This window comes from Medicago sativa, chromosome 7 (assembly GCF_051527215.1).
Source record: "Medicago sativa cultivar Bolivia chromosome 7, Bolivia_mono, whole genome shotgun sequence".
In the NCBI taxonomy this organism is placed as follows: Eukaryota; Viridiplantae; Streptophyta; class Magnoliopsida; order Fabales; family Fabaceae; genus Medicago; species Medicago sativa.
Genome location: NC_140755.1, coordinates 100,264,811 through 100,335,690, shown reverse-complemented (window position 1 = coordinate 100,335,690; position 70,880 = coordinate 100,264,811). Strand labels below are relative to the sequence as shown.

General features: G+C 32.5%; 7 protein-coding genes and 1 long non-coding RNA gene across 8 annotated transcripts; 6 read left to right on the top strand and 2 right to left on the bottom strand.

Moving 5' to 3' along the window:
• Positions 1 to 11,771: 11,771 nt before the first annotated feature.
• On the top strand, positions 11,772 to 23,045 carry LOC146911215 (uncharacterized). Its single transcript, XM_085722671.1, has 18 exons — positions 11,772 to 12,274; positions 12,361 to 12,432; positions 13,011 to 13,081; positions 13,188 to 13,287; positions 13,380 to 13,478; positions 13,842 to 13,968; positions 14,880 to 15,013; positions 15,093 to 15,152; positions 15,318 to 15,553; positions 16,486 to 16,915; positions 18,112 to 18,435; positions 18,557 to 19,159; positions 19,237 to 19,410; positions 20,011 to 20,238; positions 20,324 to 20,607; positions 21,003 to 21,287; positions 21,652 to 21,774; positions 22,319 to 23,045. Exons 1-18 carry the CDS (start codon positions 11,996 to 11,998, stop codon positions 22,449 to 22,451), a joined length of 3,762 nt encoding a protein of 1,253 aa, XP_085578797.1. The 5' UTR covers positions 11,772 to 11,995; the 3' UTR covers positions 22,452 to 23,045.
• A 1,177-nt stretch (positions 23,046 to 24,222) lies between these two features.
• LOC146911214 (glucose-1-phosphate adenylyltransferase large subunit 1-like) lies at positions 24,223 to 28,556 on the top strand. Its single transcript, XM_085722672.1, has 15 exons — positions 24,223 to 24,886; positions 25,306 to 25,428; positions 25,535 to 25,708; positions 25,785 to 25,877; positions 26,058 to 26,141; positions 26,239 to 26,294; positions 26,380 to 26,473; positions 26,592 to 26,704; positions 26,788 to 26,860; positions 27,020 to 27,100; positions 27,191 to 27,277; positions 27,364 to 27,468; positions 27,547 to 27,653; positions 27,887 to 27,947; positions 28,057 to 28,556. Exons 1-15 carry the CDS (start codon positions 24,653 to 24,655, stop codon positions 28,156 to 28,158), a joined length of 1,587 nt encoding a protein of 528 aa, XP_085578798.1. The 5' UTR covers positions 24,223 to 24,652; the 3' UTR covers positions 28,159 to 28,556.
• A 2,939-nt stretch (positions 28,557 to 31,495) lies between these two features.
• On the top strand, positions 31,496 to 32,750 carry LOC146911213 (putative expansin-A17). The gene is made up of 3 exons (XM_085722674.1): positions 31,496 to 31,703; positions 31,803 to 32,124; positions 32,213 to 32,750. The coding sequence occupies exons 1-3, from the start codon at positions 31,568 to 31,570 to the stop codon at positions 32,520 to 32,522; spliced, it is 768 nt and encodes a 255-aa protein (XP_085578800.1). The 5' UTR covers positions 31,496 to 31,567; the 3' UTR covers positions 32,523 to 32,750.
• A 2,505-nt stretch (positions 32,751 to 35,255) lies between these two features.
• On the top strand, positions 35,256 to 36,811 carry LOC146911212 (putative expansin-A17). Its single transcript, XM_085722675.1, has 3 exons — positions 35,256 to 35,464; positions 35,575 to 35,896; positions 36,224 to 36,811. Exons 1-3 carry the CDS (start codon positions 35,332 to 35,334, stop codon positions 36,531 to 36,533), a joined length of 765 nt encoding a protein of 254 aa, XP_085578801.1. The 5' UTR covers positions 35,256 to 35,331; the 3' UTR covers positions 36,534 to 36,811.
• Positions 36,812 to 37,152: 341 nt separating this feature from the next.
• ROC4 (rotamase CYP 4) lies at positions 37,153 to 39,796 on the bottom strand. Its single transcript, XM_085722673.1, has 7 exons — positions 39,625 to 39,796; positions 39,353 to 39,538; positions 38,520 to 38,661; positions 38,329 to 38,417; positions 38,113 to 38,167; positions 37,881 to 37,966; positions 37,153 to 37,586 (listed from the first exon to the last, which is right to left on the bottom strand). Exons 1-7 carry the CDS (start codon positions 39,682 to 39,684, stop codon positions 37,431 to 37,433), a joined length of 774 nt encoding a protein of 257 aa, XP_085578799.1. The 5' UTR covers positions 39,685 to 39,796; the 3' UTR covers positions 37,153 to 37,430.
• Positions 39,797 to 42,700: 2,904 nt separating this feature from the next.
• On the top strand, positions 42,701 to 46,005 carry LOC146911210 (uncharacterized). The gene is made up of 4 exons (XR_015019314.1): positions 42,701 to 42,943; positions 43,103 to 43,283; positions 44,390 to 45,566; positions 45,709 to 46,005. It is a non-coding gene; the product is annotated as an uncharacterized LOC146911210 (long non-coding RNA).
• An 8,305-nt stretch (positions 46,006 to 54,310) lies between these two features.
• LOC146911209 (pectin acetylesterase 12-like) lies at positions 54,311 to 59,695 on the top strand. Its single transcript, XM_085722639.1, has 14 exons — positions 54,311 to 54,632; positions 54,880 to 54,962; positions 55,093 to 55,222; positions 55,314 to 55,387; positions 55,921 to 56,007; positions 56,089 to 56,213; positions 56,303 to 56,363; positions 56,494 to 56,547; positions 56,636 to 56,713; positions 56,885 to 56,990; positions 57,092 to 57,237; positions 57,515 to 57,618; positions 58,936 to 58,974; positions 59,066 to 59,695. Exons 1-14 carry the CDS (start codon positions 54,398 to 54,400, stop codon positions 59,166 to 59,168), a joined length of 1,425 nt encoding a protein of 474 aa, XP_085578765.1. The 5' UTR covers positions 54,311 to 54,397; the 3' UTR covers positions 59,169 to 59,695.
• Positions 59,696 to 62,845: 3,150 nt separating this feature from the next.
• On the bottom strand, positions 62,846 to 64,346 carry LOC146911208 (uncharacterized). The gene is made up of 2 exons (XM_085722638.1): positions 63,409 to 64,346; positions 62,846 to 63,193 (listed from the first exon to the last, which is right to left on the bottom strand). Exons 1-2 carry the CDS (start codon positions 64,190 to 64,192, stop codon positions 63,108 to 63,110), a joined length of 870 nt encoding a protein of 289 aa, XP_085578764.1. The 5' UTR covers positions 64,193 to 64,346; the 3' UTR covers positions 62,846 to 63,107.
• Between the last annotated feature and the right edge of the window lie 6,534 nt (positions 64,347 to 70,880).

The window sequence follows — 70,880 nt, the reverse complement described above, 5'->3', positions numbered from 1 at the left end:
ACTTAGCTTCTGATCAGTGTATTCAGTTGTTTAGAGAAATTGAAGAATTTTTCAAAACACAATTCAACCCCCCTTCTTGTGTTTTTCTCACCTTCACCTTTAAATTGTTTCTACCGATTCACAATTTTATTTTATTTTCTTTGGTGGTAGATAACAAACATGGCTGAAAAAATGCCATCATTCAAGCACCTCACCGGTGGATATGGTGGAAGGGTTGTATGAACGAATCATCAAAGAATAGTCAGAAATTATCATAGAAAACAATAAATAAATTGTAATGGATGTGTCATTGAAATCAAGAAGAAGAAAGAAAAAAAGGAAAACAGAAATAAATATAGTGTGAAAGACAACACAATAACACTGGTGAGGTGCTTAATCCGATGGTTCAAAAAATCTAAGGGCTAAAGTACAATTAAAGGTACACGGTACATACTATGCAACCTTCAGCATGACATGACATCATTTGAAAACGTGGCGCATTATTATTGGATGTAGGATAACTTCACCGAAAAAGTCAATTGAAGAACTTCACCATAGAATTTTCCAATAATCATTGGATATAACGCTTTTACTAAACTGCCCTTATTTTATAAGAAAAAAAACAAAATTAAAGTTGTATTGAAAATTGTGTGAGAGAAAAGTTGGAATATTTATTGAGGGTAAAGTTGGAAGAAAAAAATTAAAGTTGTATTGGAAATGTAAAGTGACATTCATTTTGAAACAAATTTTTTTGTCTAAAGTGACACTCATTTTGAAACGGATGAAGTAGTAAATAAGACACTGTATGTTATGGGGTGATGGGGCAGAGTGGATTTTTGGTTTCTCTAAATTCTTATGTTATGGGGTGGAGTTATGGGGGTGTTTTGGGGATTTTATGTATAGCCTGGAGTCATGTAGTTTCTTTTTTGGGTTTCACCCTTTTTTATTCTAAAAAAACAATAATAAAATTGCGTTAACTTGTTCCTTATGCCGTAAAAGAATATATAACTTCCCTTCATTTTTTTGAACAAGATATAACTTTCCCTGCAAATTTTATTTGCTGCTACAAAACCCTGATTTTTTTTTTGTGTGTGCTTTTCTTTTTAATCTCTTTGTAAAACGTTGCATTCACAATTAAAGAATGAAAGTGCTGGAACAATGATCCTAATTAAAAACAGGAAGGAATTGTTGGAGAAAACAACTCACATATTATAGCTCGTTGGTTTAACCAAAACAACACAAAACGGTTGTCACAACGTTAATTAATTGCAAGTAAACTAAAGCCAGCTAAAAAGGCATTGTTTTGTGTGAATTGTGAAGCATGCATTAGCTAGTCAACATAAACAAAAGGGAATCAACATTCTTTACGGTGAAAAAGGTACAAATAATTATTCTCCCACCATGGCTTTCTCGTTCTTTTTAAAATTTTGGCATTAATTAAATTACTTCTATTGCCTTTCACATGCCCATTAAACATTTCTCTTAAACATTTAACGAGTCTCGCTAGCGAGAGTCTTCATGACGCTTCTTAAAAATATGTTTGGTTGTGAGAAGAAATTGAGAAGAGAGAAAGAGGTGAGAGAGAAAGAGAGAAGAGAGAAAGATGTGAGAAATAGAGTAGATTTGACGTGTTGTTTGGTATAAGAGAAAAAAGAGAGAAATAGAAGAGAAAGAAGTAGTGATTATTTTTGAAAGTACAAAAATACCCTTGAATTAAAAACATATTCTAGCAAAATTAAATTAATTAATTCTATTTTGTTTTAAGGGAAATTAATGAATTCTATCATTTACTTAATTTTCAATTAGTTATATTAATTAGATCAGCAAAATAATTATTAATTTTGACATTTTAGTAATATATCAGCTTCAACTCATTCTAAACCAACATACTAAGCTACATTTCTTTCAAAAAGGAAAATAGCTTCAGCAGTCACTGTTCACAATAATATTGTATAGATGATATCACTTTTTCTCAACGTTATGGGCATGTGATAGAGGGCAGAATAGGAAAAAAAGAAACTTTGATGCTTTCTTTCTTCTTTCTTCACAAATATGAGGAGAAGCACAAAAGCATGGGTCCCATCAGAATTCTATCTTTCTCACCTGTTTCTCTGCTCTTCCAAACGAAAGAAATTGCCCCTTACTCTCATATTTCTCTCTTCAGCTTCTCTCTCGTCTCTATTTCTTGCCAACCAAACAGACCATAACACTGTGTTTGGTAGAAGAGAATTAGGGGAGAGAGAAGTTGAGGCGAGAGAAATAGAAGAGAAGTTGACAACTTCTCCTGTTTGGAAACCAAAGAAATAGGGGAGAGAGAGTTAAAACACGTGGGACCCACATGTTTTTTTATTTCTTTTCTCATGAGCGAAGAAAGAGCTGAGAAATGGGAACTTTTTCCAGATTTCCATATTTACCCTTCCTTATCTTATTCATTGTTTCAAACTCCTTTTTTTTACGTGAGTTTTCTTTTAAGTTGTGAGTTAACTTATTTTTTTTTTGACAAGTTCCTTTCTTATTTTTTGTAAGGCGTGAGTTCATTTTTTTTATTAAAACATTAAAGTTATCAAATTAATTAATAATTAAAATAACTAAACTATATAAACTTTTAATTAATAGGTAATATAAGAGGTAGTTAATTAATCTAGTTACTTAAACTACTCAAAATTATATCATTGAATTAATTTAAACTTTTAATTAATAAGTAATATAATAGGTAGTTAAATTAATCTAGTTATTTAAACTACTCAAAATTATATCAAGTGATTGAATTAATTAAATTATTTTTATGAGATAATTTTATCTCAAGGGTATTTTTGTACTTTTTGATTCAATCAAAACTTCTCTCTTCTCTATTTCTTTTATCTTTCTCTTGAATCAAACAATCCTTCAAATCTACTCTATTTCTCACCTTTTTCTCTCTTCTCATACTATCTCTCATCTATTTCTCTCTTCACAACTTCTCTTCTAAACCAAACATACCCTAAGTGTTCTCAATTATGAAATTATTTTTTTAAAAAGTTAAATACTAAAATTTCTAAAACATTGAAAACACAAATTTTCATAAAAACTTACTCCCTCCGTTTCAAAATGAGTGTTACTTTAGCCAAAAAATTTGTTTCAAAATGAGTGTCACTTTACATTTCCAATACAACCTTAATTTTTTTCTTCCAACATTACTCTCTCCAACTTTTCTCTCACACAATTTTTAATGCAACTTTAAGTTTGTCTTTTTCTTATAAAGTAAGGGTAGTTTAGTAAAAGTGTTATATCTAATGATTATTTCATTTAATTCCTTAATTTGTGTGCAATTGGCTAAAACGACACTCATTTTGAAACGGAGGGAGTACCATTTAAGCTTCTTAAAGAGTGTTTTGGAGATACTTCTCAACATTTCTCGTGTTTAATTATTATATTCACGTCAAGAAAATCAATCTATTTAGAAGAAGAAATGATATATTTGATTTAGAGTTATGGTTTGAACCATACTATATTTTTGGTCTTATATACCTCTAAAAAGTTGACTTTGTGAATTTATGTAGTAGCATTTGATCAATATGAATGTAGCATGTACATTTTGAAGTTTCTCAAGTGTTCGCATTTTATTTTTTAACCTGCAAATTTATAAATAAATAAATAAATAATTGGGAAGAATTCAACTTCTATTATTTGTTGTTGAAGAAATTCAACTTCTACTTAAACAAAGGCTTTCAGTTAGGTTGTATAATAAACTAATAAAATCAAACGGAAGATAAATATCTATCACCAAAATTTTATTTAAAACTTAAGTGAGACACATATAAATTAGTGATTATAGTATTTTTTTTTCCTTTCTGAAAAGGCAGTGATTATAGTATTTAATAAGCATTAGCTGCATTGATAAAAAAAAGCTTCTTTAATCGAACAGCATGATTTGCTATGGTTTATGGTCCATATTGTCTGTATGGAATATTATAACCTGAGGACTGTGTGAAGTAGATATAAATAAAAAACAGTCATGGAGAATGTATTATTTTCTACAGAAGTCATGGAGAATGTATGATTTAGAGTTCTGGTTTGAACCATATAATTGTGGTCTTATATAACGCCTGTAAAGAAGTTGACTTTGTAGGTTGGTCCTATTTTTAAGAGCTTTTAAATCAATAAAAGTTGTTGTATCCGGTTCAAAATAGGCACATCAGTTTTTGTTGACTTAAAAGTCTCCAGTAAATAGAATGAGGAAGACTAATATTTATTAGGTGGCATCTAAGGTGAGGTAACCATTATATAGTTCACAGATGGACTAGTTAAAAGATATGCAAAATTACACTTGTGATCCCTTAATATAATTTTAGATAACAATTGTTTTTTTTTTCACGTCATTTTTTGTCCTTATGTTTTATCTGCATGTGAATTTTTAAGATTCATATGCAAACATGGATGCAAGATCACAAATTTAAAGACTTCAAGGACACATGAAAATAAAACCATAGATTTGAATATATACAATCCATATGCAAATAGACCAATAGAGCAAAAATGCCGTGACAAAAATAATACCACCAAATCAATATATAAAATTAAGTTAAGAGACTACAAATATAATTTTGCATAAAAAATACCAATAGAGTCAATGAATGTTAGATATAAAACTGAGAGCATGTACACATTCCGACATACAATCCTACCCCATAGTCTTCCTCATTTGTGTCCTCTCTCTAACTCATCAAAACAACATAAAATGATTTTTGAAAATAAAAAGTATAATAAAATAATGTTTGCAAACATAAAACTTTTAACCATCATGCATTTAGGTTGCACCATCGATTACATTGGTCCGACTTACACCGCTAGAATGACTCACAATAGTAGGCTGTTTTAAGGTGAAAAGGTAGAAAGGACCACCATAAGGTGTAAACAGAGCAATAAATCTTTTATTCATTAAATTAATAACATTAAATTAGACAACAAGTGTTGAGCAACATTGCATGAGCTTGGTAACACAAGCTTGCGACTTAAGTAAGGGCATTAAGATGTTGGAAGGTATTTGACATGTACCAAAAAAAATTTGTTTATTTTTTTTTTATTACAAAGAGGGCCGAAGCCCGGAAAAAAAAATTGTTTAGCAACATTGGTTTGTTATGTTAAAATTAATTAGGGTTGTGAACACAGTGAAATAGTGCAAAAAAAACCTATTCTCTTGTAAGAAGTAGAATCCCAACGAGAACCTTACTCTTGTACCCAAAAAACATCTATTTCGTTGTTTAGAATTTTTTCACTATCAAACCTTGAAGTTTTTCCCTTACCTTAAATTAAAAGGTTCTTCTTCTTCTTCTTCTTCGTTGAACAAAATCCTCATATTTACTGTTTTTTTTTTCTTGTACAAAGTCTGGTTGGTGTGTGAGTGTTTTGTTTTCTTTCCGTTATTAATCTCCGTTGAAGCATTCATGGATGTCGTGTATGTTGAAAGAAAGACTTTAATCGAGTGTGGTAACATCTAATGGGAAAATGCAGACTTAATTAATCTGATGGTTAATTTGAGCGGTGCACATGTGAAGACTTAATAGAGTCCTCACCATATAAACCAAAAGTATTTCGGTTAGATAGTATAATAAACTATTAATAAAACCAAACACGAGATCCTTAAAAAAAATCAAACATGAGACAAATGTTTGTTATTAATATCCATCATAACTATTGTGTTTTTAGTGTTTGAGGTATTTCAAAAGTCACATGTCCTACAAGTCTCGGATAAGATTATTTTGATAACTTTTGAGTCTTTATATACTAATGAGTGATATGAGTTTATTAACAAGTCCGATAGGGCAAAAGTTATGGTGCATAAGTCTTTTCCTTATGCACCATGCATAAACATATCACAACCGTCAGATCAGGGACACGTGTTATAATCTTGTGCTTCAACTCTTTATTGTTGTTTTGCATCACAATCAGATCGCAGCTTCAGCTCTTCCTCTCTCAACCGACCACCTCCACCACACCCTCCATCCTCCGTCCACCCCATCGCCGTCACTTCCGTTCCTCCACCGCCGTCAATTCCGTTCCCCACTGCCGTCACCTCCGTCATTGTCCACTGCCTTCTTTCTCTTTGGCTCAATTTCAATGGCGCCTTCTTCTCTTGCTTCCGATTCAGCGGTTACACCCTTCACGAATCCGCGCGCGATTACACCCCTCACTACTCCGATCCGGTTGAATCTGTCTCCCGCCTTCCGTTCTCGGTTTTTGTGCAAGTCGGAATTGTGTTGTTTTCGCTTCAGATTTGATCTTGTTTTGTGATAAATCGTTGCTGGAACTTTTGTGTTGAAACAGTGTTGTTGTTGAAAGAAAACGAATCCGAAAACGAGTTATTGAAAGGAGAGTTCAAGTAATTTGTGATGTTTGAATGGTGTAAATTCGGTTTTGTGTTTATGTGTTCATATGTATTGCGTTTCTGGAAAACTGTTCTTGATGGTGTTCATAGTGATCTTGACAATTTCTGGAAAAAGTTGACGTTTGATCCAGAAATTGTAAGAGAGAGAAAGAATTTAGGGTTTGTGCACCTCTGACTTCTCCGATTCAGCGGATTCGTCTCCTCTGTCTTCTCCGGCGAAGGTTTCTTGCTGTGAATTGATGAAAAAGAAAATTCAAAACCATTAAGTACATCTAATGGTTTTGGAGTACAACTCACAGAAACCATTTCCACAGCAAAATGGTTTTGGAGTACAACTCACAGAAACCATACCCATAGCAAAACCATTAGACAATTATTTTGGTTTCGCATATAAGACTATCAAAACCATTAAACCATAATTATGGTTTCAGTAATAATTCCAGTGTATAACATCTTAATCATTATTCAAAACCATCTAACAATAATAATTTCATTAAAAATCATTACACAATTATCTTGGTTTCACATACATGACTATCAAAACCATTAAACCATACTTATGGTTTCAGTAATAATTTCAGTGTATAACATCTTAATCATTATTCAAAACCATCTAACAATAATAATTTCATTAAAAACCATTACACAATTATTTTGGTTTCACATACATGACTATCAAAACCATTAAACCATACTTATGGTTTCAGTAATCCATGACCATCAATTCCTTTATTTTTTATATAAGAACAAAAATTTCAAATAAAACTCACTTTAGAATGAGGAAGAGTACATTTAACACTGTTTTTTCTTTGTGCTCATCAATTTAGTCACGGTAACATTTTGCGTTGGATTGTCAAATTTGTGTGTAAGAGCAATGCTAAGAGCAAACGCTCTAATGTTGGTATTATTGATCCTGTGTCGATGGGCTGGGATTAAGTTGGAAAAAGTTGAGTTCCTTTACGTTTTTCTGATGGTTCCTTCACTACCAGTTTCATCACAACTATTGGGTATGATTTTATGGTTTAGTAGTAAAACTGTTGAGTTTTATTTGCCTGAGATTTCTCTAATATCTCACACTCGTACCTTAATGCAGTATTGATTTTAAGATAAAACCATTGAACTTGATGGCAAACGTATCAAGCTCCAAATTTGGGATACTGCAGGACAGGAACGGTTCCGGTCAATTAAAACAGGTAAGGTTTATGATCCTCATAGGTTTTCTTTTTATTATTAATAATTTTAGTAATATTGCATCGACACATTGAAACACACTGTATGGTTTAATTTGTGGTGTATGACAAAATGGGTTGGGGTGTACGAAGCAATTATGTTGGGCTACAATGGGCTGGAATTTATGCATAAGGATTTCCTTATGCACCATAACCACTCCCGTCCGATAGAGGGTTCTCCTTAAATGCTTGAGAAAATTAGGTCAAATGCTTTATTTTAATAAAAATCTTCCAAATTTGTAAAGAACGACCAAAGAGATTTAAAATATAATTAAAACATTTGGCTAAACTAGTGGTGGCAAAAATGCCCATGCCTACGGGTACCCATGGGTAAAATCCGTCATGGGCACGGGGCGGATAACTAAACGGGCATCCACGGGTATAATAAACGGGTATTTGATTACCCATTATCATATGGATACAGACACGGATTTCATTGTACCCATACCCGGTAATGAATTAAGTTAATTACTAAAATATCCTTATATATCTTATCTTATTACTTAAAGTTGTTACCTTATTGAAGGAAACTTTACCGCCCACCTAAGATTCCTCGTTAATAACATATTTTTATTTTTATTTTTTTTAATTCATCTTATTAAGTTCACCGTTTTCACTTCATTCACATCATAAAACATATCCTATGAATTATGTAAGAATCATCAATATGTATGATTTATGAAATTTTGAATGGATTATGTATGGATGTTTAAAAGTTGTTTTTGGTAATTAAAAAAAAGTTATTATTTGTACCAAAAAATAAATAAATTCCAATATCCATGGGTACCCATGGATACCTCAATACCCGCGGGTACCCGCATGGGCAGACACGGGTATCATATTTATCCAACGGGGCGGGGACGGGTATCATACTCTCCGTACCCACGGGTACCCATTGACACCCCTGGGCTGAACTCCAACCCAAATGAGTTAGATATGTTTAGGTTTAGTTTTACAACAAAACCAAGATAATTTTGCGTTCCTGCGTTAATTAATCAATTAAGGTAATATGACAACTACAACTCTGAATTATTTTGACCATAATTTGAGCTATCTGTGACTTCAGAAATTTCCGAGAAAATTCTACAAATTTATAATTGAACACTTATGCAAAATCAAATACTAACAATGTTGAATATTCAATTAAAATTTCAGTTAAAGGTCACTATTTGAGTTGTGTTGCTTCTAAAAAGTATGTTTATAGTTGTAGATATTAGATTGAGATCGAGCTAAACCGATTGAAAGATATATCAATCTAATGAAGTCCTTATAAAGGCTACAATATTCTATTTTTCCTGAAAGATTTAATTTCTTTAACATTTGCATGTTTAATTTATCATTTTATCCTATTGTTTAAAAAAGTATCTAAGTTTTTATTTGCTAAATTACACATTTGATTCGTTACCTTATTTTTTTTAGTTTCCTTTTTGTCTTATAACTATTTTTGTTCCATTTTAATTCTTTGACTTTGCTTATGTCATTTTCGTCAAATTTAGACAAGAATCTATTAATGTTGCTTATCAGGTAGGGTGATTAGGAGTTATGCAAATCTCACTTATTCTGCATGCAAGAAAAACTAATTTTTTATTCTTCAAAAATGGAATTTTAAAAAAAAATAAATGAGATTTTGCATAAATAAAATTAAATTCACCTATTTACGAGTACATTTGTAAAATGGGAAATACGGTATGCATCATGTAATCCTCCCTTACATAAATGTAGTAGCATGTAATCAACATTAGTAAATTTAAAGCTAAATTATAGGAGGGGTTTTTTAAGTTTGAGGTTTGTAATAAATAGGTCTTTTATGTTTTTTTGATCACACATAAGTCATTTAAGTTTAAGGTTTGTAACAGATTGGTCATTTAAGTTATGTTGATCACAAATAAGTCATTTAAGGTCCGTTTGATGGTCAGGATAGGATAGAGGCAGGATATGATATAAAGCTGGATAGAGATAGTATATGATAAGGACATGATAAACATTAATCCTATCATATGTTTGATGCGCACATGATAACAAACAGGATATCATTATAATTAAATGAAAAAATTGCTCTCATAGTTAATTAAATATTATAAAAATGGCATGTTATTAATTATTAATAGAAAATACATGCTATCATTATTTTAAAAATGACAATATTTTAAAAATGACAGAATATCAAGATAATAAATAATGAATGATCTTCTAATCCCATCAGGATAATTTCTAACCCAGCCTATACTCAGGATAGAAATTACAAAGGAAAGTCAGGATAGGATAGGAAAATGGTTTATTTTTTCTTATCCCTTTTGTGCATCAAACATGAGATTTAAGCATGATAGGATTAATGTATCATATCCTGTCTCCCTATGCTGACCATCAAACGGACCCTTAAGTTTGTAAACATTTTCGATTTAGTCCTTCTACCACCTCATCGTTTGGTTAATAGAAGGACTAAATCGAAAACGTTTACAAATTTAAAAGACTTGTTTGTGACCAAAATAACTTAAAGGATCAATATATTACAAATCTCAAAATGTAAGACCAAAATAACTTTCAATTTACTTACAAACTTCAAATTTAAAGGACACACTCTGTAATTTACCCTAAATTTTAATTTATAATAGGAGTACTATATTTTTGTTGTATTATAAGAATCAGTGTCACAGCTTTGAAAAAGGAAAAAAGAATGAGTTTCTCAATTAGTCAAAAAAAAAAAAAGAACGAGGGGCAGCACTTCAGTGACATTAATGTCACGGTGACATTAAATCTGAGCCACACATTGCCCTTGTCATTGCATTTGGGTTACACAACACATCTAATGGCACTCAATATGTGGCCCAGATTTAATGTCACCGTGACATAAATGTCACACAAGTATTTCCCAAGAAGCGAGTGTGACAATTTGTACTCCACCGTCCACATCATCATGTATTTTAGTTCAACCCACGAATCGCATGGTATATGTTTTAAGTTTTAGTCGTTCATTAAAAAAATAAGAAAACAGAAAGCATATTTAAATAGAATCTGATCCAGTTCAGTTCCAGTTTACAAGGAAAAAAGAAAAAATGGACCATTCATGCTTGATTCTGTTCATGGGCATTCTCTGAGTCTGAGTAATGTAATGTGCCACCTTGGAATTAACGATAACAGAATATTCACAGCATAACATACAACCTCATCCAAACAAAACAAACAACACAACACACGTTTTCCTTTTAATATTTTTTTTTTTAATTTGACTTACTGACACGGTTTCAAAGCAAGGTTTTACACTTTACATTACTTAAATTATTAAGGAGGAGTTTCCCAGGACTATTAAAAAATGCCACTCTTTATTCAAGGACTTTCAAATAAGAGATTCAATGCACGAGTCTCTTTTGACTTAAACAATGTCATGAGTTCAAATTCAGTCTTATGCATGCAACGACGTTAAAACTCTTATGAAAAGTTTGTCGTCTATTTAAGTCCTACAATGCTCAAAAGATTAATCTTTATAATTGCACACAGATGATACCCGATTTAAAAAAAATAAATAAGAGTTTCAATTCAGCCTAGTAATCTAACCATATTCAATCTCTCTAGGAGGAATTTATCGTCCATTATAATCCTACGTGACGACTTGAGAAATTAGTGTTTATAGTTGAATATTATGTTGACACAAAAAAATAGTCATTTTTTTTCCTTTAGATTAATAAATTTTATCATATGACAATGAGTCACAAATTTCAAATTAAATGATATATGTGGTGTATAATAAAAACTATATATATTATTAATTAAATGAATCTAAAATATAAATTTTTGTTTATAATAATGATTAAAGGGTGTATATATCATGATATCTCCTATCCGCTAAGCTGACATGGACAACAATAATACTGTTTTTTTTTTTTTAAAGATCAATAATACTACTTTATGAAAGAAAGAAATTGTGCAAAAGCACATTACACGCTAAACATATTTAAATAAATATTTACGCTTCCTTCAAAAAAATATTTAAATATTTACGCTATTTAATTCATAAATTAAAATATAAAAAAACAAGCATCAATCACATCACATTCACACACACGTTTCACGTTGTTGTGAGAAAAGGAAAAAAGAATTTTGGTAGGTATTATTGGTTGTTTGAGAATATAATTTCTTTTCTTTTTCCCGGAAAAATCCACCAGAAAAATAGAAGTAAAATTGATGCTTACAGTTACAATATTAGTTAGTTAATCGAAAAAAAATGAAAATCCATGTGAAGTTGACAAGTTATATAATATAAACTCACTTAAAAACGATAAACCATACTCTTAACTCTTTCTCATTACTTTCTTTCCTTGTTTAAAGTAAACTTCACAAACATTTACACAACACACATTTCATCTTCATCTTCATCTTCATTTTGTTCTCCGCATTTTCTGCATTGGTGGCGCGTGGTTTTCAAGCGATGGCAAGAGTAGTGAAGGAACCAGAGGAAGTGATGAGAATGCGAGGAGGTTCAGTGCTTGGAAAGAAGACAATTCTGAAGAGTGACCATTTTCCTGGTTGTCAAAACAAACGTCTTTCTCCTCAGATCGAAGGTGCTCCTAATTATCGTCGTGCTGACTCTTTGCATGTTCATGGTGTTGCTATCCCAACCGTTGATGGAATCAGAAATGTTCTTAATCACATTCGCAATCGCCAGAACAAACAACAAGTTCTTTGGATTAGTCTTCGTGAAGAACCGGTATACTTTCTTTTCTTTTCTTAATATTTTTTCAAATAATGCTATAATTAGTAATTAACAACTTTTTATTTTGTTGTTGAAATCAGCTTGTGTACATTAATGGTCGTCCATTTGTTCTGCGTGATGTTGAGAGACCATTCTCCAACCTCGAGTATACGGTATATATATATATATTTATGCTATTCATTTTTTCATTTGTTATGTTTTTTTTTTTTTTTTTTGGATTCAAGCCTGAGAGCTTGAGAGGATCTTTTATTCACATATACCACATGAGATTTTAAATTGTGGTCTTATGGCCTGTTTGTTTTGACTTATTTGAGCTTATATACTGTCATAAGCAGTACTTGTGACATTGTTTGGGTGAAATTATGAAAACAACTTATGACATTGTTTTCAGCTAATTTCCATAATCACTTCCGGAAGATTATGAAAACAGCTTTTAGATTATACACAAACAGTCTGATTTTAATTTATCTTGTGTTTCATAAAAAGCTTTTTCATAAGTGCTTATGCTGTTAGCTGCTAAATAAGTTGTTTATCCAAACAGAACCAAAATCTATATATTGCGGCTGCAATTGCAGTTGCCATCTGGATGCATGAGCCGCCAAAATCTATATATTGCGGCTGCAATTGCGGATACACGAAATTTGGGGCTTGACTTGTTTTAGTTGAATTGAGTGCATTACTGTTTCAATAAAACTGTTTTGTCGTAACGTTGGGACTTGTACTCAATCAGGGAATTAATAGGGAAAGGGTTGAACAAATGGAAGCTCGTTTGAAAGAAGACATCCTGTCGGAAGCTGAAAGGTACTTTTCTACGGTGCTACTCTGTATTTGTCGCTACCTTGTCTTGCGGAATTCATGGTTGTTTTTATTCTTTACTATCAATCTTATTTTAATGTTGACGTAACAGATATGGATATAAGATCCTTGTGACGGATGAACTGCCCGATGGTCAGATGGTGGACCAATGGGAACCGGTATCATGTGATTCTGTGAAGACACCATTAGAGGTATGTGTGAAACTTGATTAAAATGGTAATGTGAGTACTAATCAGTTTTCTCCTGCTAAAAATTGTATTACATTTTGTTTTCTTTTTTGTAGGTCTACGAGGAATTGCAAGTGGAGGGATACCTTGTTGATTATGAACGTGTTCCTATAACTGATGAAAAATCACCTAAGGAGCTGGATTTTGATATTTTGGTGAGTTCTTTGCATAAATTGTTTTTTTAGGTGGAAAAAATGCTTTTGAGTGAATTTGTTTGAAAGAAAGAATAAAATGATTCATCTTGCTTTTTTCATTTTCCACTCTTTTGTTTTATGCTACCATCGTAAGCATCACAATCTGAACATATATTCTTTTGTTACAATTAAGGAGTTGGGTTATGTAGTTTAGCTTTAATTTTTTGTTCTGTCGTGGTGGGACTGCTGATAGACAATCCTCAAGGTTTTTTATTTGTTATAGGGAAGCCTAGTATTTATTAACTTAGAAAACTTACTTATTTAATAAGTTTCCTTAAACCAATGATTTCTTGTATCTTAGCTACGCTTAATCTTTGATTTTAGGTACATAAAATTTCTCAAGCTGATGTAAATACAGAGATAATTTTTAATTGTCAAATGGGGCGTGGACGAACGACAACCGGAATGGTTATCGCAACTTTGGTCTACCTCAATCGAATTGGAGCCTCTGGTACTTTTATTTACTTATTAGACTTTTCCAATTTTATTGTTTATTCTCTTTCATTTATGCCAATTTTCGTCCAAGAAATTTGAATACAAGATTGTGATTCTTGCATATCCAGTATCTTATTGAAAGCTATTTAATTAAAAAAAAATTGAATTCTTTTATCCTTCAAAAAAGTACCACTTTGATGCACTAATATCAGAGCACATGAATACACATTCCAGTTTTTTGTTAATATAAAATGTGTGGTGGTTTTCATAAGCGTGGCAGTTTTTCTTACCAATGTAATTTGAGGCACATGGTTACATTCTTTCTGTACTTGTTAGCATTTACCATGATGTTGGTGTCAGTTGAGTTTATTGGAAGAGGAGCAGGTCATTTTACTAACTTTTAAAAAGAAAATATATAACAGAAACACAGCTCTTTAGTTTATCTCCCAAGGGTGCTTTTTTGTTCATATTATTGCTAATTTACAGGACATTTGTCCAACTAGTGCTCTAGGGGAGGATGCATATGAGTATGAACCAAACATATAACTTGAGAGCACTGACCTGTAATGAGTGTGAGAAAAGTGCAATGCAACAATTGAATTGAGGACCAATGGCCTAAATTATAGTTGTAGTTGTACATTCCTCGGCATCCATTCTTTAACTGTGATGAGGCTCTTTCGACTCTTGCAACATAATCACTAATTTCGTTGAAAATATGCACACATAAATAACGATTTAGAGCGTATACTGTAAATCCCACCGCTGGGAATTAAAATTGAAAAAAATGCCTAGCATTATGCCATCTCTTTCTAATGATTTATTTTATTTTATTTTATTTTTAAACCTTTGTTATTAAGTTTAAATCATAAGGCGTACCAGTGGATTTTCCATTGACAAAAATCTAATTATTATGTTATTACATGATAGGGATTCCAAGAAGCAATTCTATGGGTAGAATTTTTCAATCTATGACCAATGCTGCTGACCATTTGCCTAACTCAGAGGAGGCAATTCGTAGGGGAGAATATGCAGTCATAAGAAGCTTGGTTCGGGTGTTAGAGGTACCGGACATTAAACTTGATATTTCATGTGTAAGACAAGAATTTGTTCTTGTTGTTCTAATTTGCTAAAATTCTTCAGGGTGGTGTTGACGGAAAAAGACAAGTCGACAAAGTCATTGACAAATGTGCTTCAATGCAGGTATCTGTTTTTAACGATTCCAATCTCGTGGTACTAAAAAATAACTTCTATGTTGGTTGTTTATATAGTCTCTTTGAACATTTGAATTTCCTTCTATGTATCTTGTGGGTGGAATCTTCATATTTCTAAAATTTCCGTATTTAATCTGTCTTTCTTGAACTTCAGAATTTGCGTGAAGCAATTGGTACCTATCGCAATAGCATTCTGCGACAGCCAGATGAGATGAAAAAGGAGGCATCACTTTCCTTTTTTGTGGAGTACTTGGAGAGATACTACTTTTTAATATGTTTTGCTGTGTACATTAATTCAGAAAGGGATATACTCCTTTCTAGTACCGCTGGTCAAAGTAGTTTTTCCAATTGGATGAGAGCAAGGCCTGAACTTTACAGCATTATTCGCAGGTTAAAATTTTAATAACTGTGAGGTCTATGTTTATTACTCCCTCCGTCCCGGATTAACTGAGCCATTTACTAAAAAAAGTGTCCCAAAATAACTGAGCCATTTCAATTTTCAATACTACTTTCATCATTCCCAATTCAATATATTCCACTTTTTCCCCTTTATAACTCTAATTAATACTACTTTCATCATTCTCAATTCAATATATTCCACTTTCCCCTTTATTTATACATTTTTCTTAATAAGTGTGAAATGAGCCAAGGGCTCAATTAATTCGGGACGGAGGGAGTAATTTTCTTTTCTGATTTCTCTTCATTAGGCCTGTGGATGTATATCTATTGAGCTAAATCGAGTTTAGCTAGTGAACTGTATGTCTCGCAATGATCATTAATGTTACTGAACTGAGCTCGCTTTGACTTTCAGACATAATCTTTCATATGTAGTCCGAGGTCCTGATCACCCATATAACTTGGTTCCAGTATTAATGAAATCCTTGGGTTTATTGCTTTTAGGTTCACTAGAATCAATCAACTAGATATTTAGTTTACAAATACAATCAAGATTTGTGCATGTGCTAGTACACATATTAGGTTGACATTAATTTCTGGTAGTGGTTGTGTGTTTTAAATTGCTATGATGCTTAGGTATGTAGGAAGGCTTCTTGTGTGTGGTTGCTAGATAGATTCTTCAAGGCATCCAGATTCTTTTATAAAATGGAATAAATTTTCAAACCCAATCGGTAAAGATTGTCCAACAATGTACCTTGTGTGTGACTCCAGAAGCTTCCATATATCTTTGTTTATTTAACATTCTACCGTGATATACTTTCTCATGTCAATTTTTTCATCACATTGTTGCACAATCTTTACCAATTGGGTTTCTGATTTTAATGTCTACCGTTATTTGGCATGACTCACAACAATCGGCACTGCAGGTTACTCAGGAGAGATCCAATGGGTGCACTTGGATATTCAAGTTTGAAACCATCTTTAACAAAGATAGCTGAATCATCTGATGGCCGGCCATCTGAGATGGGTAATGTTGCTGCCTTGAGAAAAGGCGAAGTTCTTGGAAGTCAAACTGTTCTTAAAAGCGATCACTGTCCTGGATGCCAAAATCCGAGTTTGCCGGAGAGAGTGGACGGTGCTCCTAATTTTCGAAAAGTTCCTGGATTTCCAGTTTTTGGTGTTGCAAATCCAACCATTGATGGTATTCGGTCCGTCATTCATAGGATTTGCAGTACTAATGGTGGATGCCCAATACTTTGGCATAATATGAGAGAAGAGCCTGTTATTTACATCAATGGGAAGCCATTTGTTCTTCGTGAAGTTGAACGACCATACAAGAACATGTTGGAGTACACGGTAAGCATTACATTTGACATATCTTTTCAATAAATTTGAAATTATGAAAGGGGGATGGCTAAGTAGATGTCAGAAAAACTGGCTCTTCGTTTGTAACTCAACTTTTCTTGTAGCCTCTCAGTAAGATGTCTATAATCTATATTGCAATTTAAGTTGTACTTGTACTAGTTAGCAGGAACCATTGGCCAAAAAAAAAATTCTTAGCAATGTGGTCCAAGCCAGACTCCCTCCCAACCAAAGAATAATCTCATGGAAAATTAGCATTCTAATTGGGAAGTGGTATGTCTAGTTAAGACGTGTGAGAAAGGAAGGGTATTTTCTTTGTTTACAGAGTTATTTTCGTTCATTCCACAAAACCTGTTATGTCATTATATTTATAATAGTGGGATCATCAAATGTTACGAAGGGGTATCTACTTTATGAGGTACTAGCGCCACGAAGGGCACTAACATGCCCGTCTTTCCGCTTTTATATACGATGAACGATAAAATGGTAAAAAATAATCAAGTGAGGGGTAATATTGGAAGAAAAAATATTATACCAAAATATAATATGTAACCTTGGCGCAACTGGTAAAGTTGTTGTCATGTGACTGGAAGGTCACGGGTTCAAGTCCTGGAAACAACCTCTTGTGTAAAAAACAGGGTAAGGCTGCGTACAATACACCAAATGGTGGGACCCCTTCCCGGACCCCGCATATGCGGGAGCTTTGGTGCACCGGGTTGCCCTTTATATAAGATCAAAATACGGTTTTTTTAGTGTCTAATATTGTTCTATTATTGTGGGTTGTTAATCCTTTTGTTATGGATTGTTCCTATTTTAATGGAGTTTAACTAATTTTTTTAATTGATAATTTAAATGATTTTATAAAAATGATGAAATAGTTTAAATGAAGTGTAAAAATGGAAGAAAAAGTTCATCCCAAAAAAAGAGTTGACTCCCTTTATGCATTGGTATAGATAACTAATACATGAAATGACACAAACTCATAATGGACTTGCTTGCTGAATATTGTCAAACCTCTAACTATGAGTTGTGCAGCTTGGTATTTTATCAATATATACATGATCAACTAATGCTTAATTGTCTAATAGGCTGAAATTAAGATGTCATTAATGCTGCTTTAAATTTCATATTAATTTGGCATTCTTTCCTCTTATTATTGGTGAATTGGAAGCTGTAATTTGTTCTTTCAGGGTATTGACTGTGAAAGAGTGGAGAAAATGGAAGCTCGATTAAAAGAAGACATTTTAAGGGAAGCTAAACAATATAGCAGTGCCATAATGGTTATTCATGAAACAGATGATGGTCATATATTTGATGCTTGGGAGCATGTTACCTCTGATTTGATTCAAACACCACTTGAAGTTTTCAAAAGCTTGGAAGCTGAAGGGTTTCCCATTAAGTATGCACGTGTACCCATCACCGATGGAAAAGCTCCCGAGCGTTCTGACTTTGACATTTTGGCAAATAATATTGCTTCTGCTGCAAAGGACACTGCTTTTGTTTTCAATTGTCAGGTCATTTCTTATTCTTTTATCTCTTATGCTTTATCAGTTATGAATGCGTTCATTATATGTTCATCATCGGTTCTTGTTGTCCTTTTCATTTCTAGCTGCTAATATCTCATTGATATCACAGATGGGTAGGGGCAGGACTACTACTGGCACAGTGATAGCCTGCCTTGTAAAACTACGCGTGGATTTTGGTAGGCCAATTAAAATATTGAGTGATGATATAACCCAAGAAGAATCAAATGGCGGTTCTTCAAGTGGAGATGAAGCTTTAGGTCGTGTCACTGCACTGACCTCCAATATTTCACAAATGAAGATAGACGAGAAACAAAACCGTGTTTTTGGTATAAATGACATTCTCTTGTTATGGAAGATAACCACATTATTTGATAATGGTGCCGAATGCCGAGAGGCCTTAGATGCTGTTATTGATAGATGTTCTGCACTTCAAAACATTCGTCAAGCTGTCCTACAATATAGAAAAGTATTCAATCAACAGCATGTCGAGCCAAGGGTAAGGAGGGTGGCTTTAGATCGTGGTGCTGAGTACTTGGAGCGGTACTTCCGTCTAATTGCTTTTGCAGCATATCTTGGAAGCGAAGCATTTGATGGGTTTTGTGGACAAGGGAAATCCAGAATGACATTTAAGGTTTGGTTGCATCAGAGGCCAGAGGTACAGGCTATGAAATGGAGCATCAGATCAAGACCGGGGAGGTTTTTCACTGTCCCTGTAAGTGTTTTCTAATCAAATGATTATTTTCAAAATTCAAATAAGGATTGCTTCGATAATGTCAGTTTAAATTGTAGGAGGAATTGAGAGAATCACAAGAGTCTCAGCATGGAGATGCAGTGATGGAGTCTACTGTCAATGCCAGAAACGGTTCTGTTTTGGGGAAGGGCTCCATACTTAAAATGTATTTCTTTCCTGGACAGAGAACTTCCAATAATATACAAATACATGGTGCACCTCATGTTTACAAGGTATGTTTGTGTATGAAAGTATTGCTAAAGAAACTAAATATCATCATCTGTGATGCCAGAGGGTAAGGCTACACGTCAGTGATCGAAATATACGTAGAATTAGCACCTTTAATATGTTCGATGGTGTAAGTTTATTTCGAAAAATTGCTGTCTGGTGTGGAACTAGATTGCACATCTGTTTAGTTTGTTATCTTGTAGTTTTACAAGTACGTTGCATCGTTTTACATTAGTTGATAATTTACTTTAGTCGATATTGCTTCCACTCATTCAATATTTGAAATGAAGATCGCTTTAACATATATTTATATTTTGAAAAAGTATTAACATGCTATGGTTTGTATTACATGATTCTCATACTTTCAATTTTATAAAGAGTGCCTCTTATGTAATTGTATCATAGTTTGACAATTGTGTGCGTCGACAAATATATAGATTTACAATTACTTATTAACTTGTAACTTTGAGATCCATCAAACAATAAAAAAGATAAAATATAAACTGGATTTGCTTACAGCATTTTGCATTATCAGTTCTCATGTTATTGTCAATTGATATATAATGTAATGTGGTATGATGACTGTGAGAGTGTCATTTTTTCAGGTTGATGGATACCCTGTATGTTGCATGGCAACTCCAACCATCTCTGGGGCCAAGGAGATGCTAAACTATCTGGATGCTAAGTCTAAACCTGGGTTCACTGCTCGGAAAGTTATATTGACCGATGTAAGAGAAGAAGCAGTTGTTTATATCAATTGTGTTCCCTTTGTCCACAGGGAGTTAAACAAACCTGTTGATACACTCAAACACGTCGGAATCACCGGTCCTGTGGTGAGCCATCTTGTACAATAGTTTGTCTATTGGAACATATTACGTAAGTAATTGTGTTGCACAACTCATGGTAACTATAATTCAGGTTGAACACATGGAAGCACGGCTGAAAGAAGACACACTGGCTGAGATTAGACAGTCTGGTGGGCGAATGCTACTACACCGTGAAGAATATGATCCCTCAACAAATCAGTCTACTGTGGTTGGATACTGGGAAAACATTCTGGCAGATGATGTGAAGACACCAGCAGAAGTTTATTCTTTTCTAAAAGATGATGGATATGATATTGTCTATCGGAGGATACCCTTAACAAGAGAGAGAGATGCCTTAGCCTCTGATGTCGATGCAATACAGTATTGTCAAGATGAGTAAGTCTCCCTACTTGGTAGTATATGGGTCTTCTAAAGTTTGCCAACATTTTTGTTGCGTCACTGGTTGTACCATTTTAGACAGTATGTAAATAGAATCATAGAATTATTATCAATCATATCATAGAATTGTTAACAGCTTATGATTGTTGATAATTTGGCTGCTTTGCTGTCTCCAAAATGCAGCCATTGGATTCTTGTCATGGTTTGTCTTGTAGAACTATATGGTTATATCTGACGTTTTAATTGCAGTGAATGCAATAGTGGTGTTGTTTTGAATATGATCCCCACATGTCTGTGCATACCATCTAGAAACTGCAGACTCAATATGTTAATCTTAAGTTACTCTTCATTTAGATATTACAATGTACTTATAAATTATTGCTTTATTGTAGCTCTGCAGGGAGTTACCTCTTTGTATCGCACACAGGTTTTGGTGGAGTTGCATATGCAATGGCCATAATCTGTATTAGACTTGGTGCAGAGGCAAACTTTGCATCCAAAGTACTGCAGCCATCATTTGGTCCTGATACATATGCAGCGACTGAAGATAATTCACTTTCTCGAGCTTCTAATGAAACAGCACTTAGGATGGGCGACTATCGGGACATTTTGAACCTTACAAGAGTCCTCGTACATGGTCCCCAAAGCAAATCAGATGTTGACATTGTCATTGAAAGGTTATAAAAATAAATTTATTAGAAGCTTTACCATCCATATGAAAATGCATTCAATATCAGTGGACGAATTATGTTCTCTATGATGAAAAATGTATTTTGTTTGAAACATGGCATTGTCCTTGTCTTTTTTCCCTTTTTGTGTGGAAGGCTTCAACCCAAAAAGGGAAAGGACGGGGACTTGAAGGGGGTACTTTCAGCGGTAGAATTTACCTTTTCTTTGCAACTATATTATGTCATCACTTTTGTGATTATAAAATAGCTTTTGCACCATTTATTCACCGAGGAAGTTTGATGTGGCAACATAGCTTAAGATGCTAGTTATTGGCTTGTTGATTGCACTGAATTTTTCTATTTTTTTTAATAGATGTGCAGGCGCAGGACATATTCGAGATGATATTCTTTATTACATTAGAGAATTTGAGAAGTTTACTGATGATGATGATGAAGAGCGTGCATATCTTTTTGACATGGGTATCAAGGCTTTGAGGTACATAACATTTACTTGCCTTGCTAACATAAATGTTTTCTTGGTACCTACTGATGAGTATCAGTATATATCCTCTAAAATATGAGAAGAATTAATCACACCCTTGCATATGCTGCTGTGCTTATATATGGTAGCATGTGGGAGTTGGTTGACACATGCAGGAATTAATATAATCAGACTTTTAAGCCACACTGTTTATTGAAATTGATTTTGAAAAGAAAGTCGAACATTAATATAAAATGTATTTTGATGGAGTATAAAAAATGTTACATTTGACGAACTTTCAATCAAATGGTGAATTTATAACAAGATTCATTTTAGAAAAAGTTATTATTTTGTAAGGTTGATTTTCATGTGTTATGTTTTTCAATTTAACTACTAAATCACAACCACCTTAAAATGGGTGATCTTGCACTTTAGATCAAACTTTGAAAAAAGTAGAAAATTTGAAGTACACATATTTTTGGATTTGTGAGGGATAAAAAAGTTTAGGTGTGCACCATAAGGACTATTTGCTTTTGTAATCATATTTGTTTTCCTCCAGGCGGTACTTTTTCCTTATCACATTCAGATCGTATCTCTACTGCAACTCTCCCGACGATACAGAATTTGCTGGATGGATGGATGCAAGACCCGAGCTTAGTCATCTATGTAACAATCTAAGAATAGATAAATAGTATGCCGATGCTTGTAAGTTATGGTCATGCCGATGTACAGTTGGCATTTGCTGTTACAGTTTGTCCACCTATAACCTCTTCTACCCGTATTGCACAATACCTTATTTTGTACACAAAGCCCCTAAGTGTAACAACTCGCTACTTTGCAAACTGCTATCTCCGCAAGAGTAGCATCTTGTAGTAAGCTTCTATCTCATACTGTATGTGATCAGAAGTTGGCTCAGATACAAGGCATGAGTATAGTATAATAAAGCTCAAAAGAGTAATTTCTGATTGCCAAACTGAAATCTAGCCTGTAAAGGAAAATATTGGTGGTCAAAGTATTCATTGGGAGACCTGTTAGGTATTAGGTTGCACAGCTAAGGGATAATATGTATATTTCCCAACTGATTGTATTCTCATTCCTATATATATATATATATATATATTTTTTTTTTTTTTTTTTTTTTTTTTTTTTTTTTTTTTTGTGGAGTTATCACTCTAGTGAAGGGAGGGAGGAAAGTTCCCTATCTCTTCAATAAACAAGTTGGATTAATTCCCTTAAGAACCTCAAATTGTGATTTTTTGACTCAAATTCTACAAGTGTTTGAAGCAGTTAGTTCTCTGTTGACTTAGTGTACTTCACGAGAATGACAAATGGCAAAATTAACCTATCAAAGTATAGATGTGTGAAAATTCTAGTCAAGCTCAGTAAAAAAATTCTAGTAAAATTTTTCAAAGTCTGAACCATAAATTATGGGGAGAATTCTCCCCTCACCCCACTTTTCTTATTCTTAAAAATTGGATTTGTCCGGACTCACCGTTCTGGTTAAGAAATAGTGGGAGATAAAAGAAGCTTTCTAAAATACGACAAAGTCCATTGTAAATCACCAGGTAAAAAGAAAAATTATATAAAAGGTATGTAAATCATGTTTATTTTTTTTGGTGAATTGGGTATGTAAATCATGTAGCTGTAAATTTTGAACATTAAGGTTATCATTATAAGAACACGTGAAATTGTAATATATGGAATGCATTAGAAATAATTACTCTATAATTTATGGGGTTTTACTGTAATTTAGTTTTTTTTTTTACAACTGCAAGTTTGTATGACTCACGTTGACAAATGACACCACCAAAAATTGATTAAAAGAAGAGTAGAAGTATAAGCTGTAAAGTGAGGAGGAGTGAGGATTTAAAAGAAAGAGGTGTAAAGGAAGATGCAAAATAAAGTACTGTACGAGGAGGATGAAATTAGTAACTTTACGTTTCTTTTTTGTTTATTTTTCTCTCTTTGCAACGACAGGACTATCCTAGTATCATGCATCCCTGCTAAAAGCTGATAACTACATGTAACATGCACATTCTGTCTGTAAAGAATCTTAGGAGCCAAATATTTGCAAATATGTTTTGCTTTGGTATGTTTCATTTGAATTGGTAAACGAAACCTATTTAGAAGAACTAGGCTGCATGCACATTCGTTCTTCTAATAGAATTGATAACCTCGTTTCTGTGATCTACCTATAACAAGGTAGAGAGTGAGGAACTGGATCCCTTGTAAGTAGTTTTTACTATCATTTTGTTATGGTAAAAGAAAGTCCCAAGTTTCTATTTGATTGATTTTAAAAGTATGAGAGCCTTTAATTAATGGTTTAATACTTAAATTAATTAGACTAAAACCTGAAAAGAGGAGGGAAACAACATGCATTTAGGAATAATAAAGATGCATTTTAGCTTTAAGTGTAGTGTAAGCTGCTGAGAATATTTAGAAACTTACAACTCAGTTTGTGTTGTTGTACGAGATTGTCTGATCCTCATCATAAGATTTAGTGGTTTCCATGTTGGTTTTGTGCTATTAAGCCATTCCTTGCTCTACCTTGAGGAAACCCACCTTGCTTTAATCAAATATTTCATATTCATAATAAACATGAGGGGAAACATAATAAAATAAACAAATCAACGTTACTAAATATTCTGATGCTTTAATTTTCCCCCTTTTTCTCTTCTCTTGTACATTGCTTTAATTGAGGGGTCTTTTGATGTTTCTTAATTTCATTTACATATGTTTCCCTTCCTTTTATGGCTGTACAGAAAATGTTCTGATTTGCTTTGGTGTTTATTAGTTTATTTTTATTAGTAAAAATTTTGGTTTTAAATAATAACTTGCTTGAAAGAAGAATCGAATACAATAGTTGTCTTGGTTTACGGAAATTTTAGAAATAATGATGGCAAGTGAGTTACATGGAATTTCCATGTCGTTGTGTTCAAAGAAGCCATCCTTCGACCGTGACAGGGTTCCTTCTTCCTCGTTCTTTGGTAGCAAAGTGAACTTGCTGCATTCAAAGAATGCTGCATCTGATTTTCGTTATGGAAGATTATCAAGTGTTGTACTGAGAAATAAAACTAATAGATTTTTGATTACTTCTACTCTTGCTGATGTTGCAAATAATTTTATGGTAAATTCACTTTCATTCCACTTCTTGAGTAATGTCTTAGCTATTTGACAGTGCTATATGTTATGTTATTGTCAGAATTAGTTGAGTAATGTTTAAGGTAGTCAGTTACAAGTTAGTTATGATTAGTTAGCTTAGTAATGATTTCATTCTATAAATTTCAAATAATCAATCTTTGTCTCAATTTATTTTTCTCTTTGTTGGGCTCTACCATGCTTCTCAACATGGTATCAGAATCTTGTATCATAGAAAGCTTCTTAGATTTGGTTGAACTTGATCACTAATGATTTATTTAGTTATACCTGGTTTCTCAAAAAAGTATTCATGATCATGGAAAGCCACCATACTCATGTTCTTTTTTTACAAGTATATGATGACTTATATATTGAATATGAATTTAGCTAGCCAATGCTGCATTTCAGGCCCTACAATCCCCAATTTTTGCCGGACAAGAAGCAAACCCAAAGACTGTCGCGTCAATCATTTTAGGTGGTGGAGCGGGAACTCGTCTATTCCCTCTTACTCAAAAAAGGGCTAAACCGGCTGTAAATATTTGAATTTACTAATCTCTGTCTTGTTATGTTCTTCCAGAACTAGGCTTGAATTCACTAACTTGTGTATATCTTTTTATGTTCTTCATCTGATGTTTAGGTGCCATTCGGAGGATGTTATAGGCTGGTGGACATACCAATGAGTAATTGTATTAATAGTGGAATTAATAAAATTTATGTCCTTACACAATTCAATTCTCAGTCCCTCAACCGTCACATTGCTCGAACGTATAATTTGGGAGGTGGCGTCAACTGTGGTGGTAGTTTTATTGAGGTACACCTTTTTTGTTACTGTGAATTATTATTTTACTCACTTTTGGTGTATACAGACTAAAACTTTGTTATGGTAGGTATTGGCAGCAACTCAAACACTCGGCGAATCAGGAAATAAGTGGTTTCAGGGTACTGCCGATGCTGTAAGACGATTCCTTTGGTTGTTTGAGGTATGCCATAATTAGTTTAACAGTTTTCATGTTCATATTATTGCAGATTTGTCAGGATATATTTTTAACGTTGATTAGATAATAAGACTGTCACAGATGCAAGTGTTTAAGATTTAATTGGCAAGGGATTGATTCATTCTTATGTTTACAAAACTGAATAAGCTTTTGGAACTTGATTAGGATGCTGAGCATAGAAACATAGAGAACATTCTGGTATTGTGTGGTGATCAACTCTATCGAATGGATTACATGGAACTTGTGCAGGTCAGTCTTATTAGCTGTTAAGTTCGATTAGTTTTTGTTTTTGTGGATTCACTTTCATTGTGAACGTTTCACATGACAACTGATCTCACATCTGCAGAAGCACATTAATTCATGTGCTGATATATCTGTATCTTGTCTACCGGTGGATAGCAGGTACTCTAAGTAAAGTTCCCTCTAAGACTGTTTACACAGTTGGTTCCTGAGATATTTACAGTTTTTTCTTATTTTTTACACGCAGCCGTGCTTCTGATTTTGGATTAGTGAAGGTTGATGAAAGAGGACGGATACGCCAGTTCATGGAAAAACCCAAGGGAGATTTATTAAGATCTATGGTTGTTATTCTTCCAATTTCCTCTTAAGATATTGAGATGTAATTATACTATAGTTTATAATGACTTCAGTTTTCAATCTGAAATCACCTGTCTCTGATTGCTCTACTTGTTCACGTAGCATGTAGATACGAGTGTTTTTGGATTGTCAGCACAAGAAGCAAGGAAATTTCCATATATCGCATCAATGGGTATATATGTGTTTAAATTAGATGTTCTTCGCAAACTTCTCAGGTAATTAGCATATGATTTGTTTCAAAGTTCAACTCAGATAAGTATGATGTGATTTCCAATTTTCTCTGGTGATAAATTTTCAGGAGCTGTTATCCTAATGCAAATGATTTTGGATCTGAGGTCATTCCAATGGCTGCAAAAGATTTTAAAGTCCAGGTAGTTGCTTTAAGTAGAGACTACTCGAGTTATACAAGTCGCTTTAGCAGAAGTATTTTGTCAAATATTCTGTTATAGTAGCTTTTGATTAATGCATTGAATTATCATATTCTGTTTTTATAGTAAACAATCAAGGTTGGCCCTTCTATTTCATCACAGGCATGTCTTTTCAATGGTTATTGGGAAGATATTGGGACTATAAAATCTTTCTTTGATGCAAACCTGGCTCTTATGGATAAGGTAGGTCTTTTAGTATTTATAAGTTACAGGTATCATCAGTCAATGAGTTTATATATACAAGTTGTGATTTTTTGTTCTTCCACGTTGAAGCCGCCAAAGTTTCAGTTATATGATCAGTCAAAGCCTATTTTTACATGTCCTCGGTTCTTACCCCCAACTAAACTGGAGAAGTGCCAGGTAGAACTGCAAAATTTAGTCCATCTAGCCAACCTTATCTGATTCTAATGGGGACTAATGTGAGTGTTCAATAACATCAATTGCAGGTGGTTAATTCATTGGTTTCAGATGGTTGCTTTCTAAGAGAGTGCAAGGTTGAACATTCTATTGTAGGAATTCGCTCAAGACTCAATTCTGGAGTGCAGCTAAAGGTATACTATCTATCTGCTCAACTTCTCTTAAAACGACTGACATGAAGCCATGTTATCACATCTACAATCACTTTATAGGATACCATGATGATGGGCGCGGACTATTACGAAACAGAGGCTGAAATCGCATCTCTTTTTGCAGCAGGAGACGTTCCTATAGGCATAGGCAAAAATACAAAAATTATGTAAGACTCCCAAAAACTGAAAACGCTTTGTCGTAATTTCACATTATACAGCACCATGCATGAACTCAGTTACATGGCATATGAATATAATTATACTATACTTGGCATGCGTGTGATATTCTGTGTTGGATTTACAATTGTTTATTTGTCTCCTATTGCATCTTTTTTTTATTTTTATTTTTTTATTTTTTTTATAGATTTGGTATATATCGTGACTCGAATCTCATATGCAGGAAATGTATAATTGACAAAAACGCAAGAATTGGAAACAATGTAATAATTGCAAACAATGAAGTAAGTATTAATGTAGTTGATTGTGTTCTCTACTTTATACAGCCTTTTTCTTGTAATTTTCTTATATTTCTCTAAAATCAAATTCCATGACAATTGTATTGGGGTATAGAATGTACAGGAGGCTGACAGACCCTCAGAGGGGTTTTATATTCGATCAGGCATCACGGTGGTGTTAAAAAACTCGGTAATAAACAATGGAACAGTCATTTGATAAAATGATGAACGGTTATTAACAGGAGATGTGAAAACACAGCAAAGAAGACACAGATGGAGGGTTATATACCAGCTTCAAACATTTGCTCAGAATAACTGTTACCTGAAATAAGGGATCAGGTATCGGATTTTGAATCTTCAATCAGGGAAATCAATAAAGGACAGATTGGTTGTCTGAACATTTTTTGTTGGCTCATTCAACAGAGAGGGCTACAACATTGTCCCGGCAATAAATTCTGTTAAAGCTTTATTTTTATAGTTGTTATTATAAGCCAAAATGGCCAATAATTTGTTGACATTATTTGTCTAATTGAATATTACATTTCAAATAAGAAAAATATAACCATTCACAGATGTATCACTATATGGTTTACACTTATAGAGTGTTAGTTATGTTACATTTTTCCGAAGTTACTGTTACAAAACGACATGAGAAAAAATAGGGAGGAAAAAATACATCTTTTACTGATGGAGTACTAGAGAAATACAAATGCCAAAGGATTGTCTTAACTTCATAAATGAGTGCAATTTGATGTGTTTGATGAATATATATGATATATCAACTGCATGTTCTTCACTCCTGCATAAAAACAAGTAAACTACTTCATCCTTATTGAGAATGATCTCTTAAGAAATGATTCTTTAGATCTATATGCTACTTTTCCCATGTTGAACAAGATTTTTTGAGAGCTGCACTGCTTGCAAATTGCAATGTCCAGTTGCTTGAAAATTTAAAAAATTCCCCTTTTTGTAGAAGAGACCGTAACTAACATTCATAAACCTATCTGAGCTGCAGCATGCTGATAAGAACTAAACCTTTGGATATTGAAAGGTTTAAAGGGTTGAGAAAAATGGTAAATATTTGGAATCATTGGATTAAAGGGATATGTTCTGAGATAATCCAATTAGGGCCTTGCATATAACCCTTTCTGCTATGACAATTAATATGGTTAGTTACTTTATTTTTTTGTCAAGTTAGCTAGTAATTAGAAATTCACCTCTTATGATATAAGTGGGGTGTTTGTGGTTCGAACCTCAACCGTTACGTATATTATGCAATGTCCTTATCAACTGAGTAAGCTAACAGGACAATACGGTTAGTTACTTAATTAGTGCGGTTAGTAACAATTACATCCATTACTTCTCATTAAATTTGTGCTACTACTTTTAATATCTTCTAACAATAAGTCCTATCAATTACAATTGATGTGCTTCAAAATATTTTCTATTTGAACTGAGTGTCTATGTCATTTTAATAAAAATATCGATCTTTGAATTTCCCAATTCTTTATGAAATTGCATACTCACTCATTTAGCAAAAGTAGTGTCAAACATTGCAGAACACTTTCAGTTTTTTTGGTGTTAACCCTTCTCTTCCAAGGGGATGTGTAAGTACTTGATGGATTGTTCCACTCGATAATCGAACTCGAGTTCTTTCAAACGATTCGTCATTTAATGGAGCTCATTATCCAATTGAGCCAAATTGTTTGGTTATATAACAGTTCCAGTTTAACCCACTTGTAAGTAGTTAATAGATTGTGTTGGACTTCATTTCTGATGAGAAGTCATTTCTGTCATCCGTTAAATTATTTTTATCATTAATAACCACATTGACCGTTAATTAATGTATAAACAAATCAAGTAGAGGATGCAACATATCAATGTAGTTCACATCAACGACACGGTTGGTGTTTGCCACGAGTCAATGTCGGACACCGACAAAAATTTGTAGTTACATTCAAATATTTAATTCTACTTCTCTTTTGAGTTATAAGGTATACTTATCCATCAAGGCATCAAAGATAAAATATTTTATATCATATACATACATTTAATACAATCGTTCTATCCATATAATTGTATGATATGTACAAACTTTAGGATGTGCAGTTCTGTAAATAGAGAACATGTAGTTCCTATTCAAGAACAAATGATGGCATGCTCTGTGTGAATCAGTTATTGTGCATGGCAGGAGATGACATCAGCCATGTGCCATGTATGTGCAGTTCCATAAGACATGGCATAACATCAACCTTTTAATTCAGCATCTTTATAGCTGACATTCTAACGTGATTCCGTACTAATATATTCTTAAGTTGACAAGTACATAGCTGCAGGGGTGGCCCTGAGGGCGGGCTTAAGGAGCGGCAGCCCAAGACACCATTTTTTTAGGGGCACCAAAATTATTATTTTTACTTAGTAGTTAGTAATATATATATATATATATATATATATATATATATATATATATATATATATATATATATATATATATATATATATATATATATATATTTCTTTTTAATTTACTTTGATTAATTCTATTTAAAAAATATCTTTAAATAACTTTGATTATAAATGAATATTTTGCAACAAAAAATGCAAGAAGAAAAATATTTGAATAATTAAAATGACACAATTTATTGTTTCGCCCAGGGCAACAAAAATCTTAGGTCCGGCTGTGCATAGCTGCTACTTGTGTTGTTTGAGCTTATATTATTTTCCGTTATTTCTTGATGAACAATCTAGGTCAATCAGACAAGTTAGGTACTTGCATGTTACTACTACTAGTACTATCATTAAATCAAATTTTATATTTCTGCATTATACCCATAATTTATGTCCTTATCTTGAGTGTACGAATTGATTTTTCATACGGAGTAAACATTCTATCGGTTCTGTTAGTTTGATAGCCTATCATTCAAAATTCAAATAGCATATAATTTAAACAATTTATCAATCATGAATATGTATTCTAATACATGTTGTACTGATAGCACCACTAACGTACCACGAATCCAACGGACGTTCAAATGAGTAATAAGATTTTTTTAGTTATTATTTTTATCATCAATCAGAGTCTCGTTTATAAAAAATCTAATTACCAACATGTGGTTGATGCAACATGTGAGTGTTAAGAGAACAAACACTTCTTTCAAAAAAAAAGAGAGAGAATCAGACACTTTAAACAAGTGATCAAAAGTTTGTTATCTGGTTCTTAAGAATGAAAAAATTACATTGAAAGGGAAAAATTTATCTTATGTACTCAATATGTTTCCTTAGAGAGATTAATTCAAATTAAAAGACGGTGAATACTTTGTACTTGTAACAATATAACTATATATTTATAAAAAAAAATAAAAAAATTTCATTCAATCATGACCGACTTTGCTTATTTTCAAGATGCATGTTATTAGAATATTTTATTTACAATATGAGAATAAATTGCTGGTCAACACTTATTTTCCCAATAATTTATTGAATTCAGTTAGTTATTTCTATGGGCTAAACCCCCTAACTGCTACTATAAATTATCTAGAGAGTCTGCAATCTTTAGCAACAAAAATTAGAGCAATTCCTTCTTTAATTTGTAAGAGAGCCAAAAAAAAGAGAGAGAAATTAAGAGGATGGAAAAATTCATTATCAGTGTTCTAATTATATTGTTAATGAATATGGTCACTACAGAACTCAGAGCAGAATCTGCTGTTTGGCAGCAAGCTCATGCAACATTCTATGGTGGAAGTGATGCCTCAGGAACAATGGGTAAATTATTGCTTCTCCTTTTGATTAACTTTATTCAAGTGTTATAATTAATCAAATTATGATAGTTAAGTATATAAATTAATTTTGATTAACTTGTAGGTGGTGCATGTGGGTATGGAAATCTATACACAGATGGATATGGTATAAAATCAGCAGCATTGAGTACTGCTCTCTTTAATGATGGGAAGTCATGTGGTGGTTGCTACCAGATAGTTTGTGACGCAAGGCAAGTTCCTCAATGGTGTCTCAGAGGCACTTCCATCACTATTACTGCCACAAATTTTTGTCCACCAAACTTTGCACTCCCTAATGACAATGGTGGTTGGTGTAATCCCCCTAGACCTCACTTTGACATGTCTCAACCTGCCTTTCAGACTATAGCTAAGTACAGAGCTGGAATTGTTCCCATTTTGTACAGGAGGTATTTTTTTTTTACCATTACAGTGCATGCATATCAATTAAATAAAATATATGCATTATGGAAATTAAGTTTTGTTGTATTTGTGCAGAGTTGGGTGCAAAAGAAGTGGAAACATAAGATTTACTATAAATGGGAGAGACTATTTTGAGTTGGTGCTTATAAGCAATGTAGGTGGAGGTGGAGAGATTTCTAAAGTTTGGATAAAAGGATCAAAAAAGAATAAATGGGAACCAATGTCAATGAATTGGGGTGCTAATTGGCAAAGCCTAAGCTATCTCAATGGTCAAAGTTTATCATTTAGAATTCAACTCAAAAATGGGAAGACTCGTACAGCTATTAATGTTGCACCTTCCAATTGGAGATTTGGCCAGTCTTACAAAAGTAACGTTCAGTTCTGATTCTGAATATGAATCACTTCTATTATTGTGCATTCTTCTATTTCCGTTCTTTATTATGTAACAGCTGTATGCTACTTGTGTTCATTTGTCTAAGGAATTATCCATATAGCAGTTGATTGTGGCTCAGCAATATATATTAGTATTTGCGATGAGGCCCACCAACTTTGGTATAATATTTGTAATGTGTAGGTGAACCAAAGCATATATTTAATTTCTATTTTATGAAAAGTAAATTAAATTAAATTACGAAATCAATGCAACACAATATGTCTTACATTGTTAGCTTATATATTACTCGACAAGCTGGAAAAATATCATGTACTAAAACCGGATAGAAACAGTAGTTTGAATGACTCTTTAACTTGTGTTGTGAATTCAGACAAAACTCGCATCAACATTTTGATATGTGAAAAACAATTAGTAGTAATTAGACCAAAGTGATCAAACAAAACACAAATAATAAAATAAAGGAAAAGAAAAAAAAACAATGATATTTGTTCTTCCGTCCAAATTTGACCTACGTCTGAAAAATTTACTCTTGTCTCTTAGATTTTTTTTAGAGGTAGAATATTTTTTCTTTATAAATAAAATATTTTATTATTAGAATCTTTATACAGTACAATTTTAAAATATTGCTTCAGTTTATTGAGTATCTGCAAATGATAGAAGTACAAGAAGACCTCAATTTATTTTGATTTTTACAAGAACCAAAACTACTACTAATGGAATATATCATGAATACAAAAATTAATCGTAAAAATAGAGTTTATTGTCAAAAAAGAAAAAACTTCTGAGACATCACTTTTTCTCTTAGAAGGAGGTATCATCACTTGGAATATGGAGTTTTAATTTAGGCAAAATACCATCGGCGGTCTTTGAAGTTAGGTGTTTGTAATAAATTAGTTTAAGTTTTTTTTTATTTATAGTAAATTTATCTTTTTAGTCATAAAATATTTTCACCATTACCCTATTTCCATCAAACTCGATGAAAAAGTTGTGTACGTGGATGTTTAATGCTCAATTGGTATGTTCAAGTTTAGTGATCTCAAAACTATGGTTTAAAAATGTATTATCCAATCTTGGTTTGAAATAAATTGATCGATGATTTGATTTATAATGATGTTCATTAAACGTTTTTATGTAAAATTATGTTTGAATTCGGAAACAAGAAGGACAAAATGAATGTAAGTAATCATATTTAGTGTCATTGGCAATTTTTGGACCTGTCACCTTAATGTTAAATGGTAGCATAAGTACAATTTAAAGAAGTTGGATGAAAAATGGTAACAATGTGAATATTTTATGACTTCGAGAACCAATTTGTTACAAAAAGAAAAATTAAAGGACTAATTTGTTACAAACATCTTACTTAAAGGACCATATCAAGTATTTGGCCTTTAATTTAACATATAATATTCTCTTCGAATGTGTGGTTAGACCTAACACAATGCCACAAAAGTATCACCTTATAAAAAAAAAAATTAGAAGGAGGTATCACTTGGAATATGGAGTTTAATAGAGAATTTGCTCTTAGAACATGTGGTTAGACCTAACACAATCCCACAAAACCGCTGAGGTATCACCTTTACTACTTTTTTGAGAAAGTATCACTTGGAACATGGAGTTCTAATCCAACAGAGAGTATGATGTTAGAATTTGTGGTTAGATCTAACACAACCCACAAAACCAGCTTGTGATATGATAATTGTCCCACTTAAAGCCACATTCTTATATCATTTCTCATCCAATGTGAGACTCAGGTGAAGATTGCACCAACGTATAAACATTGTCAGACAATCTCTCATCCAATTTAAACTCTGATATTATCTTAAAATTTGTGATTGAGCCTAACACAGTTTCACAAAACTAACTTGCAAGAAGATGATTACCACCTCTAGAACTTTTAACATATGCAGTTCCTTTTGAACAACGAACTCTGGCTGGCTCGGTGTGAAACAGTTATTGTACATGGAGGGGGTTGACATCAGCCATGTGTATGCAGTTCCATAAGAGATGGCACAATACATGGCAATATGGCATAACGTCCACACTGCAATTCAGCATCTTTATATTTGACTTTCTAATGTGCACCAAACCATTCTTTGATGACTGCTGCTACTTGTGAGAGCTTAAATAATTTTTTTCTTCATCTTTCTGATGAATAATATAGGTCACAGCAGGCAAGTTAGGTAGTTGCATGTTACTACTACCATTAATTAAATCAAATATTTATGCACTATACCCATAATTTATGTCCTTATCATGAGTGTACGAATTGACTTCTCATACAAGAAATACAAACAATTAAAAGTACGGATCAGTATACCTTCTAACAGTTGGTTTGATAGCCTATCAATCAAGTAACGTATAACTTAAAATATTTATCAATCATATGAATACATATATATTTTTTTGACTATGAATATATATATACCATTATTATTAATTATTAGTTATTGCATGTACTGATAACTCAACTAACGTACTACGGATCCTACAGACTATCAAATTGAAATAAGAATTTTTTTATCATCAAATATATTTTATTCCAGTCTCCTTAATGACCGGCCTTGCCTATTTGCAAAATGCATGTTATATACACAATAGTATATTTACAGTAGGAGAATAAATTTTTGGTCAACACTTATTTTCCCAATAATTTATTGAATTCAGTTAGTTTGTTTCTATGGGCTAAAACCCCCTAACTGTACTATAAATTCTCAAGCGAGTCTGTCATATTTACCAAAACAAAAAATATTAGAGCAATTCCCTCTTTAATTTGTCAGAGCGCTAGAGAGAAATTAAGAGGATGGAAAAAATAATTATTTGTGTTCTTATATTGCTGATAAATTTACTCACTAAAGAACTCAGAGTAGAATCTGTTGTTTGGCAGCAAGCTCATGCAACTTTCTATGGTGGAAGTGATGCCTCAGGAACAATGGGTAAATTGCTTCTTCTTTTGATTAACTTTATTCAAGTCTTAAGACAAATTAAAGTCTTAATCAAATTATGATATAGTTTAGCATATAACTTTATTTTGATTAACTTGTAGGTGGTGCATGTGGGTATGGAAATCTGTACACAGATGGATATGGTATAAAGTCAGCAGCATTGAGTACTGCTCTCTTTAATGATGGGAAGTCATGTGGTGGTTGCTATCAGATAGTTTGTGATGCAAGGCAAGTTCCTCAATGGTGTCTCAGAGGCACTTCCATCACTATTACTGCCACAAATTTTTGTCCACCAAACTTTGCACTCCCTAATGACAACGGTGGTTGGTGTAATCCCCCTAGACCTCACTTTGATATGTCTCAACCTGCCTTTCAGACTATAGCTAAGTACAGAGCTGGAATTGTTCCCATTTTGTACAGGAGGTATGTCTTAATTTGCTGATCACACAATTAAATTGTTAATTAGAGTTTAATTTTGAAGCATGTTATTTTTTCAGTCAATTGATAAAAAATCGTTGATTTTTAAATTAACGAAAATAGAATAATTATTAATTAAAGTGACACTAGTGGTCATTTTACAACGTGGGATTTGAACTCCGTCCCTTGATGTTTCATTGTCAAACTTTTACCACTAAACTGATAGTTTGACACCTAGCGAACAAGTATTTTTAATGGATACACCACGCTGCATATCAATCAAATCTATAAATATGTGTTTTAAGCAATTTTTTGTTGTAATTATATATGCAGAGTTGGGTGCAAAAGAAGTGGAAACATAAGATTTACCATAAATGGGAGAGACTATTTTGAGTTGGTGCTTATAAGCAATGTAGGTGGAGGTGGAGAGATTTCTAAAGTTTGGATAAAAGGGTCAAAAAAGAATAAATGGGAACCGATGTCAATGAATTGGGGTGCTAATTGGCAAAGCCTAAGCTATCTTAATGGTCAGAGCTTATCTTTTAGAATTCAACTCAAAAATGGGAAGACTCGTACAGCTATTAATGTTGCACCTTCCAATTGGAGATTTGGCCAGTCTTACAAAAGTAACGTCCAGTTCTGAACTTAATGGGAGCAACACATATAAATTATACCGTATGATATCATTTTTGGTATAAAATTATGATACCACTTTTATTATTGTGCATTCTTATATTTTGGTCCTTTATGTAACATTAACAGTCATTGGATATGGTGCTAATGTCTTAAGGAATTATTCCAAGTGGTTGTTTGTGGCTCAGCAATATATTTTATTATTTGCGATGAAGCCCCCGCCAACTTTGGTATAGTAATATTGTATGTAATCCAAATCATATACATATATTTAAATAATATTCTGCAGTTTGCCTCCGTCCTATAATCACATTGTGGTTGACCAATGTATGCGACATTGGTCAACTGCAATGTCGTACAAGTGTTATTCATTAACGAGAGATTGAATCCTAGACCAAATGATTAAGGAATTCAAACATCCACCACTTATATCACACTGTTGATTTTCTTTTTTCTTTGAGGGGACACTGTTGGTTATACCTGTGTTTATTTTAGTTATATATTTGGAAGGTTCCCTCAAAAAAATTTGGAAGGTTTTATTTCAGGAATGAATTTTGACTGGTGCTGTGCTTACCGAGTTACTGTTTGGTATTAGTGAGAAACTTTAGAAACTAAACATGGACTAGTCATGAGGCTTAAACATGCAAATCATATAATTGGGGATCATGAAAATGAATAGTTTGCAAATGTAAACAACAAAAACAACTGAAAAATGCGAAACTATCGATTTAACATTAGTCTAGTATAACAAAAATATCAATGTTGTATTTCTGCTGTGTCTCCAAATGACAATCCATTCTGCAGCAACCGATGATAATTCAAACTTGCTAACATGATCACTGGGAAACATTCTAAAGAGTGAAAATTGTACTCAAACGGAAACATGTGATGCACTCCCGCATAAGTATCAACCATCTATGGGCAGTTCTCCGCAATTAACGATTCTGCAAGGCTTTTTAGGGATATCTAACCTGCTTGTTTCCTGAGACTCAAGTGTCCTCACAACATCCATTCCATCAATAACATGTCCAAACACGACATGTCGATTGTCTAACCACGGAGTCTGCATCATAAAATCACAACATTAAGATCATATGCAGAATATTTGAATATATTAGTAAGTAAACTAAACATGTTACTTAGCATATACAGAAAATAAGGAATGTTCTCCAATCTAATATTCAAATATAACAGATAGAGCTATATATACCATGCCATAGTGAGCTTTCCAATCATGTAAATAAACAACCAACCAGTGATTATTGATTTTTAAGCTTAATCAGAAATTCAAATTTTACAGTCATTAAAGCGTATAAAGTTTTGAAGTAAAAATATCAGGACAGTACATGTCTCTCACCTTAACAGTGCAAATAAAAAATTGACTACCATTGGTATTAGGACCGGCATTTGCCATGCTCAAAACTCCAGGACCAACATGCTTCACTGCAAGAAGTGTTGAAAATAAATTTTTTAGGAGATTAATTACACTGTTTTAAACTGGAATTAAAGCCAAGGAGAAATTTTAAAAACCAAGCACTATATAAAAATCTAGATATACTACTACTGTACAACATGCAACAGAGACATACAGGCAAAACTCTCATCTTCGAAACTAGAACCATAGATACTAGCTCCACCGGTTCCCTGCAGCCAATGGAAACACATTTTGAGTGAGAAGAAACATAATTACCTTCATTGAAACAAATACATGGCAAGTGGAAGTAAATGTTCACATTAACATAGAAACAAATATAACAAAGGCTATTCACGTATACAAGCAAACAAACAAATGCAACAAATCTCACATTTCCCTCAGTGAAGTCTCCTCCCTGAATCATGAATTCTTTGATTATACGATGGAAGGAGCATCCTTTGTAACCGTATCCTTTCTCTCCTGCACAAGATTATTGAAGCCAAACTTTAAAATGCAATGTTACACATTCAAAAAAGTAATCCAGGTACAAGATCAAAGGTGCAGAAAAATATGGTTGCTTGCCTGTGCACAAAGCACGGAAATTTTCAACTGTTTTAGGAGCAACCTCTCCAAACAAGCCCAAAACGATTCTGCCCAAAGATTGACCCCCAGCTTCTACGTCAAAGAAACATTTGGTAGTCACTTTGGCTTGCAGCTCTTCAACCTAATAACAGTAATAAAACCATGTAAAGATAATAAACGTCCAACATCTTAATCACAACACAGTCAACTATTGAACAATGCCAACGATTTTTGTGATTAACAAATAGTCAATTAGATTATAAACACGTAAAAAATACAAACATTTAATGAAATCAAACAACAACAAACAAGCAGTCTAAATATAAAAAATCATTTCAGATAGGTTTAGTTTAAGAAAACATTTTCTACTCGTTTTTTGTTTTCCTTATAAATTACAGAAGTAAGTAACATTGTATAAGACTATAAGTATTCTCGAGTAAACAGTCATTTTGATCCCAAATGTGTGAGGCACTAAAGTAGTCATCGAATTTATCAAATTACGAAAACATCCCTAAATGTGTCCTTTGTTAGTAATTTTATGGACTAAATTAACTAACTGAAAAACATTCAAAGATCAAACTAACTAACTAACAAAAGACACATTTAAGAACCAATGTTACAAACGAAAGATACATATATGTTATGTAATTTCAATATATATTATTGACGGACTATCGTGACAACCCCTCAAACATTTAAGGACCAAAATGACTATTTACTCATTTATTATCACTTTGATACTAGTTTTAAAACGAGATTGTTATGGAAATAGATAAAAACAACATCTCCAGGGACAATTATTGTACTAACAAATTCCAAAATGAAAAACTTACATTTTCTGAAGCAGCAGCTGCACATGTGATTCTCCTACTATATGTAATTGATCTTGCTCCAAATTGTTGCGTGGCAGAAAACCTCAAAGCAACATGTGATTTTAATGACAATGATTTACTGTAACCAATTTGTGACACGGTATGTGACCTTTGAACCATAGACAACACATCTTGGCTAAAATTACCCTGAAAAAAAACAAACAAACATTTAGAATGATTAATGAACAAAAACAATTGGAACATTAAAAACCCAAAACCCCATTTGTGCAAACCTGAAAATGAGAAAGTGGGTTGGGAGATTGAAGCAGTTGAGTTGAGGATGAAAACGCCATCACCTAACTGCAACAAGAAATGGTTTTTCTCTCAACCTTTGACTCAAGAAGCTTTGGTTGGTTGGTTGGCCAAAGCGGTACTATTTATTATTGGGAACTTCTAAGGTACACCTGCAAAATTAAGATGTACCGGTATTCTTATTTAAAAAATCTATAAATTAACTATCATTTTTATGAAATAAATAGCTATTTGGTGATATTTGTATTTTAGAAAATATTATTTTATAAGAAAAAAGATCATTTCATTGTTTATAAAAATCATACTAATTGTTTTTACATTTTATTGTAAAAAATAATCAAAATTCTCAATTATTAGTACTAAAATTTTAAAAAATTAAATTTTATTTCGTTGACATTTTTTATAAATAAGATTTAATTATTATAATTATAGGTGATAAAAAATAATTTTTCTCTTCAAAAAATAACACATTTAACTATTAATTCAATGATTTGGTGTACCAATACACTCAAATCTTTGGGTGTACCATAGAATTTGCTTTTATTTATTATTTATTTCAAAAATGCTCCTTTTCTAATTTCTCTCTCTCTCACATCGGTTTCTCAGTCGTATTATTTCATTTTTTTTTTAATTTATATTTAAGGCTAAAGTGCAACTTTGGCCCCCTATCTTTCAAAAAGTTGCGATTTTGACCCCCTAAGTTTGAAAAGTACAATTTTGGTCCCCTATGTTTTAGCCCCTTTGCATATTTGGTCCTTTTGGTCAATTTTGACCAAGTCAACGCATACGTGGCATGCCACGTGTGTAATTAATTAATTAAAAAAATAAAAAATCGAAAAAATCAATTTTTAAATTAAATAAATGAAAAAAATAATAGAAAAATATTAAAAAATTCTGGAAAAATAAAAAATAATAAAAAAATATTAAAAAATTATGGAAAAATGAAAAAATAAAAAAAAAATTCCAGATTTTAAATTAAATAAATGAAAAAAAATCCAGAAAATCAATTTTTAAATGAAAAAAATAATAACAAAAAATTAAAAAAATAATGAAAAAATTCGAAAAAAATACGGAATTTTTTTTAAAAAATCTGGAAATTTGACATTATTTTTTTCGAATATTTTTTTCGAAATTTTTTTTTCAAATTTTTTCCAGAATCTTTTACAGAATTTTCTAATGACATTCTAAAGGCGCAAGGAAACGCAAAAAGTATACACAAAAACACCGACGAGAATACAACTTGGCCACAAATTTGGTACATATTTCTTCTTTAGGGAAATGAATGTTTCCATGACATTACTTAGGGAAATGAATGTTTCCATGACATTACTTTTTCGAATAAGTGATTCTTGGAATTGTCCATGAATTTTTGTGAAAATTTTTCGTTTTTTTAATCATTTTTATTAATATTTTTATTTTTCAAGAATTTATTTTATTTTTTTGTAATATTTTTTCGTTTTTTAAATTTTTTTATTTTTTCATTATTTTTCATTTTCCAGAATTTTTTTAATATTTTTTATTATTTTTCATTTTTTCCAGAATTTTTTAATATTTTTTTATTTTTTTCATTTATTTAATTTAAAAATTGATTTTTTATTTTTTTAATTAATTAATTACACACGTGGCATGCCACGTATGTGTTGACTTGGTCAAAATTGACCAAAAGGACCAAATATGCAAAGGGGCTAAAACATAGGGGACCAAAATTGTAGTTTTCAAACTTAGGGGGCCAAAATCGCAACTTTTTGAAAGATAGGGGGCCAAAGTTGCAGTTTAGCCTATATTTAATGGGAAAAACAAATGCTCATTTATTTGGATGAGATCAAAAATGAAATTCACAAAACGCTTCTGCTAACTGATTGATAACTACATCATATATTCATTCCTTGTGGGTAACACCGTGTCAAATCCTTAAAAAAAAAAAAAAAAAGTTTTAAAATAAATGTTACTTTACATTTCTAATATAACTTTAATTTTTTTCTTCCAACTTTACCCTCTCCAACTTTTCTCTCACACAATTTTCAATACAATTTTAAATTTGTCTTTTTTTTTTTTTATAAAGTAAGGACAGTTTAGTGTGTAACTTTGTTAATCTGGGTCCTTCTTCTTAAACAACACGACTTAAGCAATTAAACATTGATACACACACAACTCCGATCCTAAAATTTATAGAGGAGTGCTAGCAACACTCTCTTTTGAACACTCTATCTAGAACTCACTCTTTTATTGGATGAAATCAATATAGGATCTACACTTTGGAAATGGAACCCACGTAAAGTGGTGGGACATATATTGATTTCACTCAATAAAGGAGTGAGTGCTAGAGAGAGTGCTTAAAAGAGAGTGTTGCTATCATTCCTCAAATTTATAATATGATTTTTTAAAATCTTTCAGGAATTTGTGGAGTCGTGCTCGAAGATGTTACCAAATGTGTTATGTGAATACCTACATGAATTGGTCGAAATCTTCATTAAGAAATTTTAATATTAATATGAATGTGCCCTTCCTATTCCTATTTTGTAGTGATAATCATTCCTGTATAAAGGTGTCAAGTAGAAGATATGTATTCTAATTCAACTTCTTCCCCTTGCCAGGTTGTTGGGTCGCCTGAGGAAACTAGTAGGCTCTTGTTATGTGAAGCTACACTTGTTGTGATGAGAAAATGCTTCTATCTCCTTGGAATTGAACCGGTTTACAAGTTATGAGCCATCATGAATGAGAAAGTTCAAGAGCAAGTTTTGTTAATAGACTTTTTTATTTGTAGTGCACAAAAGTGTGGGTTATTTTGTCAAGCAGGAAAATAGGTAGAACATTGATACCAATTTTAATGACCTTGAAATTTGTTCCATTATCCGAGGGTTTGAACCAATGATTCTTAATGTATACACCCTCCGGTCACTAATATAAGCAAAAATTTGATTTTTAGATTCATTCATTAAATAGCGTATGTAGTCTTTATTATAGACTACATACGCTTAATGAATGAATCATTGACAAATGTCAAGTTGTGGATAAACAAAACCTCTGCATATCTAGTACCACACTTGTTAATTTAAATATTATTTCATGTTATAATCCTCCTGAGGCCTCTTGCAAATTTGAGCTATCCACTCCAAGTCTTTGTAACTTTTATTTTAGGGGTACTCCTCTTCAAAAACTCCGTGGGAGTAAGAGCAATCTTTCTTCTATCAAAAATGTGGATTTTGGTGTGGGGTTGAATTCCACGGATTCTCCTTTGGTTCTATTCAATTGGCTGGTTGAGCTTGCTAATATTGAATCATTGACCGTCTCTCTTTCTTGGTTTGAGATTCTTTTCGTGGTTTTGTTTTAAGTTTCTCTTTTTATTATTTACATCAACTTTTTTCTTCTTAACATGCTTTCTATTTTAGTTCTAATTTTTGTCTGAAATATGACTTACATTAAATTGATCTTAATTCCTGGTCATCCCTCATTGATTAGGTTCTCTCCTCAATGCCTGATTTATTGAAGATTGAGTTCCCTTCTTTGCGTAATTTGAAGTCACTGAAAGTAAAATCGTACGTACCTTTGTGTTTTATACCTATGTTCCGTATCTCAGCCGACTTTTTGCTTCAAAACTCATTGTCCGCAGAGGTTAGCCACATACCATACGTTGATTAAGGTAAACATGCATCGACTTTTTAAACACAATATTCTGGTTTGGTTTTTGCCTTTGATTTTGTTTCTCTCTGTCTCTTTGGTTATAACCTATTATCAGTGACGGATCCAGGATTTTTGAATAGTGGGGGCACCATATATGAAAATTTGTACCATTGTCCTATACAATTTTTCATATTATGGAAACTTTGAATGATTTTATCATTTTTAATATCAATAAAAATATATTCCACTATATAATCCACTATATAAATAACTAAACAATCATTTAACCGGTCATCTCTCATCTGATTTCGCATCCGATTATCGATAATATTCATATTATTAAGAAATTTTTTGATATATATGATGATAAGTGTGGGCCAAGAGAGAAATGATTTATGATAAGTGTGAGTCATGTGGTCAAAATGTCAACTATTGATACATTCTATACTGCTAAAAAATAGTTTCTAAAATTTTTGTGTGGGCACAAGCCCACATATAAGACCACATGCATCCGTCCCCGCCTATTATCAATGGATAACTCACATGGGTAGAGAAACAAATTTTACTTGATACTAACATGATTGTATCCATCCTCAACTCAAGTGGATTGGATGCTCTATAGCAATGATTCAATTTCTCGTATCCAATGGAAGTAAATACTGGTTTGAAAGTAAATACGTATTTTTTATTTTTTTTATGTATTATGATAGATGATACTCCTACAAGATTGTAAAAAGTTGTTTTATTTGTTCCACTTCCCTTGTAGTAGTACCCATTATTGGTTTGATAGAATGTTGATTATTGGTTAACTCCTTTACATGTTTTTATTGCACATGTTTGATGAAATCTTTATTTGATAAGTTCTGGAATAGTCTCGCTAATTTCTTGATTCCTATTGTCTTTTTTTATTGATATCTGCTTTTATTTTCTGTTTGATGTCCAACATTTTTCGTCTAAATTTGTAAAGACGTTGAAATAAGGACCGACTTCCTATTTCCTTGATGCTGTTTTTCTTTGGTAATTAATGTGAAAATAGCCTGCTTATTTAAGTTAATGTAAAGCTTGTAATATGAATTTGTGGGGAAGTAAATACAAGCTCACACTCTTAATGGATTACTTTTTCAGTTGAAACCAGAGCACATGAGAGCAGAAGTTATAGATGTTGGGTTTTGCAGAAAAGGGATGGTGGAGGGTACAAGAGCTATTGGAGTCTGTGATGCAGAAGTTTTGCCATGGAATTGGAATCAAGAAAGAGTCCTCGAAGCCTGGATGCCCTATAACAATAACATTTTTCCAAGAGAAATCTTTCTAATAGCTAGATAGCATGTCTTAGATTTATTTATTTTCTATAACTTTACTATACTATCGTAACTAATTTGTGTCGTGTATTCTACTTTTAGGGGATTATATATTTGAATATTTTTCAGCAATATGTTTGATGCTGCTTTATTTAATTTCAAGGACATGGTGTGATTTGGATTAGAGTCTTCAACTATTTGGTTACAGAATTGTGGGCTATATATCATATCAATCTAGGGGTTTAATTATCTTAACTCTTTCTTGAGATTGTTGTCAATTGAACGAGAAGAAATCATTTGTTGTGCTATATTTGTTAATGTTTAGATTCATTACATAGTTTGAACTTTGAAGATCCGTTGATACGTATGAATCAATCATGAAAATTTACATCCTATTATTTGCAGTTTACTTTTGCAAGCTGATAGATACTGATATCAAAATTATATACTAATAGTAATATTACAATATAATCCCAAGAAATTCGAGTCTTGGTTCTCTCCCCTCCAAGAAATATATGCTAATAGCATATGCTTTTTGTATCATATGCTTAATTTTACAATGTAAAACATATATGTGTCATGCCTTGGTTTTATAGTATGCCTGCTAAAATCAACTGGTGCAAACTTTATATGCTTCATATCTTGTTTACCAACTTCTTGTGACTTGTCTGAATGGGAATTTGGTGTTGTATCATATCTTGTTTTACAATGAAATATTTGTTTCTTAAGATTTATACCTTGTCTGCTGCTATACTCGTAGTGTGTAACTTTGTTAATTTGGGTCCGTCTTCTTAAACAAAAGGCTTTGAGGCATCAAGTCTTAAGCAATTAAATGTTGACACCCACACACACACACAATTCCGATCCTAAAAATTATAATATGATTTTTTTGAATCTTTCAGGAATTTGTGGAGTCGTGCTCGAAGATGTTACCAAATGTGTTATGTGAATACCTACATGAATTGGTCGAAATTTTCACGAAGAAATTTTATCCTAATTGTCAGGTATAATACCAAAGTTATAAATTTTTGCTGTGTATTAATATGAATGTACCCTTCCTATTCCTATTTTCTAGTGATAATCATTCCTGTATAAAGGTGTCAAGTAGAAGATATGTATTCTAATTCAACTTCTTCCCCTTGCCAGGTTATTGGGTCGCCTGAGGAAACTAGTAGACTCTTGTTATGTGAAGCTACACTTGTTGTGATGAGAAAATGCTTCTATCTCCTTGGAATTGAACCAGTTTACAAGTTATGAGCCATCATGAATGAGAAAGTTCAAGAGCAAGTTTTGTTAATAGAATTTTTTTTATTTGTAGTGCACAAAAGTGTAGGTTATTTTGTCAGGCAGGAAAATAGGTAGAACATTGATATCAAATTTAATGACCTTGAAATTTGTTTCTATTATCGGAGGGTGAATACATAATACCTTGAACTCTTTGTACTTAAGTAAAATTAAAGTCAAAACTAGCAACTTAGGTAAATAAAATAGGAATATGAAGTAGTATAAAGTCGGCTGAAGCTTGCATGAGAAAGGACAAGGTGGACTAACACGTAGATTATTTAAAAGTCAGAGGTGTTTTCATATTTTCCTCCATAGAAAAAAAAATACCTATTTTTTGGGGGTGGGCCGTGGCCCACCTTGGTCTATATGGTGCTCCGCCGCTGTGTATGGTTATTGGAAAAGCTAACAGGTGCAAGCCTATATTATTTTAAAATTATTGTCTCAAATTCTAAAATTATTTTGCAATTTATCTTTCACGAAGCATGGAAACAGACACGGAGACTGACATGCCGACACCGTTAATAATTTAAGAAAATTACATAATTAGGTGTAACTATATGTATTGGTATCGGACACGACTCGTGTCCGACACCAGAACATGGCTAATCCGAGAATTATTCATGTTTCATAGCTCTTTCTCAATTTGATCAAATGAACTTAAAAAAAAAAAAAAAAAATTGTGTGATTGCAAATCTATACTCAACTTAATTGCTTACAAATAATGCTATGGCAGCTATTGTTACTTCTATAAGCAAGATGCGCTTTCATCTCCTTCCAGGTTTCCTCTCAGACATTTTATTGGTACAAAATAGCTTACAATGGACGACGTGTTTGCTAAAAATAGTGATTGAACTATCTTATAAATATAAAATGGCATGAAAATATATTAAAAGTAAAAATATGATACATCATAAATTAACTTAACGCTACTTGAAATAGCATTTTAAAAAAATATTATAATCTCATGGCAAAATGTTATAAACTCGTAAAAGAAAGTTTTTACGAAACAACTCTACTTTAATCATACTATTTTTTTCGTTATATGTTACTCCCTCGGTATTTTATTATAATTCACCATGGAAAAATGTTTTGGTTTTATTATACGTCCCACTACAACACAAATGTCATGATTTTTTTTCTATCACACTCTTTACCATTCATTACTCTCTCTATTTTTTCATTTTTTAATCTCTTTTTCTCGTATCATTAATAAGGGATAATTTTGTAAAATTACGCATAATTTCTCTTTCCAATATATTAATATTAACTACATTTTTTAATATGTGTGAAAATGTCAAAACAACTTATAATAAAATACCGAGGTAGTAGTATATGTTAATAAGCTAAGAATTTGGTATTGTCAATCCAACTCTAAATAAACAACAAATAACCAATTGCGGAATTCTAAATAAACAAGTTTGAAAGAAAAAAAATCCAAGGTATAAATCAGATTAACAAAGAACAAAAAACATGTTATATGTAATATCTAACATGTTTGATAACTTAATTAAAAGTGTCGACTCGACTTGATTGAATCCATTAAGGCATCCAAATGATCTTCAAATTGATTTAATATCCTGCAACAAATATTTAATAATTAATCGTAAGATTATAAACAAATATTATATATCAACATTTCTCATTAAAAAATTATAATGGTACTATATTTAGTATTAAAGAAAAGAAAATGTGGAAACTTCATACCCATAGTAGTATGGATGATTTCCTTGACCCCTTGAGTAAACTTCCTACTGTTTTTGTTGAATTTGGTGTGAAAATTTTTACCTTCTTCAACTTACTTGAATGATTTATAATATATCGTGTAAAGTCCAACTCAGTTTGTATGTTTTGAATTCCTTTAAATTCAAATGTAATTAGACCCGTAGAAAGACACGTTGGGATGACTGATGGTCCCATCCAACCCAGATTTCCAACCTCCTTTCTTTGAGATTTTTTTTTTACTTTTTTTCTGGAAGAAAACAATAAAAAAAATTATCGTTAGAATTTTCCAGTTGACATCTAGCATTAGTTTCATCGTTTATTGTCAGCATGAGCAAATTAATTAAAAACTAACAAATTATATTAATGGACAGATTGTCCCTAAAAAAAAAAAGTTTAATGGACATATTGTAATTATTAAAAAAAAAAGGTTTAATATGGATACTATGACCTAAAAAAACATGGATATTATTTATTAGATGCTTCTTATCATAAAAAAGCTGATAATAACTGAATTTGTTATAACTTTTTTATTTAAACTACCATGCATGCTAACGTCTATTCACTTTTGCTCAGTCTTTGTAGCACCTGTTGTGCTTAGGAATTTTGAGCTTATACATTATACCTTTTCAATAAAAATGTGTGCAAATATAGTTAAAAAAAAAAAAAAAAAAAACCCCTTCATACGCACCTTAATGGAAAGATCCTTAAGTTTTGGAGCATTATGTAGAAAGCTAACAAGCATATTCCAATTGCAATTCTTAGATACTTCAATCGATAAAAAATAGTAAATTGTGAAAAGTGACGGGATGTATGCTGTCAAGTTTGTCCTCCATGCTCAGAAACTGCAAAACAAAAATTATAAAACGAAAAGAGAATTCCATATGGGTAACTAAATATGGAAATTATCATTATAAAAGGAAAAAAGATTATGAAACTTACATGAAAAGTTTTATACCCGAGAGTCAATGATTTGACATTAGAAAGTTCTTTAAAGATTATATACAAACTTTTAAAATCCGAATGCTTACGAATGCAAAGAGTAGCTCGATCTAGATTGGACAAGTTTGTAAACTCATATTTCTTTGGACTCAGTGAAAAATCCATAATAGCAAGAACTTCAAGTGATGGGGCATTAATTTGTAGTGGATAAATGCTTAAGTCAGGATGAGAAATAGGCATAAATAAACAAATGTATAGTCTCTTTAATGAGTTCAAAGAGACATTGATGAGTTGTGTAAATGATTCTTCCAAAAAGAGTTCTTCTAGATTTGGACAACCAGATAGAAAATTAGTGAGACTATACTCAATATGATCATCAAAGATACAATTTAACATAGTTGATTGGAGATGAAGAATCTTTAATGATGGTAAATATACATCAAAAGAAGAATCGAGTTTTGGTTGAATTCTGCCCCGCAATTTTAAGACCACAAGTGACTCATATGTGAAAAGCCTACGTGGCAATAAGGTTTTTTCGTGGAGTTCCAAGCCCAATTCAAGTTCCTTAACCTTGAGGTCTAAGGCTTTAGAAACCCACATGTGTATATCTTGTGGTTGCCAGCTATCAATGTCATCATTCCTACTGTAGAGACTTAGTTTTCTTAGATTTTCGGTACGTCTTAGGAGAGCAACATATACATATTTGATTTCTTTGGACGACACAAGGTCTGAAATCTTTGGAAATTCAAAGTGAAGGTCGGGGATCTTGGTGTAGATCGACCTCCATCTTGTAGATAGAACACATGTTCTATAAGACTCTTTAGTTGATAGGAAAGACAAAATACGATAAATCAAATCGTCCGAGAGATTGCTTAATCGGTCATATTCTTCGTAAGAGCATGCCATTGTTTTGGGTTTCTTGTTGCCTTTCTTCATGTTGTAATTCTTGAGTCTAGGGAGAAAGAAAATGTACTTTATAGAATTATTCAAGGTTTGATGGAACCTGTATAATATATAAGGCTTGATCGAATGTGTGTTTCCGCAGATGTAGCAAACAAAGTCTGATCATAAAACAAACATAAACTGCATTAATAAAAAAAGCTTAATCATATAGCATATCCATATGTCTGTTACATGCATCTAGCATGAAAATACAAAACCCTCGATGAAAAGATCGATGCCTTCATGACAAACAAATAAACTACCGATTCATAAACAAAAAACGATTATCTTGCCTCAAATGATTATCGCACCATCTGTTTTAAGAATTGCGATAAAACATGCACATAGGTTCCATCTAAATTTAAAATTGAATAACAAAGAGAAAAAACAAATCATCTAATAATGTTTTGTAAGATGTAAATCTAAACTATACGAATAACCTATGAATGGATGATAAAAATAGAAACGAAATAGAAGGGTTGATAACCTTGTGAAGAAGAAAGCTACTATCTTGAAACCTGGTCGCAAGAATTATGAGAGAGTAGGGTTTAACAATAAAAACCTAGAATTATAAAAACAAATAGGGTTATGTCTTTGAAAATTGCTTTTTTGACATTGAATACTTCCTAGACACAAGTAAACCTAGAATTATAAAAACAAATAGGGTTATGTCTTTGAAAATTGCTTTTTTGACATTGAATACTTCCTAGACACAAGTAAATGACCAAATTACCCCCAGCGGTAGTTAACTGCTTCTAGCATATGTGCCGGCTGCCGCTGGCTCCTCCAGAGGCAGTCAACTGCCTCTGACTTTGCTGCTTTTTATTATGATTTTACGCGTTTCGGTCGAAAAAATCAAAATAAATCAAAACTTATTCAGAATTCTATGAAACTTTACAAACACCTCTATAAAAATACATATAGATGATGTGAAAAGTTTCATAACATTCCGAATAAGTCTCGATTTTTTTTATTTTTTCGACCGAAACGCGCAAAATCGCAATTGAAAAATTAAAAAAAAATCGACACTTATTCGGAATGTTACGAAACTTTGCACATCATCTATATGTATTTTTATAGAGGTGTATATAAATTTTCGTAGCATTTCGACTAAGTCTCGATTTATTTTGATTTTTCGACCGAACCATGCAAAATCGCAATTTTTTTCAAGTGCGAGTCCGAAAAAGTGTCCTAGAGGTTGAACTTTTTCACGCTTTTTTGCACTCATGTGTAGAACAAAAAAATAACATCTCCCACAAAAAAATTGAATTTTTCGACAAGGGACGGATTAAATATGAATTTTTAACGCGCCTAAAGTTTAAGAATTGAAAACATCAAAACATCAACCTAAAAATTGAATTTTAAGCTGTTTTTTTGCAGACACCTCTATAAAAATACATATAGAGGATTTGCAAATTTTCTTAGTATTTCGAGTAATCCTCAATTTATTTTGAATTTTTTACTGAAACGCGTAAAATTGCAATATTTTTCCAACTGCTCGTCCGGAAAAGTTATATAGAGGTTGAATTTTTTCATTATATTTTGTACACATTTTAAGAACATAAATAAAACATTTCCCGTAAAAAATTAGAATTTTTCGACAACGGATGGATTAAATATGAATTTTTAATGCGCCATTAACTCAAGAAACCAAAACATCAAAACGCCGGCCCAGAAATTTAATTTTGATCTGGTTTTTTGCAGACAGCTCTAAAAAAATATATAGAGGGTCTGTAAACTTTCGTAGAATTATGAATAAGTTCCGATTTATTTTGATTTTTCGACCGAAACGCGTAAAATCACAATAAAAAGCAGCAAAGTCAGAGGCAGTTAACTGCCTCTGGAGGAGCCAGCGGCAGTTAATTGCCGGCGCATATGCCATAGACAATTAACTACCGCTGGGGTAATTTGGTCATTTACTTATGTCAATAGGAAGTATTTAATGTCAAAAAAGCAATTTTCTATGTCTTTTTAAGTAAAAACTTTGGGCCTAAGCCTCTTTCACGATCCATTCTTTCTTTTTTAACAATACATAACCATGCTACATCAAATATATTTTTCTTGTTTTTATTTTTGTGACCATATTTTTTTATATCATTTGTGAACATATTTTTTTTTTGTTTTTGAAGGGATTTGTGAACATATTTTTGTTTATGTATTTATTTTTATGAAAAAATCATTACAATTTTTTTTATTCTCTTCTAAAAAAAAATTATTATTTTGTTTATTAATAATTCAATCTCAGTTTAACCGTTAAATCATGATCCGTAGATCTCAATGATTCGATCTACGGTCCGATAATTAAAACATTGGTTAAAGGGTTTATAAAGTGCTGGATTAAAATCTTTTAAGATCGTCTAAAAAAATCAATTTCAAATGTGCCTTTAAACTCATATCATTCATAACTTCAGTCGTAATAGAAGATAAAATATGATTATGAATTTAGGAACAAGCGTGTACGACAATGTCACTCAGGCTAACCGATGAGCAATATTATTTGTTTGTCTTCTAATAAAATCTATCATAAAGTTTTGCGTAGAACTAAGCAAAGCTTTAAAAATATTTAAAATGACACCAAAATTGGAGTTGGTGATGGATTTCATGGAGATTTCGTCAACTACTTGCTTTCAATCAAGTTCAATAAACACCCGGGTTAACTAATACTACCAAGCCAACTAATTGTTTCCTTTAAGCCTCATGCCTTTGCTTCCCGGAATTGTGGTAACCCTTTAAACCAATATGTCATTGGTGCCACGAAGTCCCTTAGTCGCCCATGATACACAACCATGTACCATACTGCCCTTGCTTCTGAAAGATTGTCTTATCGACGTTTCACTTCAAAGGCCAGACTTCAGGCCTTTGCCATTGAATATCAGTTATGACGTAATTCGAACCTAAAGTCAAGTCATCTCACCAAGTTTCGTGTTGATCTCTTCAGATGCGCACTTGATTCCAATCAAGCCATGATTCATGCACAAACTTTACCGTCACTCATGGAGGAATTTCAACATCATTACAGAGTTTGTCGTTTCAACTTTTCTAGATACACCATAGAATCATAGCAAACATGCATACATTTTGTTGCGACATTGAATCAAGGAGTTGGAAAAATAACGACACAAAACCATTAACTCAAGTTTTTCATTAATAAAGCTTCAAAGAACCACCTCATTTAAAATCACTTCAAAGGTAACATTAGAAACTCGATCCAAAATCTAGTATAATGGTAAAAATACATATTTTGAACCTGGAGGTTTTGGATTCGAGCTCCACTAGTACTTCTGGAGGGAGATAAAATTGGAGTTGGCGTTGAATTTATTGCAGATGTCGTCAACCAATTGCTTGCAATCAAATTCAATAAACACCCGAATTTAACTCATGTTACCAAGCCAACTAATTGTGTTCTTTAAGCCCCATGCCTTTGCTTACTGAGGTTGTGGTAACCCTTTAAGCCAAGAAGTCTTTGCTGCTATGAAGTCACCTTTGTCGTCCCTAAGACACATCCATATACCATACCGCCCTTACTCCTGAAAGATTGTCGCATTGATGTTACACTTCAAATTCCCTGCTATTGGCATTTGTCATCGATCTAAACCTGAAGTTGAGTCATCTTTGAATGCTTTGAGTTAATCTGTTCAGCTGCGTACTTGCTTCCAATCAAGCCATGATTTGTGTGCCAACTTTAACCTCACCCGTGGAGGAATTTTAACATCAATGCAAAGTTTGTCGTTTCACCTCTTCCATATACATCATAGAGTCATAACAAACATGCATACAAAGGTTTTGTTGCGACATAGAACGAAGGAATTGGAAAAACAACGCCACAAAACCATCAACAGGGAATTGTTTAAAAGACATCTTGATTTTGAAGGTTTTAGATATGAGCCCCACTAATATTTTTAAAGGGGATAAATGCAAATACTTTTTTTGTTGAAGGAAAATGTAAATACTTTTATAAGTGTTTTTGGACATCAAAATTAAATCTTTAATTCGTGGTTCCAACATCGATATAAAAAAAAAAATCTTGAAATATTGTCTCTTGAGGAAGAATCTAAATTGAAGCCCGGAGTATTACCAAACTAATACAAGAGATTGTTTGCTAGTCCACATTAAAAGAACAAATGGGACATGGTTTCATAATCATTTTCAGACACTACACATAGATACTATGACACAACCCTTTTCCAAAGTTGTTCATGAATAGACATCTTATTTTGAAACAATCTCCAAATCAGTAAGGGCTTTGAAGGAGGAATACTAACAGATCAAATCATCTTGCCCTGGGTGGGGAATTGAGAGAAAACATATCAAAGACAATTTTAAAATTAAACATAGTAAAATCATTATGTCTCCAACAAATTGAATCATCTTAATGGGATACCTAAACTAAAATTGTAGAAATTTAAAATAGGGGGACCAATTTCGCAAAATGATGAAAATAAGGGGCTAAAACTACAATTAAGTCTTTTTTATAACAACAAATTTTATTGAACAACCAGATCACTGCTCAAGACAAATAAAGACTGGTGAAACTGAAAATACAAACAAAAGACGTCGTATATAAGCGAAACATCTGAAAATATGTTTATTTTTAACTAGTTCCATTCATTGCAATTTGACTAACATTGACTAATGGAAATATAATAGAAGTAACAAAAAAAGTTGTTTATGAAGGAGAGTTATGAGCGTTGATGTCCTGAAGAAAGAAAAGGAAAAAAACGAAGCAATATATAGACCGACAAGTTTTAGAAGTCCGTGAATGTTTTATGCGACACGTGCGGTATTACTGTCTTTTGGAGTAAAAATAAAAAACTTGACACGAGAAAATAAAGATCGGAGAGAGACAAAGATCCAGTACAGTACCACACATTGGAGAGTGTGAGTGAGTGAGTGAGTGAGTGCATGTGAGTGAAGTTGAAGAAGCTTCACTTCAGTCCTGTGCTGAGAAATGAGAAGAATGAATATTATTATTCTGATAATAATAACAGCAACGTTTTTCTTTGTTATCTCCTCAGTTAGATCTCACGAGATCACTCAGACACAGAATCTCTCACCTCGGGATATCTTGGAAAACGATGTCGTTTCAGTTCCATTGGCAGCTATGCGTTCATCCTCTCCCCTGCTGCCTCAACCTCTTATGATCCCACTCACTCTTATCCATGGAGCTGATTCTAAAGGAGCAGGTTTTCTCTCTTACTCTCATTACTCGATATAAGGGATTCACCTATCATGTTATTGCATATGTAACATATTAAGACTGTGTTTCGATTCCCTGAGTAGGATAGGATGGATATCATTATCATAGTGTGTGTCCTTTGTTTAGGCTATTTCATGTCTTCACTATTCATGGTGTGGTAGAAGTAGAACCTAGTATTTTGTCTCAAATGGATATCACTGAGCTTTATGTTTTTGTTCAATAATGTTTGTCAGTATGTTTGGATGGAACTTTACCTGGTTACCACTTCCATCCCGGATCTGGATCTGGTGCAAATAGTTGGCTCATTCAATTGGAGGTATGTTCAAGTATTTTGATCATGGATCTCGGTAACAATAGTTTCATCGTTTCACAATATCATAAATTTTAAGACTATGAAACTACTATACTATTTTGTTATGTAAACCTGTTTGAAAACTTTTCTTCAGGGAGGAGGATGGTGTAATACCATCAGAAGTTGTGTCTTTAGAAAAACTACTCGACGCGGTTCCTCAAAATACATGGAAAAACAACTACCATTCACTGGATTATTGAGCAATAAAGCTGAAGAAAATCCTGGTTTTTTCCCTTTTACCCTTCCACCCATATGTGTACTGAAATCTGCAAGTTATGTGTTATAATTTTTGTGGACATCATCTCTTGTGCACAGATTTTTTTAACTGGAACAGAGTCAAAGTGAGGTACTGTGATGGGGCGTCTTTCAGTGGAGACAGTCAAAACGAGGTCAGTGAGATAGTATGGCAACACTTTTTATTTTTCCAATTTTTGTTAAGAGGATTTTTTTTTTTCCTATTATTATCATTGACATACATCATGTCGATTAGTAACTACTTAGTTAAATTATTCTTTGGAAATTTGTGGCTGCAAAAAACACCATTCATTTTGTGGCATGATTCAAAATATTACCTCACGCAGCCTGCTGGGGTGGGGAGAGGTAAAACTATGGTTGTTGGATTACTCTATTATCCTGGTCATACAAATCATGTTTGCATTGTATATGATCAACTTCTGCAGTACAATGATTCATAAATTTGAAAGTATATATACAGACATAGCAAATGTACATTTTTCTTGTGGCAGGAAGAAGGCATTAAAGCTTGACAAATATGAGATAAACATATCTTATATCTATTAGTTTTTTTATTAGTCTTTGCTAGTATGGAGGAAATCTCTTTTCTAATGAATGGGCTCTTCTTAAGAAGGATTCTTTCTATATTTATGATTCCAATTGACTTGTGAATTCATACCCCTTTCAGGCTGCACAGCTTCAATTTAGAGGACAGAAAATATGGCTAGCTGCAATTGAAGAATTAATGTCGAAGGGAATGAAGAACGCCAACAAGGTTTTCCATATTGGAATGTCGTAATTTTTTATTCAATCATAGATGTCCATGGATGCTAATGATTTTTTTTTCTTTTTTCAGGCTCTTTTATCTGGATGCTCTGCGGGTGGTCTGGCATCTATACTACATTGCGATGAGTTCCAAAGCTTGTTTCCAAAATCTACCAAAGTGAAATGTTTGAGTGATGCTGGATTTTTTCTTGATGCGTAAGTAATATATTTTGTTTCATACGACCTCTAGCCTGCATCATTGCCTGTAAACTTGGATATAATTGTTTAACTGTTCAATCATGTAGAACTGATATATCTGGGGGGCACACATTGAGGAATCTCTTTGGAGGTGTAGTTAGCTTACAGGTAATATTTACTTTAATGTAATAGTCAAAGATTGTATAAGCTTGCAATGAAATCTTCTGTCAGTGGTTTTAACTTTCTGTTAGAAAACTTGTATAAATATGTAACTTGATTGACGTCTTTGAAATTGTAGGAAGTGCAAAAAAATCTACCAAAAAGTTGTCTTAACCACCTGGACCCAACTTCGGTAATTTTCTGATTCTTGACGTGATTCTATTCATAGCTTGAAATCGCTAGATTTGCAAATTTTAAGCATATAAACTCTATTTTTTCAGTGCTTCTTTCCTCAAAATTTGATCGATCATGTTCAGACTCCACTGTTTCTGCTGAATGCAGCTTATGATGCATGGCAGGTAATATTTATAAATACTCACTTTCTTGTAGTTTTCTGTTAATGATATATGCTATGCTTACTAACGTGTCTTTGTGTCCTCGAAGTGCTATGGTATGGATGCCATAGCTTCTAGTTTAACCAACTGGTGTTTGTGGCATATAGACTAATCTCTTGAAATTGTTTTATTTAGTTCCAAGAAAGTCTAGCCCCGCATTCAGCAGATCCTCATGGATCTTGGAATAATTGTAAATCAAATCATGCAAATTGTAATTCATCCCAAATTCAGATCCTCCAAAGTAATTTTGACACTCTCTACTAATGTGTAAACTATGCATAGCAATTGATGTATATCTATAAATATCTGAGTTACTTGCAATGCATTTCTTCTTTTAATCAGACTTCAGAAATCAAATGCTAAATGACATCAAAGGATTTTCAACGACTTCTCAATCCGGATTATTCATAAATTCTTGTTTTGCTCATTGCCAATCGGAGAGACAAGATACATGGTTTGCTGATGACTCTCCCCTCCTTAACAACATGGTATGCATGAATGAAGATTTCCGTGCTTCTAAAATAGTACAGTTGGAACAACATGTTTAATTTGTTTAAATCTTTTCCTCTTCTATTTCGGAAAATTGGAAATACTGAGAGAGATAATGGATAGAGACTAAAAATTATTTGTGGTAAAACCTTTGCTATGATGAAAGCTCTCAACGATTAGAACATAACAAGACTACTCAAGTTTCATTCCTCTCCCTTTCTTTTTATTGTTCTCAGAAAATAATCATCTGATGATGTAATATATTTTATAATGCAGCCAATTGCGATTGCCGTTGGAAATTGGTTTTTTGATCGTCAAGTTGTCATAGCTATTGATTGTGCTTACCCCTGTGACAATACCTGCCATAATCTGGTCTTCAAGTGAGTCAAAGTTATTGTCTTTCGTACGGTAATTGTTATTCACAATTTGATCATTGTGATTGCCATTTGTGAATTTATCATTCTTAATTGGTTATAGAAAAACATTATTGGCTAAGGCCATTACAACTCTTTGGGTCTATTATATTCACTTATAGGTTGCTTTAATAAAATTTCTTTGGATTGAAAATCCAAAATTACTGAGTCTGCATTACCCTTGAAGATATTATACTTTTATCCAATTATAATTTTCCCAAGGACCCCATTCTATGCCTGAAGGGTGGTGCCTTCTTTTTAATTGCACCACTTTTCAAGTTAATAAAATGATAGATTGGCATCTAAAAAATTAGAGTCAATCTAGATTTCATAAGGTAGCTGATTTGAGTTCTGAAACTTGCTCTTTTATTATTGTTATGATAAATTTCAATGATAGACCTTTTATCGATCATTTGAGTCATTACAATTCATTGGTAGAACTCCGTGAAAGGGTATTTTTGGAATGATTACATTTGAAATGGTGAAGTTAGTTGAAATTTGTTTATATTTCAATCTATCAAATATGATTTGGCTTTTGTTTATATTTGAGTCCGGAGAGAGTACGTGTGTTTTCGGGCTTAGGTTGAAGTTGAACTACTGTGGTATGTGTACTGAAAGCATGATGATTTAAATGTGAAATTTCAATGGCTTGCGCCCCCTATTGTATCATGATCCCTTAAATCTTAAAATCAACCCAATATTCGGGCCAGAAGTTCCGAGTAGTCCACTGCTTTCCTTTCCAACACCACGTAGGTGATTCGGACAGAAATCAGGAAACAGCGGATAGTTAAAGAGGTCATGTGTTTGGTTTCATGTTGGATTGTATTGGAATAGGTTGTCTCCTCTGAATACATCCATCCACGTCCATCAGTAATTGATTTGGTGTGTGGATAATTTGTTGAGTGACTTGAATGGATAGGCTCAGATATCGTCTTAAGTTCATCCTTATAGAACACTGGATAGTTAAGAGAGTTGGTGTGTTTGGTATCATGTTGAATGGCATTGGGTTTGGTGTCTGGATAATTTGATGGGTGACTCGAATAGATAGTCTCATATACCATCTTAAGTTGTGATATTAGGCTAAATTCATCATTACAAAACTGGTTTGTAAGATGAGAATTGTCATTCTTTATGAACTCTTTTCAGACCTCGTCTACTTTACGTGAAACTTGGACTTTTTCCAATGCCTACATCGTCTCATTTTAAGAATACCAGAAATTTCACCTTCTTTCTTTTCTCTAATTCACACTATGACACTGAGATTCATATTTTCGTGCTTTACAGTGTTGGTAAATCTGCCATGGTAGACTCTCAATCCACAAGGTTGACATTTACCTTACCCTTCCTTCCATTTTTATTTCCCATCTTCGCAATTCCATGATGGAACTAAAATTCTTATATTCCTCCTTTGCAGTGATGATATTCCTACCTCCATGCTATATTCCCGCTCCACAAGGTTGACTTTTAGTGCTGGCTTATTTGTACTAAGTGCTTTATTGCCAATTACATGCTCATAATACACTGGTGTTATTAAAATTCGAATTACACAATGGTGCTATATATAATATAATATATAGCACTTTAAACTCGTGCTTGATGTTACAAGATTCAAGGAAAGCAAAGAAAAGAAATCTGTCTTGAGACACTAGTGAAAGCATGCCAGGTTGGAATGGAAATATTCTCTATGCTACAGGATTCTGATGCTGTAGCCTGTAGGTGGTTGATTGGGAATAGATGCTTGATATAATGAGGCCATTAGATGGAGAACAAATTGGAGCAATGATGCTATGTACAAGTGGTGTTGGATTGGATTATCAAGAGATCATGTTAAAAGTATGTTTGCCCAACATGATAATGCCTATACTCTTATTTTACTACTGCAAAGTGAGTAAAGTGTAAAGTTAAAAAAAAATAAAAAATCAAGAGTTGTTATTTCAACAAATTCTTAGTTTATGTTATACTTGCAATATGCACGATTGATTTGTTAATCAATGGCCCATAATACTCACTTGATTCTCAAAAGTGAGATGCTCCCTTTAGAGAAGCCTAATCTCCAAATATGCTATTTATCAGGGATTCCAACCTGTGCTAACCGGTGTATACTTGAGTTAAGGTAAAAAGCCTCAAAATTGATAGAATTTTGAGTTGGATTGATTCCATTCAGCTTAGTGCACACACTATTCCATGGTTCTGTTTGCGAGTTTAAAGACGAGGGGAGGACTTTGGGTAAAAGGAAGGAGAAAAGAGAAATGAAAGAAAAGATAGATTCCAAACTTCATCAGGGGGTTTTTATTTTTCTTCATAACACAGAATCCTCTTAAAATGAGAGGACTAAAATATTGTATTGAATGAGGGTTTTGGAAGGTTTAGATAACTTTTTCAAATCTAATAATACTCTCAAAATTAAAAATATATTAATTAATGTGGTTTGTTTACAAGGTTTGTTAAGTAAATATATGATTATATACAAAAATAGGGATTTTGATCTATCATATTCAGATGAATTCAAGTATTTTATTTGGACAGAATTCATATCAAATAAAAGTGAAGAAGAGAGTCTCATAAATACAATTTAAATGGTAAAAAAATTGTATCAACATTTGATATAATCGACCATCTATTTGAATTCACGATATCTCTCTTCTTTTACTTTCATGTTTAAGTTTCGTAGTTAAACTCCTAAAAACAAAAATCGAAGAAGGGATGGTAGATTGATTCTTTTGGAAGCTTATCCTTCTTTGATGAACAATAGTTTTGACGAAAAAGTGAGCACATATTTACCAAAGCTTTTTAGTACACAGTACATCATCACCGAAGATCGTTCTCAATTAGTTGCCATCACATTAATGATCCGCCATAAATTTCTGTCCTATAACAAATACTATCATCATTCAATTAATCTTTTTGCGTCTACAAATAATCAACACCTCTTCATTTTTGTTAGATTTTTGGGGCACATAAGTGTCAAATTTTGACACATGTTAACGTGGAGCATGTTGCAATTCAAGTTCAACTCGTTCCTATGGGATTAGTTACGAATTCAACGTGTGGTAGATTATAGGCCGTATGATAACCACACACACACATATATAGTAGGAAAGTTTATACCTCTACACCTTTTTTTTTTTTTTTTGATAAATTTGTTATACCTCTATATCTAATTTTCCCTCCCACAAAAATTAAAATGAACTAAAATATTCTGAAATGTTCCTTTTTACTATTATACATTTTAATTTATTTATTATCGTACTCTCATTCCATGAAACATAACCCTAAAATGCGTATTTTTTTTGTAAAAGGAAATTCTACCGGGAAATGTAAATAGAAATCCTCTGGACAGTATAAAGAGAGTAAAACTCAAAGATATAGACTAAACACTTTTGTTTACATAATATAGTTAAAAGTTTATATGTGATATATTATTTAGATGTCATTTCCATTCTCACGTACTTCAATTAGAACACGTGCAAGATCTTTCAAAACCTTCAGCCACACTCAACTATTTATTTAATTTAGACTGTCACAGATTTCTATTAAGTGTTTTTTTAGGGTAATCACTCAATCAACATGCAAGTGTCATTTTATCATATGCTTGAAAATATTCTAAGTTGTTAATCAAAATTGATACAAAAACAGAAAATTTTGAGGTCTTAAGATTATAATATGGTTTAGGTAAAATTGAGATACATTTAGGTTAGTAGGCTAGTTTTTGAAGTTAAGTATCTACTATTTTTTTCCTTGTCTAAACAATTATCGGTTACCAAGCTTTCGCCAATTCAAGAATACATTATCCTTTTTTTTTTTCTTCAGAAACTTCATATAGTTTCTTTTTTATTTTTCATTCATCTTTTTGAAGAAACCAATTTTTGGCATTTCTTTTTTAAACAAAATATTTCTATTCTATTTTTGTAACCAAGTTGTCTAGTACCAGCTCATAAGTTGCTAATTTCAAGAGCAACTCCAAGCGATTTGGATCACAAAAGAGTGGTAGAAAATCTCTCTGGTTGTGTTCTTGAATTTCGATTATAGACTTATGTCGAATAGTTGAAGGGGATGAAGACTCCAGAGGCGTTGTTTGAAAGAGACTTGTCGTGATGGTGAAGAAATGCAATTTGAAATTACTGTGGTGAAATTGGTGTTACCACTGAGTGCTTCTTGCTCTTCTCTAACCTTTTGGAAAATCTTCTTTGTTTGCTTTATGGCTTTAGAAGTAAAATCATCAGGTGAAGAAGAATAAGAATCACTCAGTTTTACAATTGGTTTCTTTTTGGTGTTTGATTGTGAAATTTCAGAGACTAGTAAACACGTGATTTTCCCAATCTCCATGGTGTAGCCATCAATTTCTTGCTTGATTGGATTTCTGGATCCAATGACATCTGATCAAGATTTAAGTGATAAAAACTGCCGAATACAACAAACTCAAAACTGTTGTTTACTGTGACTTTGGATTCTTCCACATGTAGAGAGTATGGAACATTTTCCATCGTATCAGAATCACCCTCTTCTTCACATGTTGAAGAAGTTGCATAATCGATTGAAGATTCTTCCGGAGGTTTTCGAAGTGGTGGCAATGGCAAAAGTTTCTTTTCCATTTTTGTAATCTTCCATAAATGGCAGAGAATGGCATAAGCCATGATAAATCTTGGTGGATCAAAGATAACCGAAAAGATAGTGGCGCAAGAGTGGTATCACATAAGTGTTTTAAAATGGCTGCAACTCTCAAGTCACAACTCGATTTTGTGGGGTTGTGTTATGCTAACCATAAATTCTAAGAAACTTATTTTCACTTTTCTTTTTCCTTCTCAAATTCTCGCTTTTTAATTCTCTCAAATCAATGGCTTAGGACTCTCATGTTACATGACATAATCCTTTTCCCTATTTCTCCATATCTAATTCACTAAATTATAAAACCAACTTTCTTTGACCAAAAAAACCAACTCAACAATGTACCAAAAAACTCCTAAATAATGTGCTTAATTACCGACTAAATCATCATCAGTATTTAGTAATTGACTATAGGTATCCTAGCATCCCATAAAGATTTGCTTCATGTTTTTTGTCCATTCACATTTCTACCATACACTTTCATTTACATTTCTCTCTTTTCTTTTCTTTTCATAGAAGAGAAAACACATTACATTTCTCTTGTTCAAGTGCTATCACAACTTCTTAATCTTATTAAACCAGTAAGCAGTTTAAACAAAAAGAATGCATATACACTTCCACTGTACAGAGGAAAAGCTACCATCACATACCCGAAAATCCAGCACCCTTGGGAAAAAATTTATGACAAGAACTCCAAAAAAAAAAAAAAAAATACAATGAAATTCATTCTATAACTGATCATAGTGGAAAGAAAAGCTTATACATAGTTAAATTATAATAATAATAATAATGTACACTGTCTCAATCGCCAAAAAAAGGAAGTAGGTATTAGCTATCAAGAAAATTGGGTGTCATGAGCCGTATTTGGTGGCAGATGCTATTGCTACTGCCTGTGCCCACACTTTGAGTCGTGCCTTCACATCTCTTGGATCATCACCTACATAATATAAAACAAAAATGTCAAATTTTGAATTAATCGAACGCTTATAACTTAAGCGCGTATCATATATTATGGAAATAACTTATGAGTCTTCCGAACATGTCATAAATTGTTTTCATAAACTCTGCCAAACAATCTTATAATGTTTATGACAGTAAATAAACTCGAATAAGTTGACCTAATCGGAAATATGAACCAAAATTGAGAATTACCGGGACCGGAGATTCGCCAATTAGCAATAGGTGAATTACCACCACTACTAGTATCAAGTGTTGAATTAGAGAAAGAAACAGCAGAAATTCTTTCATGTTCCAACTCAAATCCAAGATCTCGACAAGCTTTAACTTCTTCCAAATCCATACACAAACTCCTATTCCCACCTTTAGGCCTAGTAATCACCATAACCCCAGTACTCTGATCACTCTCTCCACTGTTCACACCATTCTCTAATTTCTCTTTCTCTTTCATCATTTTCTTCTTCTGATACCATAAATTCTCCCAACTATTTCCCCTTTCAAACACACTTCTCATTCTCCTTCTCCTCCTTCTTCTCCTACCTCCCAAACCACTTTCCTTTGTTTCTTTTCTTGCTTCATTCTCACTTGCATAATCTTTCACTCCAAAAACACTCACCGGAACCAAACTCCTCCGTCTTGGTGGTGTCACCGGTAACGAATAACAACTACCTGATTCATTTTCAGAGCCAGAGGACAACCCTGGTTGTAGTAACTGATCATCTTTTCCATCAGCGGAAAATTCACCATCTGCTTCATCACCACCATCAGCTTCAAAACTTTCAATGGACAAGTGTGACATACACATGGAAGCTAGATTATCAACATCATCACATATAGTGCTGTTTGTACAAACTGAAAGCCTTGACAAGTTATGGTGATTTTGATTATGATGATGATCAAACCCATCATTAATATAATCATCATCATCTTCTTCAAAGTCTTCATCTTGAATTGTGATCATGGTCTCATCTGAAGCCATATATAAAAAAAGAACGTACTATTTTGTTTTGGTTTTTATTAATGATTGAAGAAATAGAGAAAGAAGAGTGTATTATATTAATGTATTGTGTTGAGTGTTTAGAGAATGTGAATCATTCGTTTCTTGTGATAAGGTAGAGAAGAGAATTAGTAGTAGTAGTAGAGGGGCATTTCAATCAACCACTCTATTTATGCCAAATTTTGATACGTTTTTCTTTTTCTTTTTCTTTTTTTATAACATTAATAATTAAATAAAAGCTATGGTTGATCTCATCTGAATTGGCATCATTGTTTTTTTTTTTTTTTTGGGGCTCGTGTGCTAGGTGATGTTGTGGCGGTCAAACATTTGATGAAAAGTTGAGAAGATTTGGGTTAGTTACATCAAAAGTTTTTAGTATATTTTTTTTGGGGCGGTTAGTTATATTAAGTCTCAAGTGATTGTTACATTATGTGAGTGAGAATGTGATGAGCAATTTGGGGCACCAGTGTGTAATTTTAACACAATGTGTACATTTCTTATCTAGTACTACTACCACGTGATTACATCTGATTCGAGTACATAGTATATAGTATATTGCTATGATTTTTACTTTCCAAAAACGCGGAGCTCACGCGGAGATTACAGATGAAATTGACACTTAGTGAATAGTACTATTAGTTAATTAATTTGGATTACATGATGTTATTAAACGACCAAACTTATTTAGGGTCCGTTTGATGGTCAGGATAGGATAGAGACAAGATATGATATAAAGTTGGATATAGATAAGATATGATAAGGACATGATAAGCATTAATCCTATCATGTGTTTGATGCGCACATGATAACAAACATGATATCATTATAATTAAATGAAAAAATTGCTCTCATAATTAAATATTATAAAAATGACATGTTATTAATTATAATAGAAAATACATGCTATCATTATTTTAAAAATGACAATATTTTAAAAATGGCAGAATATCAAGATAATAAATAAGGAATGATCTTCTAATCGATAATTTCTAACCCAGCTTATATTCAGGATAAAAATTACAAAGGAAGGTCATGATAGGATAGGAAAATAGGTTATTTTATTCTATCCTTTTGGTGCATCAAACATGAGATTTAAGCAGGATATGATTAATGTATCATATCATGTCTTCCTATCATCAAATGGACCCTTAATATATACGATACGATAGGTTTCTCAAGACTCCCTAGTATCAAAGACTTCTCATTTTTACATTGTTCATAATGATGATGCATTAATAGATAATGAGGTCTTAAACCAACATTGTATTTTATCTGGATGAAATTGAACTCGGAAGTATGGTCTTGAGTTCAAAGCCATAGGAAAAAATGTAATCGAGAGAGGAGATTCCACTAAACTAAATTTGTCAACCAAGTTGATGGATACTTCACACCAAACTAAATTCGAATTAATTGGAGGATAAGATGAGTTTTGCCACAAAATCAATTTAGACTACACCACAAATACCTTCTAATAATTTGCACAGGTTAATTCATGTACAACATCAATGTAAATAATTTTTATATGATTGATTTGAAAGAGACTTTGTCTTGATAAATATTAACGGAGTTAGGTCAAATTTCATTTCTTCACCATCACGACAAGTCTCTTTCAAACGACACGGGTTAAAGCACGAAAAAAGAGTAGAGTCTAAATTTTAATTGAATTAGATCATCTTCGATCTTTCTTTTATGTTTTTTTATCATGCTTGAAATCTGAATCATTCATCAACCAAATTGCATTATTAATCATTTTTGGTTGACTAAAATCAACGGTCGAAATCCTACATAATCGTCTTGTGAGAATAGATGATTCATATCCAATTTTAACCTTTTACCAAAAAAGCCATAAATTTTAACCTTTTTTGAAGCTGGCTTATCCATATCAATATTTTAGTAGTACTACTAATTTGGGTAAGATGTAAAAGGATAAAAATGGGAATACGTTGTGAGCATAATGATGCCGTTTTCTTTTCGGCACAAATCATTCAACCAACCGCAAAAGAACACAATTCAATTATTTTTATGGTGCCAACTGGGATTGGCTACTCTCTAACCTTTGCCCAGGGGTTTTAGTATTTTATTTCAATTTTTCAAATCTAACCGCAACAGAAACAGATGATGATAAACAAACATCTTTTAAGATTTATCTCCACGTGCAACTCTTCCAATGTTATTTGGCCCATTATTTCCAAACCGATTTAAGACATCTGTCCACGTTTTTTTACGTTATACATTCTTTATTAGTACAGTAGTATTTGTTTTATAAAATTATCGTTTGATATGATGATGAATATGACCTTCGACCAAAAATTCAATAATGAATAAATTAAAATGAAAAGATATCTACCAAAGAAAGTTATATAGATAAAACTCCTGCAATATGATCCACTAATGTATAAATTATCGACTGAAATTATATTTATATTTACCATCTTAGATAAAATTAACTCACACAAGATACATATAGAAAGAAAGAAAAAAATGAATGGATATGTATATACTCACTTTACTCTGGTCCGTGGATAACAAAGCTAACACAAAACCAGAAGAAAAAAACAGAACAACCATAGGCACTGTGTCTGGTTCTTAGAGAAAGTGTGCAACACGTGGAATTAATCGGTGCATCCTATGCTTATTAATTGATGTGATTCATTCTGAGGAGAGTGAGTGATTGAGAAAGTGGGTCCCAAACATTCACTCTTGTTGGTGCACAGTTGCGGAAAGCAGGAGTTGCAGGCCACTGATCTTCATTTTTTGTTATTTTTAATAAGGTTTTCTTCAGCCACCCTTTTGGACTCCACTTGTGTAACATAGTGGATTTCTATGTTATATAACATTATCCAATCAGTGTGTGACACGTGGATTTTGTCCATATGACCTTTTAAATCGGTTATTTGGAAAAGCGATTTTAAAAAGCTTTTGTTTTAGGAAAAAAGATATTTTTATTTTCTTTTTTATTTTTGTTTTCACCATTTATCCCTTAGGATTGTATTACTGGCTCTGATACCAGGTTGGGGGCAGAATCGCCAGCGGAATTTTCTCGAACTTGGTTTAACATTTGTTCGATTTTAATTAAACCTTGAAATGGTTTTAAGAGTGTTTTAGCTCTTTCTTTTTGTGTATTTGTAAGATTTTCTACATCTTCTATTTCTCTTAGAAAGTCTTCAATATATTCTATATGGTATTGTACGAATTCTTTGGAATGAAAAAGAATTTGCCTTAAGACAATTCTTCTATGATAGAATTCTATATCAGAGACTATGTTCTCTAATCTTTCTTTAAAGAGTTTTACTTCTGTTATAAGGCCTAAACCAGGCATTATATAATTTTTTCTAAAGATTGTTCAAATTCAGTTAGTTTTTGAGATGGCCATAACAGGGTTGTGGCTCTTTCTTTTTGTGTAACAGAAATATTTTCTGTTTCTTCTAATTCTTTTATCATTTCATCTATATATGAGATTTGTAAAATCATTAAATCATGGATTCCCCAAATTGCATTTTTCATTTCTATTCTAAAGAAATTTTCTTCTATTTTGTTAACTAGGGCATCTAGTTTTATTCTGAATAATTTTAGTTCATTTTTTATTGTCATTCCTGGCATTATAGTTTTCTATTAATACCTGAAAGTTCAGTTTTTATTTCTGATAAAGCTTTATTAAGCTTTCTTTTTTCATAACTATCTAGTGAAGTTCTAGGTGGTAGAAACTTTGGTTCACTAGTATTTTCTTCTTCTTTTAGAAGAGGTGTTCTTTCTATAGTCATAATTGATTTTGATCTTTTTAGTGGTTTTAGAATTGGTGATTCTAATTTTATTAGTGGGGCAAATAGTTCATCTATTTGTATTTTTTCTTTTCCACTAAATTCTATACTGTAATGAGAATTACTTAATGCATAATTCATTTTATAACTTATACTAAAAGGATGATTTCCTGGTCTCATGAGAGTTTGGTCTTTAAGTTTATAATGAATTACTAGAGATCTGTCTAGATCTATATCATTTAGACTTAAACCTATCTGTAGATTTATGTCAAATTTTAATTTTCCACACTTTAAATTTCCCTCACCTTGGGTTATTAGTGAATGTTTTTCATTCATCCTAGCATCTTCGATAAGAAGTTCTAGTTCTGCATCTATTCCTTTCATAAAAGTACTTTTTATGATTATTTGGATAGTTGATATATGAATATATCCTATCTTCTGTCTTTTTTCTAACGATAGATGTTTTAATCTATTATTAATTTGTTCTTTATCAATTATGGATATTACAACAGATCCATCTGTTGATTCCATTGGTATGGCAACTTCTCCTACCATTATTCCATATTTTAAAATATTTTCTCTAGATAATTTTTCTTTTATTAAGGAAAAAATACTTTTCTGTTTGAAGTTTTCTTCTGGTTTTAAGGTAAAATCTACCTTTTCTATATGATCTATTAATACATCTGCCATAAAACCAGATGAATTTTCTTTTTTCATGCTAAATTCCATAGTGAAAAATTATAAAATATTTAAAATCATACCTGACTTTGTCTTGGATCTTTGATGATTCTGATCTTCCGATCCTTTGAAATTTGGAATAATCTTTCGATTATTGATATTGAGAATTAAAATCTTTTGATTTGGTTATGACAACCTCAAATCCTGCGAAGCCCTTTCCCACAATGTTTTTCATAAACTAAGGTACTTACTTCATTGATTTAAGTTGTAATTTACAAGTGAGCATCAAGGCTCTTATTTATAGGAGGATAGGACTTACAGGTAGTTCACATGTCCTTATCCATGACAGCAAAAAAGAAAGATAATTAAAACACGCAAAGAAAAAGAAAACGCATTATCACCTAAAGTGATAAGATTCTTATCTCTAAGTGGACCCCATCTAACTCAGATGATAAGGTTTCACTATTACATCATGATATCTACATGACGCGTGTCTAGGCTTTTTCTTTTGCCTTATCTTTTGTTGCTGAAGTTGTCGGTATTTTGTCTTCTTCTGCCGACACTTTGTCTTTTGCACACCATTTACAGATATGCCCTTTGTAGGTTGAGAAGTATTGGCAACATTCCTGTTGTACTTCGTTTGGAATTCTGTGGAGACCATTTTCGAATCCTGAGAATAATTCTTCGAATTGAAGTGTTTGTTTGAGGTGCTCTGTAGAGACCTTTTTCTTTGAGTCGCAGACCATGAAACAATAATCTGAGACATATAAGACTTTATAATTGGTAATGGATGACCCATATTTGATTAGATAGTCATAAAAACGCTTCATTTGTTGAACAAATGAGATTAATGTCCATCCAACACTTGTTGCATTTGGTTCTAGATAGGTTTTGTTTGAGATACCTATCTTTATAGCTGTTCTTGGTCTTACAGCCATCTGATTATTTTCTTCTTCGAACCATGGATATGTTTGTTCGAATTGGAGAAATATTTCTCTTCCTTTGGCAAGGAAGTCATTAAATCTTTTTGCTGTATCACCGATCTCTTTTGGAAGATCAGCAAGTTCTTGAAATCTATAACCTTCTTTTTCCTCAAGATATACAGTCTTGAGCATTCCATAGTCATAGAATTCTTTAAGTAATTCCTTAGATATTCCTGGAACTGTATTAGCTTTTACCCCATGTTTGGTATTAACTGGATAAAAACATTCAATTGCTAGTTCTTCCTTGAAGTTGGCTAGCCATCTCCATTTTCCCATGAAATCATCAAGGGTTTTTATCTTATTTTTTTCTCTTTGGAGATTTATAATTGAGCCTACTGAAACCTTCTTTTTAGATTCCATTTTTGATGGTTGGCCAATATCTTTTGCTATGGCCATTTCCTTGTAGGAAGCCTTATAAGCTTCTTTTGCTTCTTCCATTGTTGGATAAGCTTTGTGTCTGACATTTTTGCCATTAATGTGAAGGCTTGCAATTGCCCAATTGTTGTAGATGCCTTTCATTGGACCATCAAAGATGACATACACCTTCTTTGCTGGTTGTAGATTGACAGCATCGCTTGGTTGGTCTGAACCATTTTTTGACTCTTCATCTTCTTGTTCGACTTTGTCAGCCCATGACTTTTTTGTTTCTTCTTCTGGCATAGAGCCTGTTGAAGATGTTGATGAAAAACTTTGTTGTTCATTCAAAGTCTTTTTTGTTGGTTCTTCTGTTGTTGTTGGAGTTTCAACATTTATGATCTTGGTTAGACTTTCAATCATTTTAATCATCTCCCCCCTCTCCGAAGAAAGTTGTTTTAGCTTTTGGCTATGAATTTCAATCTGTTCATCTTTTTGCTTCAAGCTATTGTAGAGAACTTTTAGAGCTTGCTCCATTCTCTTGTCAATGTATCTGCAAAACAATTGTTTTCTGATTTTATTAGTTGAATATAAGGATAGAATTGTTGGATGCGCATTTGCCATCTAACAAGTCTTCCTTGTTTATGATCAACTTTTAAATTGTAGCGCCAAAATCCGCTAGCATAAGTTGAATCAGTTCGTAATAAAAATCTTGATGGAATTAAATCCATTCTCCATTTTTCTAAAACATTTAAACAAGAAAGAGTTTCTTTCTCATTGATATGATATCTTGTTTCAGCATCTTTAAAAGAACCTGAAACATACTTGCATAAAACAAGATCTTTATCCTTAATTCGGATGTTATTACTTGAATAATCAAGTTTTGAATCAGTTGAA

Excerpts from the sequence above, each read along its gene's own strand:
- LOC146911215 (XM_085722671.1), top strand. The coding sequence starts at position 11,996 with ATGGCAAGAGTAGTGAAGGAACCAGAGGAAGTGATGAGAATGCGAGGA. Across the intron at positions 12,275-12,360 it reads TTAGTCTTCGTGAAGAACCG|CTTGTGTACATTAATGGTCG; the intron begins GTATACTTTCTT and ends TGTTGAAATCAG. Across the intron at positions 21,775-22,318 it reads ATGGGTATCAAGGCTTTGAG|GCGGTACTTTTTCCTTATCA; the intron begins GTACATAACATT and ends GTTTTCCTCCAG.
- LOC146911214 (XM_085722672.1), top strand. The coding sequence starts at position 24,653 with ATGATGGCAAGTGAGTTACATGGAATTTCCATGTCGTTGTGTTCAAAG. Across the intron at positions 26,705-26,787 it reads GTTCTTCGCAAACTTCTCAG|GAGCTGTTATCCTAATGCAA; the intron begins GTAATTAGCATA and ends ATAAATTTTCAG. Across the intron at positions 27,469-27,546 it reads ATTCTGGAGTGCAGCTAAAG|GATACCATGATGATGGGCGC; the intron begins GTATACTATCTA and ends ATCACTTTATAG.
- LOC146911213 (XM_085722674.1), top strand. The coding sequence starts at position 31,568 with ATGGAAAAATTCATTATCAGTGTTCTAATTATATTGTTAATGAATATG. Across the intron at positions 31,704-31,802 it reads TGATGCCTCAGGAACAATGG|GTGGTGCATGTGGGTATGGA; the intron begins GTAAATTATTGC and ends ATTAACTTGTAG. Across the intron at positions 32,125-32,212 it reads GTTCCCATTTTGTACAGGAG|AGTTGGGTGCAAAAGAAGTG; the intron begins GTATTTTTTTTT and ends GTATTTGTGCAG.
- LOC146911212 (XM_085722675.1), top strand. The coding sequence starts at position 35,332 with ATGGAAAAAATAATTATTTGTGTTCTTATATTGCTGATAAATTTACTC. Across the intron at positions 35,465-35,574 it reads TGATGCCTCAGGAACAATGG|GTGGTGCATGTGGGTATGGA; the intron begins GTAAATTGCTTC and ends ATTAACTTGTAG. Across the intron at positions 35,897-36,223 it reads GTTCCCATTTTGTACAGGAG|AGTTGGGTGCAAAAGAAGTG; the intron begins GTATGTCTTAAT and ends TTATATATGCAG.
- ROC4 (XM_085722673.1), bottom strand. The coding sequence starts at position 39,684 with ATGGCGTTTTCATCCTCAACTCAACTGCTTCAATCTCCCAACCCACTT. Across the intron at positions 38,662-39,352 it reads CAGCTGCTGCTTCAGAAAAT|GTTGAAGAGCTGCAAGCCAA; the intron begins GTAAGTTTTTCA and ends TACTGTTATTAG. Across the intron at positions 37,587-37,880 it reads TTTTTATTTGCACTGTTAAG|ACTCCGTGGTTAGACAATCG; the intron begins GTGAGAGACATG and ends TTTATGATGCAG.
- LOC146911209 (XM_085722639.1), top strand. The coding sequence starts at position 54,398 with ATGAGAAGAATGAATATTATTATTCTGATAATAATAACAGCAACGTTT. Across the intron at positions 54,633-54,879 it reads AGCTGATTCTAAAGGAGCAG|TATGTTTGGATGGAACTTTA; the intron begins GTTTTCTCTCTT and ends AATGTTTGTCAG. Across the intron at positions 56,548-56,635 it reads ACCACCTGGACCCAACTTCG|TGCTTCTTTCCTCAAAATTT; the intron begins GTAATTTTCTGA and ends CTATTTTTTCAG.
- LOC146911208 (XM_085722638.1), bottom strand. The coding sequence starts at position 64,192 with ATGGCTTCAGATGAGACCATGATCACAATTCAAGATGAAGACTTTGAA. Across the intron at positions 63,194-63,408 it reads TTGGCGAATCTCCGGTCCCG|GTGATGATCCAAGAGATGTG; the intron begins GTAATTCTCAAT and ends TATATTATGTAG.